The sequence below is a fragment of the Canis lupus genome, chromosome 10 (assembly GCF_003254725.2).
Source record: "Canis lupus dingo isolate Sandy chromosome 10, ASM325472v2, whole genome shotgun sequence".
NCBI classification, from domain to species: Eukaryota; Metazoa; Chordata; class Mammalia; order Carnivora; family Canidae; genus Canis; species Canis lupus.
In genome coordinates this window covers 63,219,589-63,290,453 of record NC_064252.1, presented here as the reverse complement: position 1 = coordinate 63,290,453, position 70,865 = coordinate 63,219,589, and the positions used below count along the sequence as shown (strand labels likewise).

The following is a 70,865-nucleotide window of genomic DNA, read 5'->3' as shown; positions in this document are numbered from 1 at the left end:
AAAATGATCATCTTGGTCACTTAACGGGGCACCGCAGTGCTGGAAAGAGGAAGTGACATAGCCAGGTCAAGTTTGGTGAGCACAAAATTTGAATCCAGGTCTGACTGCTGCTCCTACAAGGCCACACTTTCCCCCCACACTCCTTCTCTTTACTCTGTACTGTCATCTAGAGTGACAGCCTGCAAATGAACTGAATACCTGCATTTTATGTTCCATCCTGGGTTTCAAAGTAAACTCAAGGGTGAGATCTGTGCAAGTTTGGTTTCTTTACTTTGCTGTTTTGACTCTTCAGCTTCCTTACCCGTTAAAAGACAATTCCACCCACTCAACTATATTATAGGCATTTTCAGGGTCTAAGGAGATCTGTAAATGGCTTGGAGAAAGGTGAGGGCTTATTATTCAAGTGGGCCAAATGATAGTCCCCTAAAGATGTCCATGTCCTAATCCCTGGAACCTGTGAATAGGTTAGGTTCCAAGGCAAAGGGAATTCAGTTTGCAAATGGAATTAAGGCTGATTTTAAAAGAGAGAGATTATCCTGGATTATCCAGGTGGGTCCAAAGTAATTACAAAGATCTTAAATGTGGAAGAGGGGAGCAGAGGAGGTCAGAGGGGTCTCACGTGAGCAAGACTCAATTGGCCCCTGCTGGCTTTGAGGACGGAATGGGGTAGAAACCAAGGAATGTGGGCAGCCTCTAGACGATGCAAAAAGAAAATGAATTCTCTCCCAGAGCCTCCAGAAAGGAACACAACCCTGCTCGTATCTCGATCTCAGCCCAGCGAGAGATTTGTGTTAAGCCACTAAATTTGTGGTATTGTTATGTATCCATAGAAACTAATGCAGTTATCAAAATGAACTATTTTTTTTAAAGATTTTATTTATTTATTCATGAGAGACACACAGAGAGAAGCAGAGACACAGGCAGAGGGAGAAGCAGGCTCCATGCAGGGAGCCCGACGTGGGACTCGATCCCAGGACCCCAGGGGTCACGCCCTGAGCCAAAGGCAGACACCCAACCGCTGAGCCACCCAGGCGTCCCTTAATGACTGAACTTCTAAGGACCAAAACAAGTTCTAGATGGATTATGAGAGCTGAATGAAATACACTGAGTTGCTGGCACTGTGTCTGCCTTGTAGGTCACCGAAACAAATCCAATAAGAGAGACAGCAAGACAACAGGGCTCACAGGGGCACACAGCCAGCCAGGGAGGGGGCAAGGGCAGTCTGGAGCTGCCCCAGGATAGCCTGAGCGGAGACCCGTGCTAAAAATGACAAGAGGCTGCAAACCATCCCACCTGTTAGGTGAGACACCCTTGGTGTCACCCACGTAGACAGATGATTCTCCCCTCGTCCCCACCCCCCAACACCCCAGGCTGCACCCATTTTGTCTCTTTTGGTTCCCTGTTACCCTTCCAATTCCCCTTCCGGCCACTCTCAGCTCACATTCCCCCACCCCCACCCCACCCTCCGGAGGCTGGGTTTGGAGCTCTGTGATCTGCTCTGGAGCCAAATCCCCAGGAACACCTCTGGTGGTCAGTTTCCAGATTCAGGGACCAGGCAGGTCACCGAGCAACTTTATCCTTATTCTATTCTTGCTGGAAGATCATTCCTGCTTCACAGACATCTTATCAGAGGTCCTCCAGGGACAGAGGCAGAGCAAATGCCAGATTTTAAAATTATTTCCCTCCAGCTGTGCATTAATATTTTATTTCAATCTTGCCCCAAAGCCTGCTCAAGATGAAAAGCTTGAGGGGGTTCCAAAGGTGGATCAGAGCCAAACTGATTTTTGTCCATGTCTCCAGGCCCCAGCTCTCTCCCACCTACAGCAACCGGATCATTAAAATGAAAATCCTGCCCTGGAGAATCCTCTATTCCTGCAGATTTACATACACCTAGCACCCTGGCCAGGCCTCAGAAGCTCTTCCCCGGTCAATTCAGCTTCCACGTGAGCGTCCCCTCTGACCCACATTCCTGGGACAATTTCTTTTGCAAATCAGCAGGTCTTAAGCAAACAAGGGCATATTCAGGACACTGAACTACGCAATTAGCTGAGGGTAAATTTGGCAAGGCATCTGGTCTGTTCACCAAAATGGAAATACAAAAAAAAAAAAAAAAAAAATCCAGCTTTTAAAATTAAACATTAACTGTGTAAGGTTGATTCTGGGCAAGCCTGTGTGGGGTGGCACAGAGGAGCACTGGCTCTGGACGAGGGGTGGAGGGACTGGGATTCCTGGGGCCACTCGGGAGAATCATCATCTGATTGGGGCAGATGCTAAACGTGGAGACAAATATGATTGCGCAGTGCCAGAAAATGAGAGCAAATAGCCAGTCATCTTTTGTTGGCATCTCCTAAAGTCAGCTCTCAGCAGGGTTTAACATTTTACTAACTGTGGGCATTAGAATTGTTAAAAAGGATACCCTGGATTAATCAAATGAAAGATACACTCCCTGAGTCTCTGGGATGTTAGAACACACATCTTATGTAAAAGCCTGTGCCACTCTTACATAACGCAAGGTCAAAGGCACAGGTCAATGAAACAATAAGAGGGCCTCGAAGAGAGTAGAATGCGTGGTGGCAAACGTATTCACTGTTAGGCCCTTCCAGCCACTTCTGGTTCGGGAGCATTTGTGTTGAAGTTCTGTAATCACCCGCCTCTGAGAATCACAAAGGTCAGTGTGACAGGTTTCCAAACACTGGAGGAAAACAACACATATAAATATCAGAACGATCGGTCAAGCTGGTTTTCAGGAAAACCAGGAAGTCAAAATACTATCTTTTCCCAACTTTTGCAGCAATCCGCAGCCCCTGTAATAGAAATGATGAGTCAGTTAGGAAAGTCATGACTGCTTTTCTACTTCTTTCTGCTCATCTGAGGAATTCTTATGTAATTCTCCACCAGCTGACTTTGCAGTATGACCATCCTTTTTGGTCAAAGTCAGACTATTCTACACAATATGAGAAAAGGGGTAGAAAAAAAAAGAATTTCAATAGCGATAAATGCAGACCTGGACATATGAGAAAATATCAAAGCACTCAAAAAGAAGCTGAGCACTATACAGAGGTCACCCAGAGTAAAGTGTCTTAGTGGACCACATAATGAGCAAAAGTCAGCAGGTAGGTATTTAAAAGACAGGCTAATGCCTGGAAGGCCAGAAACAAGATCAGATCATGGATGTGCTCTATACAATTGGGGAAGTTAGCTACATGTGACTATTTAAATTTAAATTAATTAAACATAAAGGAAATGTAGAGTTCAGTTCCTGAGTCACACTAGCCACATTTCAAGCGCTCCATGGCTGCATGTGGCCAGTGTCTACTGGACCCGTCAGCACAGATAGAGCATATTTCCACCACTGCAGAAAGGTCTATCTGATGCTGCTACTCTAGAAAGAGAGGAGCCCTGGAAGTAACCTGGACAACTACCACCAAGGTCAACGGAACCTTTAAGAGAGTCAATAGAGACTAAGTTTTTTAAGCTTTGAAAGGAAAAAGGTAAAGAGTGTCTTTAGGCCTTAAAAGTATAACTGGTGAGTGAAGACCAGCTATTTTCCACTTGTTTGAAGAGCTAAAGCAGGAAGATTGTAAGTTGATCATAAAGAACCTCTAATTGTGAGGTGACTGCATGCTGGAAGAGAATAGCAAGGGACACTGTCAAATTTGTATCCTGGGAAAGATTTAAAAATAGGGTAGTGACCTGGCATCCCAGATTTGGTGTCAGGGGATTGACTAGAGTGAACTCTATCATCATCATCAATTTGCTTTGATCAGTTCGAGTCCAGCACATAATCAAATGACAGTCACAGAGAAGCACTGCTGCCTGAGTCCCCAGAGGATTTGGTTCACTGTCTCATGCCTATGGGGGCTGTCATCCCCAATCGCAGCCTGAGATCTTGACCTCAAAGTCTGGCTGCTTTTTCCTCCCCCTGTAGAAATTGTTTCCAATGGGAATTAGAAAAGTTCACGCCAGCCTTTCCTTTGAGCAGCCCACTCCACCTTTTTTGAGAAGCTACAGAGGCAGAGCCCACGGTGACCTCAGATGCACCGACTAAATTGGCATGACTATGATATGACCCAGCAGGTAAGAGCCTAAACTCTGGAACCTGACAGGCCCAGATTGGAGTTCCAACACTGCCTCTTACTGACTGGGCAACCTCGGGCCATTTATCCTTCATATGAGACATTCTCTCTTGGTTGCAGATAACATTTTCTTTTAAGAAATTGAAAACAGGGACACCTGGGTGGCTCAGCAGTTGAGCATCTGCCTTTGGCCCAGGGTGTGATTCTGGGGTCCTGGGATTGAGTCCCAAGTCAGGCTCCCTGCATGGAGCCTGCTTCTCCCTCTGCCTGTGTCTCTGCCTCTCTCTGTGTGTCTCTCATGAATAAATAAATACAATCTGTAAAAATAAATAAATAAAATAAAATAAAAATAAAAATTGAAAACGTATTGGGTTATGTACCCAAGAAACTCAAGGGTCTGCCCGCCGTTTCAGGATCTCTCACTCACCATACTCCTCTTTGTTACTGGTTTTGTTTATTAATCTCTTTTGGTGGCAACTGGCAAAACTCCAACCCAAACTAGGTAACATAAATAGGGAATTTATAGGTTCGTGTAACCTGGGTGATCGAGAGTACAGCAAACGTCAGACGTGATTGAATCTAGGGTTCCAAACGATATCTTTCCATCCTCAAATAAGCATGTTCTATACAGTAAGACGAATATCAGAAGCCAAGCCCTAGACTTAACCTGAAGTTTTTCTCAAGGGACAAAGATCGTATCTTTCCTGATAGAAAAGTCCCAGGACAGTTTCTGATTAGCCCACCCTGGGCCAATGCCCATTTATAGACTAGTCACTGGGACCAAAAGGATGGAATGCTCTGACTGGTCAGGTCACCTGGTCATTCCATGGCCTAAAAATAGACTAAGTAACCAGCACACAACTGCAAGCAACGCGTTCCTCACAGGAGAGAGGCAGCTTGAGGACCTTACGGTCCATAAGAACGTGCTCACTGCAACTCCTCAGTCTTAGTTTCCCCACCTGCAAAGGGGAATAAAATGCTTTTCTCATAGGACTGTTAAGAGATCAAATGAAGTACCTCCTGTAAAGCATCTGGGACATTGCTCAAAAGATGGCAGCTTATAGTTTTGCCAAACAACAATTTACTATTATTTTGTGTAGGACCCTGTAGCTTTGTAACCTGTCACCTTGGCTGGGCTGAATTCCTTTTCCTCTATGTTTCTGTTTAGTCGGGGAGAGAGGTTCTTTCATGAGATGGGGAGGGTGGAAGTGAAGCAACAGCCACTTTGCAGTTCACACATGCCGCAAATCCGCTAGATCACCTTGTGGGTGTGGGGTGGAGCCTAGCCTGGAGTAGTTCCACTTTCCCCTGGAAACACCTTCAGCCTCTCTGACTCCTGGACCAGGTGTGTGTACACTTCTGCAGTGCAGGTGCCATCTTCCCCTGTAGCACATCCATACACCAAAGGCAGCGAGAACTAGCTTGGGTTTCAGTCCTCCTTGGGTCCTTCCTCATGCTTGGGGGTTCCAGCTTGTGTTTGCTCTCTTCTACCTTATACCCACCTTCCCTTCCCACCTATCGTCTCTGGAGACTTCAAGCCTGAGCATTAGACACAAGGACAACAGCCTTACAGAGATTCCTTAACCAGCTCCCACAATTGCATAAGGTCCCATCCCTGACACATCCACTCCCCCCTCTAAGTGCTTCTGTCTCTTTCACTGGACCCTGACTGATGACACCAGAACTTCGTTTTTCTGAACAACCCCCCCCCCCCACTCATCTCCCTTTAGGGCTTAAAGGAAATAAGATTCTTTGGAAATGGTTTTTATGAGAAGCACAAATTATTACGAAACTAGAGCTGACAGTTAAACTTCAAAATAATAATTAAAAAAACAAAACAAAAAAACAAAGAAAGTTGGGGGTGGGGGAGACAACACCATAGGGCCAAACACATTCTAACTTCCACCCCAGAGGCACAGTAGATGAAATAAATGGGACCAGAAGCCTTTATTATTGATCCTGATTATTAGTTTGTACTTGCCCAAGATCAAGCGCAAAACCCATGCAAGAGACAATTAGACACTTGGGCCGAGGAGAGGAGTTCGGTCACTGAAATCAAGCAATAATCCTTTTCTGTCTACTTATATATAAGCTTAAGGCCAGTGAGCGAGGGTGTCCATCATACCAACATATATGCACCCCGAAAATTTCTTGCCATGTGCCTTCCTGCGTTTGGAGGCTTGGCTGGGTCCCCAGTGGCGGCTGCCCAGGACAGTGTTCTCTGGACTTCCTCACTCCCTCCCTTTCCACAGGAAACAACAAAGCAGTACATGCTGCTCCCTCCTGTGCTCTGGAGGAACTCATGACAGGCCATGCTGGCTAAGAAAGGAAGCATTCCCATCCCGTCACATGGACAGAGGGGACTTTAGGAAAAAGTGAGTTCGCTTTGGGACTACACCAAGGCACCTCTCAGCGTAGGGAAGCTCAGTGGCTTCTTGACCCTCTCTCCCAATGCTGTCCACAAAGCTCTCTTCCTTGGATGTCCCTACCTGACATTTACCACTAGAGTACTTTATTGTGGACTCAAGTCACAGTCACATAAGACACTTTGATCATCTTTGTGCCCTGGAACAGTAAGGAGAGACGCTCCCAGCCCCTGGTGAGGTTTTAGGGTGGAGGGGAGGGGTGGTAGATAATAGGACCCAGGTGGTAGAAAGGGGTGGTCTGAAGAGAGGGGACAATGAATGGTAGTTCTAGGAGCCACCATAGCGTGAGTGCCTTGGATTGCTCAGTGGTGTGCAGGGCTATAGGTCAGGGGGCCTCTCGGGTAGGAGAGGACACGTAAAGGAACGTAGAAAGGCCCTGAGCTTCCCTCTGCCACAGCTCGGCCTAGGCCTACATATCTTGCCTCCACATACCCTTTCCGTCTTCCTGTATCTCAGTCATTTCAAGGGTCACGTTGGGGGCCTATTCCATGCTCTCTGCGATAGGTCAGATGCCTCAGGCTTCTTGCCCCCCATCCTTGACCTCATCTCTGATTCTAACTGCAGAAATCAAGGAATGTGCCGGCCTCACCTTCATAGCCCCTTGTCTCAAGAGCTGCCCCATGTCCTTTGCTTTCTCTATTTGGGGATTTCTAGGGTGCTGCAGACACCAGTGGGAGCCCACTTATTTCTCCCACGTGCACAGGGGTGTGAATGCCTCCACTGGGACTTTCAAACAGTGGGTGAAGCCTCCTCTGGCTGACCGTCAGGTGGGCAATCCTGAGTGATTATGTTTACACGCTCCTCAGAACGTCCTGGGTGGGATTAAACTCCACTTGTAGAGTGATGACCTTCATAACACACCCACACCGGCTCCTCTTCCTTCCTTCCTTTTCCCCACTCCCTCACTTCTACCCCCTAGGGTCAGCTCCCGAATAAACTACCTGCACACAATCTCTTAATCTCTGGCTGGGCTTTCCAGAGGGGGTCCCAGGATAGCAAAAATAATTTTTCTGTGTAATCCCAGTAAATCCCGGGGCCCCACGAGGCTCAGTCTTGGCAGGATGTCCAACGCACAGTCCAGCAAACAATAACGGCATCATAAAAGGGAATTTCAATCTTTAGCATTTACAGAGATGCATCAAAGAGGACTTAACACTTCCTAAATTCTCCTTGTCTGGGCTCCAACCCATCTCAGAGCTGCTCCAGACCCCTCTACTTGCCATTATCACTCTTACTCTTTTCGATCTCTTCTATTACATGAAGGCCTTTAGCTTCCCTGGCACCACGCACAGACCCCGTCTCCACCTCTACAGAAGCTGCTGGGATTCGGCTTCCCAGGAGAGCAAGAAGTGATCTTCCTTGCTGGTGGTGGTAGAAAGAGAGTAGGAGTCCCGGCCCTCTCCGCCTTTGGTTCTGGGATAAAACCCGGCCTGCGAGCTCCAGGGCATGGACGTCCGTATGAACAGTGGCCTCCACGGGGCCCAGACGGGAGCCCACAGCAGCCCTGCGGGGAGAGCACCTTTTTCCTGTCATGACACACAGAAATGGGCATTTATACCATATCCTCAGGCAAATGGATAAAATTGCCCTCCCAAAGGACAGCAGGCGCCCCATCTTGCTTGGCACAGCGGTCACCCCGCCGAGCTGGGAGCGGGGCCTAGGGAGCCCCCAGGGCCTCTGCGCCGTGGCCGGTCCCGAGAACACGTGGGGAGCTGGCGCACGCGGCTCTGGCTCGCTCGCTCGCTCTCTCCCCCTTTTAGCTTCTAACGAACACGAGCACTTGCTTGACGTTTTCCTGTACGTTCTGACATTTTCCAGCCGCCTCCCTGCCCCCATCCGCACATTCCACAACACGCCAATTAGCTGTTCTCTGCTGTTCGGCCGCACTGGTGTGCCCAGTGGGCCTGCTTCGTTCCCAGTTCAGTCCCTGGCTGTCCCTGGCTGTCCCTGGCCGTCCCTGGCCGTCCCTGGCTGTCCCTGGCTGTCCCTGGCCGTCCCTGGCCGTCCCTGGCCATCCCTGGCCGTCCCTGGCCGTCCCTGGCCATCCCTGGCCGTCCCTGGCCGTCCCTGGCCGTCCCTGGCTGTCCCTGGCCGTCCCTGGCCATCCCTGGCCGTCCCTGGCTGTCCCTGGCTGTCCCTGGCCATCCCTGGCCGTCCCTGGCCATCCCTCAAAGACCAGACCAAACCAGCCAGCCGCCCAGCCAGCTGTCAGCGAGCCCGCTGCTCAGGGAGCCCACAGGGGGCTCATTCTTCTCCTTTCTCCTCCTCACAATCCACGGGCTCTGAGGAAGGAAACCCTGAGCTCTGGGCTTGGCAGCGGGGCAGGAGGCTCTTGTTAACAGCTTGCCTTCCTGTTTATATGGGGTCTGGCAAAACTGTTAATTTCTCTCACGGAGGTGACAAATGGGAAAACCAGAAACGCCAAGGAGTAGCAGCTTGGAAAGCTGCCTCAGAGGGACTTCTTGAAGCAAGACAGCGGCTGCGAGTGCTTGGGGGAAGGGGGGAGCATCTTGGGTTCCAGTCCCTGGAAGAAGAGGACATCCCTCCAAAGAGGTAGAGTGACCCCCACCCCCGTATGGGCCTGCCTCACCTGCTGCTCCGCTTCCCAACGGGTCCCTACAGAGTAAGCACCTGGACGAGGGCCTGCAGGGTCTCGTGCCCGTCGCTCACAGTCACGAGTGACTCTGAGCTGGCCCTGAAGTGCAAGCCACCCCAGGAAATACACCAGGATTCAACGGCCGCCTTCCTGCTGCCTCCCCTTGGCATGAACCTGGTGTTTCTCCACTGAAAACACTTGGGGGGAGAGTCTGATCTAACTGTTTTGGGGACGGACCTGGGCCCTGATCTGTTTTACAAGCTCCTCAGGTGATTCTAAATAAGCAAGCCAGGGCCGAGAATGTTGGGAAGGAAAAACTTTTCCCCTACCCTCTGAGGTTCAGTAACTGAGATACTGCAAAATTTTACTGCCAAAAAATTAACAGAAGAAAAGGAATACACGTTTATTCATATTTTACATGCCCGGTAACTCACATACAAGAAGTCAAACTCAAAAGAAGTGGTTAGACTCGGAGCTCATATGCCCTAGAGCTCATCTGCCCTTCTTAACAAAGGAAAGTGGGCTTGGGCTCCAAGGGACAATAGATGCTGGGGAAGCAACTAGGAAATATGTGGGAGAAAACTAATGGGAGACAAGGGCAATCTTAGTAAGGCTCGTTAATGCAGATGCATCTTGGCGCTGACTCCAGGGATGAGAGCCGTTTGTCCTGCCTGGTATGGGAGAGGAGGGTGTCCCCAAAAGGGAAATGTATGCCCCCACTTTTAGGTGGATAAGCAGAGGGCAGAGAATTCTTTCTGCATCTATTGCTTCTCAATTGCTTTTAGCTCAAAATAATCCTTACTCCAAAATGGCATATTTGGGGGGCGGAGGGGGTGCATATCCTCATCTCCTTCAATAACTACTGCAAAGGATAGATTATTGTTGTGTTATTATCGTAAATTAAATGCTAGCTCATTTCAGAAAGCTGTTTATAGGGGTGGGGTTGGAGGCAAGGAATGAGATGAGGAGCAAGCCATTCCAACAGGCACAGCCCTGTGCCAGGGTGACCAACCATCCTGACTTGACTGCGACTGAGGAGCACGGGTTTGAGGAAGTGTTCCCTGGATGTGGATCCTTGGGTGCTAACACTGGGAAGGTCAGTCACCCGACTGGACCCCAGGGCACCATGGACTGACTTTCATCATGGGTTCCCTGGGCCCCTGGCCTCTTGAAGGCAGGCCATGGAGTATTATTCCTGTTTATAGTCCCTAGGATCTGCCATACAGTAGGTGCTCATTGTCCAGTTCCTGAATTCGTTGCCTCCTGTTTAATACCACAAAGGTCCCCAGCTTTTACATGGGAACATTACCACCCTTTCATGGCCTGCAGAAAGACGTAGTGTTATTTGTTCTAGAGAGAGAAGCAGCTTCCGAGTGGGTGGGAGAGCAGGTTGTAGGCTGGCTTTGGGAGAGTATTTGCAAGCCCGTGGACACAGAATGCTGTGGCTGCAAACACTGCAGAGAGATGGAGCTATTCTCAGCATAGACATGGGACTCATTTTAATATCCCTGTGCACACAATTCCCATCAAAGGGGCTGGATTACAAAAATTAACTATTTTGGAGCTTTTTGTGCCTTATAGAAGGAACCCCAAGATATATTCACACACACACCCTTCAGTTTTACATGAAGAGGGTAAAACGAGGATTGGTAGCTTCGTGGAGAACGCTGCAGCTTTCTACTCAGGCGTTCTGAGGACTCTCAAAGCCTGACAGGCAGGCCTTCCAGAAGCTATAGAGAAGATCTCCCCCATCTCACCACACTGGCTCCCTCTAGTCCTTAAGCGTGGCCACTGGAGATCTGCCAGGGTCCTGTTCATCTCCTGTTCCGGAGCTCCTACCTAAGCCTCTCTTACTTCTACTCCTTCCGCAACGGTTGGCTCATGTCTAGGCAACTCTAAGAAATCCTATCTCCCACTCTCTCTTCTGGACATTTCTAAAGCAGGCAGAGTCCATATCACCCTGTCTAGCATCCCTGTGTTCCCTTCTGGAAGCAACCAGGTAATTCATTCTGCCAACATCTCCCTTGCTGATATATGCTCTCTAGTATACCCCAGTCTTGGTATTCCCGGTACTCTGTGAAAACCTGGATGGCTGTGGCCCGCCCACCTGCTCACCATGGTACATACTCAATAGGAAAGAAGTTGGGAATGTGGGGGGTGGGGGTGCGGGGCACATAACGTTGGCTCTGCTGTCATGAGGCCTTGGGTGTGAACTCTCTCACATGGTTGCCTTCCCTGATTCTGTGTTGTGGGCATCCCTCCAGAACTTCTAGGACTACAGGCCGTCTCCTATGCCTGCTGCAGTCTCCCCTAGGTCCTGGGTTCCTCAGTCCTGGCCAGATCCTCAACTCAGCCCCAGAGTCAGCAGCTGAGCACACAATCAGGAGCCTCACCCTGGAGTCGGTTACCCTGAGTTCGGGCTGTGTGGCCAGACCCTCCCAGTAACTTAGTTTTCTCATCCATAAAATGGGGATAACAATAGAGTGACTCACTTTTAGTAAAGCAATTAGAACAGTACTTGAGACATTCAAAATGCTGGCTATTGATTATTATTTTACTGGAAGGGAAAGAGGCCGCCTGATTAACCTGAGTCCTGTGCCCCAAAGTTTTTCCCATCTTTGGGTTGGTTCTTATTGTTAGAGGCAGTTCCAATCTCTCTAGAAACTTCTAGAGACACTCCTGGGGTTCTTTTGCGCTGTACTATGCCTCCCAAAGAGGCCAGCCGAGGCCACATTCTAAAAAGGTTTCCTTTAATTGCCACCCTGAGATAGTCTAATTTTATTGTATGTGTTCGTTTTGATCTCTCAAACCTCTGTGGGCTTGTTGAGGCAAAGCAATTCCTTCTGGTGCAATTCCTTTATCTCCCAACTAAGCCTAACATAGTTCTAGGCATGGGTTGAATGACGCCTTAGAATCTGGGAAAACCCAAAAGCAATTTTCTACCCGTGTTGCCTAATGTCCACGAGACCAGAAATAACACTAAAGGGAGTCCCCTACCCTGCCTTGTTTATCTTGGACATCTTCATCTGGAACAGGCGAGTTAACACCTGCCTTGGATGTTGGTAAATTGGAATTGTGGAGTGACAATTAGGAGAACTTCCAGGCCTCTCCTCTGTCTACTCCCCGAGGTTTAGAATCAGCCCAAATACCTTTACAGGGGAGATACCAGCCAAAAATCAATAAATAGACATCCTCTCTCCCTCAGTGTTATTTCCTCAGCAGCGCACCGTAATAATGCTGAGCTTAGAGTCTGCAGTAATAAAATAGACACGGGCCATGAAGGGGCTATAATTCTCGGCTGCGGGGAAAGCCCCAAGGCTCAGCTGTTGTCCTCCATGGTCACCCTTCTTTTACTGGAAAAGGAGTGGTTTGTGGCATCTCTCAGATCCCTCTGGCATTGCAGAGCTTTTGTTGGAAAATGCTTTTATATTAGCATTAAGTCTGTGTTACCCTTGAAAAGACTGCCTGAGTACTAATATGTGCCTGAGTAATATAAGTGAGCTAACCTATTTTCCAGAAAGAACTCTAAATCCCCCTGACACACACACACACACACACACACACACACACTTGTCTGAACAAAATATCTGTATTCCCACCCACACTCCCAGCTACCTACTGTGGAGGCGGAAACGCTGCCAAGTTTTGCTTTAGGGCTACGACTCCTGGGGCTGCGGGCTGGTCCCCCATTCCAGCCAGGGTCTTTCCTCCCTGCGTCTGAGTACTTGCTCTGCTCTGATATAGATAAAGGCATGTTAATGGGGCCCCGAGTCCTTCTGCCAGATGGGATGACACACTGTAGACTTACTGCGGTCAGCAACCCTTGGAGGAGAGTCCAGACATTAAGCGCTTTGCTGTGTGGAAACTCAGCAACAGCAAGCCAGACCAGCCCCGTCCACCGTGCACATCATATTCCTGCCTGGGCGTCCAGGTGCAGCCTGGCCCTTACCTGAAAGGCCTTCCCTTCTCCTAGTCATATGACAATCCTACTAGCTTTTGACCCTCAGCCCTAGCTCCTCCCTCTCCTCTGTGCACTCATTCAGGGTGCCCTCATGGAACACCTGTAGAACTCCAGGGAGTAGGTTAGGGATGGGGATACGAAGATGAAACTCATAGGACCTACCTGCAGGGAGCTCCCAATCTAAGAAGCCTTCTCTAAGGATGCCAGCCCACAAGAACCTGCCCTTTCTTGAACTCCTTCGATCATCATCTGGCCTAGCCTTGGCTTTCACTAATATTATCCCCAACTTACAGATGGATTAAATGAGTCCCTAAGAGCGTTGCCCAAGATCACGGACTCAGTTGGTAGTTCTCCAGTACTCTACCTTTCTCTGTGTTGGTCCTGTTTCCCCAGTTGGCCTCCAAGCTGCCAAGGAGATGGACAAGACACTTTAGCTTGTGACACCACAGCCTTTCAGTCAACTCCTTTGCACGCATTGGGAGCCCAATAAAGGCTGATGACTCAGTGAGTGCTCTGGGGCCAGCCCAAGGTCACCAGGCTGCTGTGCGTGAGACCCCTCAGCCCAGACTCTGCATCCTGAGAGGCTGAGTTTGTTCTCAACTGCTCTGGCCTCACACTCAAGTTCCCGTGGTGCAGTCTCCTTTTCAGCTTCCAGAAATGTACCTGCATCTTGCCATTTACAAACAGTTTTTGCATGCTCCAAAGGTCCTGTTCTCAAGACAGGCCAAGGTGAGAAGCTCTCAAGATGAGAGGTTTACATAAATAGGGATCTTGATTGCAATCTTCTTTGTCAGAGAAAATCACATTACCCTGGCCTCCCCAGCGCCCCCACTCTGCCATGAGCCATTTATGGGGAACAGGAGATAATCAAGAAAAGGGAATTTTCCTCCTGTGAAACTTCTGGGGCAGCTCCTTATGAGAGGCTATGGTCTTGGCAGAACACAATGTGAAGGAGAGATGAGTGGAACTACGGGAAGCTCAAGGGGACCCACCCCGCAACAGTGGGCCAGCCACATGAAGTCACCGAGGACCCTGTGGGCTAGGCCTCTGGCCAAAATGGGTAAGCCTGGTTGTCATCCAGCCAAAGGCTGCTGTGCCCATGAAAATGTTTCTCTACAGACACAGCCTCACTTGCGATCCACAGGCTGCAGGCTGAAGTCTGCCCACGGGTGTTTTTCCCTCTAAGGGCAGCCAGAGGCAGCTGGGGAGTTTAGGAAGCGGCCAGGAAGACTCTGCATGAGGACACTCAGGTTTCAGGATTCAGGTCAGAGCCTCATTGAAGATTTCTTTGTTGTCTTTGTAGAAATTTAAACGTCCATCTCTCCAGAGCCGCCTCTAGAATCTGGTGAGCTGGAGAGAGGTCTCAGGGCCTTGGAATTAAATCCCGGGGATAGGGGATCCCTGGGTGGCTCTGCAGTTTGGCGCCTCCCTTTGGGCCAGGGCATGATCCTGGAGTCCCAGGATCGAGTCCCACATCCAGATTTCTGCACGGAGCCTGCTTCTCCCTCTGCCTGTGTCTCTGCCTCTCTCTCTTTCTCTCTCTCTCTGTCTCTCATGAATAAATAAATAAAATCTTTTTTAAAGAATAAAATAAAATAAATAAATTCTGGGAGTAGAGGAACAGGGAGGGAGGATCTCAGAGCAGAGAGAAAAGGTGCCCCTCACCCAGAGGTGGTCGGTGCAGTAGGAGAATCTGACTAATAAGACCCAACTGGGCCAAAGGGAAACAAACCCACTCTAGGGGCATCTTCCTGGAGCTCAGGGACCAGGGAGAAATTGCCACCCGCAAGATGACCTTGCTTTAAGGACCAGGGAAATGAGAGGACACACTCTGAAAGAGTATATCCAAGGCACTGAGGACATTTGGATGCAAAGGTGAAGGTCCTAGAGCGGGGCTCCAGATGGGTTTTCTCAAGGCCAGGGGACGGGAAAGAGATAGGACACCGTGCGACAGACTTGCAGCCAGTCAGCAGGACCCAGGCTGGCTGGGTGGCTGATGGCCAGGAGACAGCCTGCTTCTAGGGCACCAGACACCACCTCTTCCCAGAGACCATGAAGTGTCAGCCAACAGAAAATCCACCTGGGCCTCCTCGTGCCTCGTCCTATTCTCAGGAGCCAGGAATGTGCCCCTTCCTTCTGTCTCCCTGACCTCAGCTACACTCAGCAGAACAGCTGGATATTCTCCAAAAGCAACTTGCCTCCCATCACCTGGCAACAGGCAGACTGAATAACCATCACCTTGAATTTTTGTTTTCTTGAAATAAAATTCCTAAGAAAGAGCTCTCAAAATGAGGAGAAATCCTAATTTGGCAACACCATGGACTGTTTCTGTATTTCAGAGCAGTTCAATCTCTGGATTTTTAGAGAAAGGAAGAAAGGCAAGGCAAGGAGGGAAGGAAGGAAGGTAGGTAGGACAGAGGGAGCAAGGAGGGTGGAAGGAATGAACCGAAAAGCACCTTAGTAGGCAGCTAAGGTAGCCTGTGCAGTGAGATGACGAAGGGAAAAGCCCTGGCAAAGCTCTTCCTTGCTTGGATCACACGTGCGATGGGGCCGGTGGCCTCCTGGCCTCGCTCACCACTTCACGACTCTGGGCCCATCTTGAGGGAAGAAGAGCTTAGCAGGTTCTACAAGCCCAACCCAGTCTACTGGGCGTAGCCTGAGGCCGGAAGAAGCCTCTAGCTAATTTAGAGACGTTCACTCCTGTGTACTAACAGTGGCCTGGGGCCGCCTGGGTGGCTCAGTGGGTTCAGGGGTTAAGCTTCTGCCTTTGGCTCAGGTCATGATCCTGGGGTGGGGGGTCCCTGCCTGGTGGGGAGACTGCTTCTCCCTCTGCTCCCCCCCCACCGTGCTAATAGATAAATAAAAGCTTTTTAAAAAATAAATATAGGGACGCCTGGGTGGCTCAGTGGTTGAGCATCCACCTTTGGCCCAGGGCGTGATCCTAGGATCCTGGGATAGAGTCCCATATTGGGCTCCCTGCAGGGAGCCTGCTTCTTCCTCTGCCTGTCTCTGCTTTTTCTCTCATGAATAAATAAACAAAACCTTAAAAAAAATAAATACATAGGGATCCCTGGGTGGCTCAGTGGTTCGGCGCCTGCCTTTGACCCAGGGCATGATCCTGGAGACCCAGGATCGAGTCCCACATCGGGCTCCCTGCACGAAGCCTGCTTCTCCCTCTGCCTGTGTCTCTGCCTCTCTCTCTCTGTGTGTCTCTCCTGAATAAATAAAATCTTTAAAAATAAATACATACATACATAAAAGTTGCCTGTGTTGCATATGCAAATTGGAAATTAGGTGCACCTGACATAAGAAGGAGCATTTGCACATTTTCTGGAACAACAGAGGTACTCCTTGGCTTGGCCCTGCAGGCTTCCTGCTGTGGCTGACCCCACGGCCAGGGATGGGCTGTGGGGCTCCTAGGCTGCCCCCGTCCCGCCCCAAGGATGACACCTGGCTCTGCGGGACCCCTGGCTCCCCCGCACCCCGCCTCCAGCAGCCCCACTCTGCGGCCCCGGGCCTCCACGCAGGTCGGCTGGCGCGGAACTCTGCACCCGGGAGCTCGCCCTGTGGACACCCGAAGGTTCTTGCGGGGGGTTTCACGCTCTAGGCCACCCGTGCTCATAGGCGTGTGTCCCCTCTGGTGACCAGCACCCCCTACAGCCGCGGCCCCCACACCCACAGCAGCTCTACCCCGCAATCTAGACGCGAACTGGGGCTGACCAACACGGGGGAGCCTATGTGAGGGCCCCGTGTGTCCTTCTACTGGAAGCCACTGGTTTTTTAAGGGGACGAATGACTGTCCTCTGGACTGTCAATCAAGTGTCAAAGGATTCTTTCATTGGAGTTGGGGGGGAGGTCTTTTGTCCCTCCCCGGGACCGTCCAGGGCAAGAGCCCGTGTGACAATGTGCTGGTGGCACAGCCGTCACCTCCACCCCACGCAGGCTCAGCCCAAGGGGCAGCCTCTAGCAGCAGGGAGGCAGGGGGCTGGCTGGCCTCACGGGGCAGGGCACCAGAACTGGGGTCTCCCCCGGCCAGGCACGGGGCGGAAAGGGACATCATAATGGCAGCAAGCACGACAGCCCACTCTGGCCCTTACACGCTGACCGAAGCCGCTTTAAGCCCAGGTCGCTAACCACGAGGGACCGCAGAGCTTCAGGGCCAGACCCAGGGGACCACCACGCGGAGGGGCCCCAGGTCCCAAGCCTCAGACACCCGTCTTCACAGTGAGCACCTGTTCTCCGGTTAGAAAAGACAACAGATGAGAGCCCAGCAGCAGGCAGACACCCCTGTCACTGCCACGGGCCCCTAGGACCATCCCTTGCTGCCAGAGGCCCTGCCACCTGGCCCTTGGGGGAGTGGGAGCCTCTGGGAACACGTGGCCTCTGTGCCTCTGGGGAGGGGGGGCAGTGGGCCAGGAACGGCCTCTTTCCCCAGCCCCGAGGCATCGCGGCCCCACCTGGCCCTGCAGAAAAGAGAACTTCAGCCCCAGGGACTGAGAGTTTGAGAGGCTCCAAGCGGGCCCTTAAGGAGCCTCTGTCTTGGGATGAGACTAAGCAGAGCAAAGTGAGACAGGACTGCCGGGAACTCTGATCTGCAGTTGGCCCCTGGGGCAGAGGCCTGTTCTGCCTTTGGGAGTCCTTGGCTTGGCACCAGGGTGAGGCTTCCCAGAAGTATTTTGACAAGAACACTCCAGAAGTCTCTATGGTGCTTCCAGGTTCATGTGTCTTTAGAATGTTAAAATAGGAAGAGACCTTTTGGGGGATTTTTGGAAGTCCCTTCTCCTCCGTGGGCCGGTTTGCTTATCTGTACCATGAAGGCCTTGGACTGGGCCCAGGGATCTCAACTCCGCGCATGGAACTCCCTGGGGAACGCCAGGATCATGAGCTTGTGCTTTCTGAGTGTGCTTCCAAGCAATCCAGGGCCAGGTGTCGGGGGAGTCGGTGGAGGGAGTGCTGTCCCCAAACTAGCAGAGACTTGTTTAAGTGGGATGAGGGGCAAATGGAAGAGCGGTATTATTCTGTTCACTCAACTGTTTTGTTGAATAAAAAGTAAAAAAAAAAAAAAAAAAAGAAAGAAAGAAAGAAAGAAAGAAAGAAAGAAAGAAAGAAAGAAAGAAAGAAAGAAAAAGAAACTACTGGTGCCCCAAAGCTACCTATTCCTGATTGTCACCTGGAATCCATTAAGTTGGAATGTCTAGAAGCTGAGGCCCCAGCATTGGCGTTTTAAAAACAAGCCCCCCGGACAGTCCAGTGTGTAGCCAGGATTGAGAGCACGAGCTGGACCCTCACTGTGGCTCCAATGCACAGCTGAGTCCCCGAGCCACCCACACCTTCAACCAGACACAGCAAGTCACATTCAGATCCCATCGGCTTTACCTGCTCCCTGCTGGAGCCCCGGCTCTCAGATGGGACAACATGGGAGGGCCTCAGACAAAGGTCCCCAATTGTACCCCAGGTCCATGCTGCCCTGAATGCTGAACCCTCAAACTGGCTGCTTCCTGAGGCCTCCAGGGCCACCTGTGCCAGCTCAGGGGGGATGGGGGGCTGCCCCTCCAGGTACATCAAGAAGTTCTGGACAGGACTGAGCCCTCTCACCGGCACAGTGAGCTGGAGCCGGAGCCCCATTTTCAGTCTGCTCCTGTGGCCAAGCAGCCAAGCCTCCCACCTCTCTGAACACAGCAAGTCGCATTCCTATTGCAGTTGGGTCGACTTCCCAGCAGACGCTGAATGTTCCTGGACCGCGTCCCAGCATCCTTTCTATCCCTGTTGCTTTTCAGCATCTGGGACCAAGCAGCAGCAAACAAGCTCGGTTTGGATTTCCCCTCAGGATGCCCGGCTTCCTGGGGCCCCTGAGCGGTTCCCCCTGCTTTCACTGCCCCCCTCACTCCAGAGCACCAGCTGGAGACCCCTGGGCCTCCCACCCTCTGCGATCAATCGGATCCTACAGGCTGGGTTTTCCCCTCCTCTCTGCCCTGGTACAGACCTTTACATGCCAAACTTAGCAAACTCCTCAGAAGGTTCCCCCGCTGCTGGGCCCTTTGTCCTTTGTTAATGACAGATCAGCTCTGCAAGGCAGCCGGGGGTTCCTTTCTAAAACACAGGAACTTCTTAGGTTATATTGCTACTTTTTACATAGGTACCTCTTCCTGTCTTTTCTGTAGCTGAGGTTGGTTCTCCAGTTTGGCATTTGAGGCCTTTCCTCTCTCATTTCCCACTACTTCTCTACTGGGGGAAAAAAAACTTTTTTTTAAGCCTTCTGCTTTTGTCTTTCTGGTCTGCTTCTGTCTCCCAAATGTTCCTTTACCTTTAGGTTTCTGCTCAGCCTAATCCTCCTGCTTTGCAAAGTGGACTGCCCTTCTCTCTACCTGCCATCCTTAGTATTTGTCAAACCAAATAACAACAGTAATAGAGGTTACAACTTCCTGAGCACTGTGCCAACAGTGCTAAGCACCATATATGCATCATCTCTTTTATTCCTCATAAGACCTCAGTCACTTCAACAACAACAACAAAAAGCAAACAAACTTTTGACTTACAGAAAAGCTGCCAAAAATAGTACCGAGAGCTCTGTGTACCTCTCACCTAGCTTGCCCTAATGTCAACACCTTATGCAACCATAGTGCAATTATATTTTTTCTCCCTAAAGCCCCTCTTTTGGTCAAGAATCTCACATTTAATGTAGTGGTTGTGTCTCCTGATTCGCCAATCTATAAACAGTTCCTTCATCTTTCATCGTCTTCTGTGACCTTGCCTTTTTGGATGGGTGCTGATTAGTTACTTTGGAGAAAGTCTCTCACTCGGAGTTGGTCTGATGTTCTTCTCACGCATTGCTGAGGTCACGTGTTTGTGGCAAGACTACCCCAGGAGCGATGTTGCGTCCTTCTAAGTGCACCATACCGGGGGGTTTACGATGTTGATTTATCTGCTTACAGGTCACATTAACCTTGAGCACTTGATGAAACTGCCAGGTTTCTCCACAGAAGGTTCCTCTTTCTCTCTTCCTGATTCCTAAGTACCTTGGGGGAGATACTTTGAGACCACGTGAATATCCGTTTTCTCCTCTGATTCCTGACCACTGAGTTTATACCCATCCATGGATCTTGCCTGCAGCAGTTATCACTGTGATGTGAGTCTAAAGAGGATTTTGTATTTCATGAGGATCCCTGTTTTACCCCCCTTCATAGAGGACAACACGGTGGCTCAGATCTACAAAGTAACTTGCTCAAAGTCCTAATGCTCCTTACCATAGGGTCAGACCTCGTGCCAAAGCTCCGCTCCTGATGCTAAGCTCTTTATTCTCCTCATTGAGGGGTGAGCCATGTGCCGTCCCGTGACGCCCCTTGAGGCCACTCGATCTTCCATGAGTGGGCTCCTCCCCTAGACACAACGTTAGTTTCTGGCAGGAACTGTGTCTCCCATCTGATTTCCCCAGGCTGCTTAGGGCAGGGTCTGGGGTCCAGCTAGTACTTGGGGACCAAGAGGTCCTGGAAGATTGACGAGGTCATGCGTATCAAGAGGAGGAGACAGAACCAAAAATGTCTGGCTTCTTTCCTTTTCCCCAGCCTGGAAGGTACTATGGCTGCACACATGCCCAGGTCTATGAACAAGGAGAGAAGGGTGGGCAGGGTCTCCTGGAGGGGCACGGGCAGAAGCCTGAGGCCAACTGGGAGGAGGGGGCGGGAGAAAGTTAGAGAGAAGGCAGAGAAAGGAGAAGGGCCCATCTTATCAGGTCCAAACAGCCAATTCCATGTTCTAGGGTTTCACTGGTTACAATCAGACCATCAAGGGCAAAACTACTCAGGAAGTTTACTGAACTCGCCGGTAGGAAGTGCAGCCTGGAAGTTCAAGTGTTTTCCGTAATTACTAGTGTCTCTGTGCCTCTGAGTTCACATGTGTCCACAAAGCAACAAATATTTACTGATCACCCTCTAGGGAGCATCACGGTGCTAGCTACTGGGAATACAATTGGGAGCAAAACCAGGGCAGTGGGAGCGGTGGGTTTTGTCTGACTGGTCTTTCCTGGGCTGTGGGTGGAGCAACCACGCTAGAAGAGGAAGACACAGGGACAAACACACTAAATGATGTCTTGAACAGGCCAGAGGTCAGGGGCTTGCCTACGTTCACGCAGAGCTAGAACTCGGGTCTTATGCCAGTTTCCGGGCTTTCCCTGTGCCAACATGAACCCCATTCATCTTTGTTCACTTCTTCAAAGGTTTTATTTTATTTATTTGAGGGGGAGGGGCTATGGGACTCCTTGCTGAGCACGCCGCTGACACAGGACTCGATCTCACCACCCCGGGATGGCGACCGGAGCCGGAATCGCGAGTCAGACACTTGACTGAGCAGGCCCGGCAGCCCCAGCTCCGCAGCACCTGAGGGCGTCTCGGGAGATGTGCGGGCGCACAGGGCCGGGGCAGGAGCGGGACACGTGGGGGGGGTGGTGAATGGCAGGGGGGCCTGTTCCTAAGGAAACCACAGGCTGGCAACGCTGAGAAACAGCCTTCGGGAGCCAGTTTCAGGCCTCGGCTTCCAGCTCTGCTCTTACAGCAACTGCCGGCCCCCGGGCCGAATGTCCTGGACCTGGGCTCCCGGTCTTCACAGTGAGAGGAAAGTGGAGGTGAAAACCAACGGTACTGCACGTGGTGACAAGGGCTGGACCAGGAGTGGTCCTGGGGGTCTCTTCCTAGCTCAGCCGGAGGGTCTGTCCCAATCCCTTCACCTGTCAGACGCCAGCCCACTCGCTGGATGCAAAAGGAGGGCGGGCACAGAGGTTTTCAGTCTGAATCACCGGGAAACTGAGACCCAGTAGATGGCAGGCCCATCCCACAGATGGGGCACAGGGGGCCGGGGACACACCTGTGCCAAGTACCTGCGAGGAGCTGGGCCATTCTCAGGCCTGGGCCACACTTCAACTAACAGTGCCCATGGTCACCTCCGGGTTCCCTCCCAGCATTTCCCGGAAAAAGCCAGGTTCCCTGGGCCAAGCAGGAAGGCGGCCACATTTTCCAGGTGCCCCCTACCTGTTACGTAGGGTAGGCCAGCAGAAGAGGCTGGGCTTCCGCCACTGACCAGGCAGGGGTGGCCGAGCTGGACACCTGCCTACAGGGAGCGGCACCAGCAGTCAGGATCGGGGAAGCTCCAGCGGCAGCACCTCCGGATGAGGACACACTCGACTGTCCATTCACATCAGAGGTCACACTCACCTCCATGTCCCCTTCCCTGGCCACTTTACATCCCAACCAGACCAAAGCTCATTTGAACTCATTTGAACATATTTGTATAACCAGGGAGCAGAGTTCAGGGCCTGAGTCCTGACCGTACTTGGTGTTTTGCCAAACTCCAGGAGATCAACAAGCTGAGGAGACCTACCAGGAGTCCGAGGGCCTCGCCAGAGACCCCAGGGCCCAGTTCCTTTGTGGGACATCACCTACTTACCAACTAATAGCTCTGAATCTCAGTCTGCCCTCAAAAGCTCCATCTTTCAAGGGTTTCTTCTCCTATAAAGCTGTCCCTACACCTCTGGCCATAATTACCTACTTTCTCTTCTACAACTTGGTCAGTCATTTCAGGACCCATCTCCAACACCAGCTGGACAGTCCCATTCCCCCCCTCCACCCCTCCCAGAGAGCCTTAGGAGGTGTTCAGCAAATCGACAATAGAATTGAATGAGGCAGGGGTTCCTGGGTGGCTCAGCCGGCTAAGCGTCTGACTCTTGGTTTCGGCTCAGGTCGTGATCTTATGGGTGGTGGGATCAGACCCCACACTCAGCAGGGAGAGTCTCGCCCTCTGCCCTTTCCCCCACTTGCTCAAGCTCTCTCACTCTAAAGTCAATACGTTAAATTAAAAAAAAAATTTTTTTTAAGCTGCACAAAGTCACACGATTGCACACACAGCTCATAATTATGTTGGAAGAATGACCCAAGAATAATGGAGTTCCCCTTGATTCCTAAGGACTCATTTCTCCCACAGAAGACAGACACCATTCAGAACCTCGACGTGACAGTGCTGGCGCAAGGCAAAACCTGTCCACATCTGGGTGTGAGGTGGCCCCTAGCAGCGAGCGAGGGTTTGAGACACAGAGTTCTGCAAGCTGATGGTAGTGCCTCGGGTCAGTGAGACCAGGCAGGGGCAGCTGCAGCCCACATGGAAAAGGCTTATCAAAAATAAATAAATGAAAAAAATCTAGTATCAAGAATGTTTATGGGAAGACAACATTTTAAAAATAATGTTACGGGGCGCCTGAGACGCTCAGCGGTTGAGCGTCCGCCTTGGGCTCAGGTCATGATCCCGGGGTCCTGGGATCGAGTCCCGCATCGGGTTCCCGCAGGGGGCCTGCCTCTCTCTGTGTGTCTCAGGAATAAATAAAAATCTTTTAAGAGTGTTACAATGACACTGGGACTGACTGTGAACATGTCTTTCCCCCTCTGCTCGAGAGTTTATGCAGACCACATGAAAATGCAATGAGGCAGTGCTGTCTGCCTTGTAAGTGTGTTAGTGTGTAAAATGGTTTTGGCATCGTTGGTGGAAACGAAGCGCTGGCCCTGGCTGGCCGCTTACAGAGGTCCCTCATTGTGACCGGCTGGAAAATGAACCAAATGAGAGCGTTTCTGTTCCCCAGGGTGACCTGGTCAAGAGAAGAGTCAGGAAGCAGAGCCACGGGCGTGGCTGAGCACCGCGTGTCTGCCCCAGGGGCAGTCTGCAGCAGAGGGCTCCCAGAGTCTGAGTCACTGAACCTTCCACCGTGCGGACAGTGAGGGGGTTCCAAGGCCCTGGAGCCCACACCGACAGAGGCTTCAGTGCTCCACACCCGGGCCCTGCCTCTCCACAGCTGCAGGCCTCCTGCAGAGCTGGGGCGCCCCCCATGCGCGATTATTCCCAGCACCCACCCCCACCCCCCACCCCGGGGCACTCTCCCTGCTGCCACAGCCCACTGAGAGCTCTCGGGACGCAAAGCTTCGACTAGCTTAGGATGTTCCGTCAGAAATCCTACAAGCGGGGAAACCACGTGGCCTCAGAGTTCCACCCCTACATGTGGATCTGAGAGAGGGCTACCAAGTTGTATGTGAACGTTTGTAGCAGCTTTAGTTCTTGCCGGGTTGTGCATTGTCTTTAAAAACTAAGGTTAAGGGATGCCTGGGGGGCTCAGCGGTTGGGCATCTGCCTTTGGCCCAGGGTATGATCCCAGAGACCCGGGATCGAGTCCCGCATTGGGCTCCCTGCATGGAGCCTGCTTCTCCCTCCGCCTGTGTCTCTCATGAATAAATAAATAAAAATCTTCAAAACAAAACAACAACAACAACAAAAAACTAAGGTTAAAAAACAAACAAAAACTAAAGTTAAGTTTACTTTAGAACCAGAATTTAGTTTCTCTTCAAACCAAACTCTGCGGGATTCCATGCTGGCAGTGTCTGAAGACGCAGACCTGGGCATGTTGACTTAGCAGTAGTAGTAGCAGAACCTTCTCCAAAAAGGCCCAACTTATCATGGATTTTCAACTCTAAACCTCCCCTGGCCCGAGCAGGGCAATCCGAGTGTTCATCCTCCGGATCATCAGCGCCAGGTTTCTGAGGGCGCGTGGCTGTCCCTGCAGCATCACACACTTTACCTCTGGATCTGTATGATGTGACCAGGGGGGCTATGGGAGACCCACCTGCAGATGAGGAAACCAGTCCCCGCAGAGCCCAAGCCACCGGCCCAAGGCTGCACAGCTGGGCCGTCCCGGGCGGGGCCTGAACCCAGGTGCTCCCGCCTGTTGCTGCGATAACCGATAACCGATAACCGAGGCTGCCCCCCATGGGCAGAAGGAGCCCCGGAGGTGGGTGCGGAAGGCAGGTCTTCCCCGCCAGGGCTGCCCGCTGCACCATCGCCCGCCAGCTCCGCTCCCAGCCCGGGGCGCCCGCCAGGCCCGCACACACCGACGGCGGACGCCCTCCGGCTCCACACCGAGACCGGGTTTGAGCCCGGAGTCCTGGCCTCGCACCTCACAGGCACCGAGGGCCCCTCCCGCAGGCCTGGGCGCAGGGGCGGGGGGGGGGCGCGCATCCCCGCTGAACTGCCCAGACGCCGAGGCCGTGGGCGGCGCCCCCACCTCCGCCCAGGAAGCGGCCAGGCCAGACCTGAGCCCGTTACGGAGTAAGCCCGGGGCGGGGGGTGGCGAAGGCCTTGGCTCTTGGCTCCTTCGCCTCGGCAGGCCCTTGGGGGAGGCCACAGCGACGTGGGGGGGAGGACGAGCCGGAGCAAGGGCGGCAGCAGCCCAGCCCGGCACCCGCCCCGCCCCGGAGGCCCCCAGGAGGCTGCACCGCGCCGGGCGGGCGGGCGGGGGGGGGGGGGGCTGCAGGGCCAAGCTGGCCGGACGTGCTCGGCGAGACCCCGAATCCTCCTGCCCGGCGCTGTCGGGCGACCCCCGGGCGCTGTCGGGGCACAAAGACGTGGGCGCCTCGGGCCCCTGCGCCCCTTTGCAGGCTGTGGTCCCTGCACACGGGCTGCTCGGCCTCCCTGCCTCCCCCCAGCTTCCCCCCCCGCCTCTCCCCCCCTCCCCCCCGCCTCCCTGCCTGCCCCCCCAGCCTCCCCACCCTCCCTGCCTCCTCTCTGCCTCCCAGCCTCCTCTCAGCCTCTCCCCTACCTCCTCCCGGCCTCCCAGCCTCCCCCGACCCCTCCCTGCCTCCCGGCCTCCTCTCAGCCTCTCCCCTACCTCTCCACCCCCCCCCCCCCCCCCGCCTCCCTGCCTCCCTCTGGCCTCCTCCCCAGCCTCCCCCTGCTTCCCCTGCACCTCCCAGCCTCCTCCCCACTTCCCCCTGCCTCCCCCCACCCCGCCTCCCTGCCTCCCCCCTCCCTCTCTGAACACCCCCCCCCCCCCCCCCCCCGCCTCCTCCTGCCCGTCGCAGTCGGGACGCCCTCCTGGGTGCTTTGGGAGCACAAAGACGCGGATGCCTCGGCCCCTGCGCCGCCTCTGTGGGCTGCGGCCCCTGCACAGCCTGGCGCTCGGCCTCCCTGCCTCCCCCGCCTCCCCCCTGCCTCCTCCCAGCCTCCCCCTACCTCCCCCAGGCCTCCCTGCCTCTCCCCGCCCTCCCCCTCACCCCCCGCCTCCCCCTCGCCCCCGGCCTCCCCCCCGCCCCCCGCCCCTCCCCGCCTCCCTCAGGCCCCCCCCCGCCCTCCCCCCTGCGTGCCCCCGGCCCGGCGGGGAGGACGGCCCTCCCCTCGCAGCCGCCCCGCGGGCCCCGCCCTGCTGCGCCTTCTCCAGGGCTCCCGCCGGGGCCCGCGACGCCGAGGGCCGGTGGCTCCGACCGTGACGCCGCGACGCGAGCGAAACCGGAGGCGCCGGGAAGCCGCGGCGGGACGAGCGTTAGCGCGGGGGATGGCGCCCCCTGCTGGCCGCACGCGGGGACGCAGCCGGCGGCCGCCCTGCCCGGACCGCGACCTGGAGGGCAGGTGCGGGGAGGCGGGGGCACCCGGGCACCCCTGGGCGTCACCAGCCCCGAGTTCTAATTCGTCCCGAGACCATCGGCTGCCTCAGCCCTTCCCGGCTCTAAAAACGCCGTCAACGCTTGCAAAGTTCCAGCAGGTGAGCAGGAGGAGGGAAGAGGGAGGAGGAAGGAGGGAGGAGGGGGAGGGGGGAGGAGGAGGCGGCGGCTGCCGGTACGCAGCGGCTCACCCCTCCCGGGCCTACCTGCGCTCCCAGGCGCCTGGGCAGGTCCTCTCCGAGCCGCCACCTCCAAGTCCTGCGCCCGGGAGGCGGCGGCCGCCACTCACTCCCCGCACGGCGGAGGCCTGGGCCCCGGCCAGCCCCTAATCCTTGGAACCTGTGAATGTTCCTTGAAATGGCAAAAGGGATTTTGCAAGTGTGATTAAATTAAGGGGCTTGAGATGGGGAGATAATCCTGGATTATTCAGGTGAGTCTTAAATGCAATCACAGGCATCCTTACAAGAGGGAGAGAGATTTTGCTGCAGAAGAGAAATAAAAGCGGAAAAAAAAGAAGAGAGAGAAAAACGTATTACAAAGGAACGGGGCGGGGAGGGATGTAAGAGGCTACTGCCTCCTTTAAGGATGGGTAAGGGGCCAGAGGCCAAAGAACACAGCTCTGAAAACTGGAAAGGCAAGGAAATGGATGCTTCCCTGGAGGCTCTGTTGATACCTTGATTTTGACCCAGTGAAATTGATTTCAGACTTCGGATTTCCAGAACTATGAGACAATAAACGTGTGTTGTTCTGAACCATCCGGTTTGTAATAAGCAGCCGTCAGAAACTGGTGCACGGCCTTCTACTCTCAACTCTTGTGCTGGGCAGTTGAGATTAGGCAGTTAAAAAAAACAGAGACCCCCCAGGGAGGTTTATAATCTCCTTCCCTTGGGAGTCTAAGAAGCAACAGCCAAAGAGATATTTCGCCACAGAAGATAAGTGAATGACTTATCCGCACATGAAAGATGTTCCATCAGTAGCATTAGGGAGGGCAGATCATGAAAACCACAATGAGATACCACACACCCAGGATGGCTATAATGGAAGTCACTAACAAGCTTCGGCAAGGATGGGGTGGGGGTCTGCGATCCTCAGACACCGCTGGTGGGTTGGTAAAATGGTGCGACCACTTTGGAAAATAATTTGGCAGTTTCTTTAAAAGTTAAGCAAAACTTACCATATGACCCAGCAATCTCACTCCCAGGAATCTATCCAAGACAAGTGAACATTTATGGGGTGCCTGGGTGGCTCAGTCTGTTCCACTCAGTGTCCAACTCTCGATTTCAGCTCAGGTCACATTCTCAGGGTTGTGAGATCGAGACCAGCATCAGGCTCTATTCTGGACACGGAGCCTGGCTAAGATTCTCTCTCTCCCACTCTCCCTCTGCACCCCCACCCTGCTCACACCCTGTGTGTGTCCTCCCTCTCTAACAAAAAACAAACAAAAAAGGTGAGTGAACATTTATGTCCAAAGACATGCATGCAAATGTTCACAGCTGCATTATTCATAAAAGCCAAAACCTGGAAATAACACGCACGTTCATCAACAGTGAATGAAAATGTGATGAATACAATGAAATATTATTCGGCAATAAAAAGGCAGATTACAGACACGCTACAATAGAGATGAACCTCCAAAACATTATACTAAGTGAAAGCAGATCCAAAAGACCACATATTCTGTGATTCCATTTATATGACATCTCAAGAGATAAACCCACAGAAATGGGAAGGCTGGTGGTTGCTGGGACTGAAGGTGGAAACAGAATGACTACAATATACGTAGAAGGGATCTTTTTGGGATGAGGACAGTGTTGTAAAACTGGATTGTGATGATGGTTGCACAGCTCACTTAAAATAGGTGAATTTTAGGGTATGTAAATTATACCTTAGTAAAATTTATTTAAAAAAGAAGGTGCAGCCCAAGTACATAGGTTGATGAAGGCTCAAATATCTTAGGAGTGTTTCCATTTTCTTTCTTTAAGAAAGACACAGAGAGACAGAGAGAGAGGCAGACACAGGCAGAGAGAGAAGTAGGCTCCCTGCAGGGAGCCTGATGTGGGACTGGATCCTGGGTCTCCAGGATCACACCCTGGGCCAAAGGTCGCGCTAAACCACTGCGCCACCCAGGCTGCCCAGGAGTGTTTCCATTTTAAAAGAGGCTCATAGGGCACCTGGGTGGCTCAGTGGTTGAGCGTCTGCCTTTGGCTCAGGTCATGATCCCAGGGTCCTGGGATCAAGTCCCTCATCGGACTCCCTGCAGGGAGCCTGCTTCTCCCTCTGCCTGTGTCTCTGCCTCTGTGTGTCTCTCAAGAATAAAAATAAATAAATAAACACATAAATACATAAATAAATAAATAAATAAAGCAAGCAAGCTCATTAAAAGATTTCAAAACCTAGAGTATGGTGGCAGGCCAAGTGACAACTGGCCAGCACTTGTTCAGGTCATCCTGGTAGGCGGCATCCTGCCACACCAGCAGGTGATCCAGCACTACTGGTGGCCTCCTTTATATTCTGGGGCACAATGAGAACAAAGCTGCACACTTTCCTCTCCCCACCCCTTGGCTAGGGCCCCAGGCAGAAGCTGGTACCTGCCTTACGGAGCCACATTCATGCCACGGTACTCCAGCCCTCATGCCTCCACTTTCTAGAAGGCAGGCATAAAAGCTGCTCCATCCCACCCCCACAGCCAGTTAAGTCCAGCTGCAGCACTTAGAGCTTCCCACTCTGGGAAGGGCTCCGTACTTCATCCCACCCAGCACTTCTCATGCTCCATACAGCTGACAAGCAAAAGGGAGCATGGTGAGGGCAGGAACCATATTTAAGACTTCTGGCATCCTCTCCAGTGTCTCCTCCACAAAATGCCAAGTGTGGACAAAGAGCTGAGCAATATACAATACAATGACTTATAAGTAACATATATTTGGTCATTCAGATGACCAAAATACATCTCTCAGGTGTATTTGGTCTTCATCAGTAGTTCCTGAAAATGCTTCAGGAATGTGAAGGTAAAAGGGGTGTCTTGTTATTAATAAGGTAACTTTCAGACCCCACCCAAGGGCAGGGGTTGGTTATCAGGAGGACCAACCATGTGATTAGGGAGTTTGAATTATCCCACCTCCCAATGCCCCCCTGCCATCGCCCCCTTCTCGAGAGGGAAAAGGGGCTAGAGGTTGAATCAGCCAAATCCCAATGAGTTAGTCAATCATGACTGTGTAATGAAGCCTCTATAAAAACCCACGGGGACACCTTTCGGTCTTTCTTAGAGAGCTTCCACACTTGGGAAACTGGAATGCTCCCATGTGCCACCAAGCCAGGCCCCAAGCTCCATGAGGAGAAAAAGTCCTTTGTTCAAGGCCTGGCCCTATGTAACTCTTCATCTGGCTGTTGTTGATTTGTATTCATCACATGCTTTAATAAACTGCCAAATGTAAATAAGACATTTCCTGAGCTCTGTGAGCAGCTCTAGCAAACTAATCAAACCTAAGAAGGAGGTCACTGGAGCCTCCAATCTGTAGCCAGTTGGTCAGAAGCACAGGTCACAACCTGGGGCTTTCGACTCGTGTATGAAGTAGGGGGTGGGGGGCAGTCTGTAGGACTGAACCTTTAACCTGGGGAGTCAGATGGCATCTCCAGGTAGGTAGTATCAGAATTCACTGGATTCTCAGATACACTTGGGTGCCTGAGAATTGCTTCCTGTTGTGTATGGGGGAACTCCGGCTTTGGAATTAGGCCTGAGAACCTTTAAAACAAATGGTAACCACCTCGTTTTTGAAAGATAAAGAGCCAAACATTAGTGGTAGATTTAAAAAAGATGATCCAGAGAGCTGTATTTCTTTTAATATACAAAAGGGTTTCTTTTTTATTTAGGGTTAAGCTCTAAGGCTGTAGTAAAACCTGGCACATGTGGTGATGCAAACGGAATAAGAACAGAAGACTCTCTCCATAAAAAAAATTCATAATCGAATAAAAAAACAACCAAGTATGAAGGAAAAAGAATCAAGAGTTCTCACCCTCTTCTTTTAGGGGAGTTTAACAGTTCCCTAGCCTGTCCATTGATAAACTCATTCAACTTCGTAAGTTGGTACCATGTGCATACTGCTCCTGTGGACACCTCCTGTGGACCACACTCATCACCTCAAGTGTCTGGGTCACCAGAAGTCTACCTCGGCCCTTTGCTGGGATTATAAACTGAGTCTTGATGCAAACCTCCTCTCCCCCCGCCCCCCAAAAGCACACAGACCTCCTCCCCAGGGAGAGTCGGGAACCACAACACAGTTGGAATCATAAAGAAGTGACAGGCAAGATCAGAATCAAGGTAGTTCTTCCTAAATTCATGAGTGTGTCACCTGACAGTGAGGTTTTTACCTCCAAAGGATAACTCCACTCCTGCCCTCCTTTCTAGAGGCAGTAGCTATGCCCAAAGCCTCTCTGATTGCTCTACCCACACCTGCAGTCCCCTGTTTTGAGAAACATTCTTGCCTTGAGCACCATCTGGAACCTTTGCATGGGGCTTAGGCTGGTAGAAGTTGAAGGGAAGGTGTCTGCAGAGGTCCATCAGGTCAAAAGCAGGTGCTATAGGCCGGCGCTCCTGCGGTGCCACATTCTGACCCACAGAATTTTCCTTCTTAATGTAGGTTCTAGTCAAGAGCCACATTGAGGTCAATAGCCAACATGAGCAAGGCTTCAGTGAACACAACAACTCCAACCAGCAAGTCCAGGTAATTAAAGGATAACTCAACTCCTGAAATACAAAGAAACATTAAAAAAAAAAAAAAAAAAAAAAGATAACCAAATGACAGTCCATTATCTAACAGACTCTCAAAAGCACCTTCAGAGATTTATACTCTTATCCCCTGTCCCTAGCATATTGCCTGGCACGTTAGTAGGTACTTATTTTTTGAGAGAATAAACAAAGGAACTGACTGCTAATGTTTTAGCAAAGCCAAAGCCAGACTTGGAACAAAATGAATCTGGTAATGACTTGTCACCAACTTTTGCTATATACCTCCCTCAAGAATCCTACTCATGTACACAAAGTTAGCTTTGAAAAATGTCCCACATCCTTTTGCAATGTGGATTCTAGATTTCCTATGAGCTAATAACTAAAGGTCTTCCATCTTAGGCATATCAGAAATTAATTTTATCTATTTTTTAAAAGACAGAAACTGTTAAAGTTGAGACCGTTCACCAAGAGAAGCACAAGGGCCAGTTGTACTCCAAAATGTATCCCATCATCATGTAACTTACTATAGATCCAAAGAACTATAACTAGTTTGCATACCATCTAGAAACTATCTTTAGGGCAAAATCCACAGATGCCAGATTTCTGAAACTTCAAGGAGGCTGCCTCACAGAACTTATTTCACCTCGACTCTTGTCACTGCAGGCAATGGACTGAATGTTTATGTCCTCTCCAAATCTGTAGGTTGAAATCATACCCCCAAGGTGATGGAATTAGGAGGTAAAAACTTTGGGAGGAGGGGATTAGGTGAAGAGGGTTGAGCCCTCAGTGGATAGGATTAGTATCCTTTTGAAAGAGGCCCAAGAGATAGCCTTGCCCCCTTCCACCAAGTGAAGACACAGCAAGAAGACGGCTGGCTAAGAACTAGGAAGCGGGTTCTCACCAGACACTGAAGGTGCTGGAGGCTTCATCTTGGACTTTCCAGCCTCCAGAACAATTTCTGTTGTTTATCAGCACCCAGTCTATGGTATTCTGTAACAGCGGACCAAATGGACTGAGACATTGCCTTATCTAGTCACTTGGAGGGCACAGGAAGAGAAAAAACATGGAAAAATTTCAAATTGTTGGTCACAAGTAGATTCCAAGCCATAAGATATTCAGTTAATACATACTAAGCCCGTATTTTGTGCCAAACTGAATCTCCCTTTGAGACAAAAACTAAGAAACACACACACACACACACACACACACACACACACACACAAACCTAAAGAACTATGCAAACAGCATTGCAAGATCACCCACCTGCCCTTAGAGCCCAATAGCATCTTTGCTGGAGTTTCAACATCTAGCATGCAAAGAGCCAGACAAAACCTTTGATGTCTGGTTGAAGCTTTTGTTCAAGACCCGAGGACCAAGGTCACACAGCAAGTTGGCAAGAGGAGAAAGAGAAATCCTGTCCATTGATCTGCCCGTGATGGCACCAGACAGTTTATATTATTTCAGAGGTGACTGTACCAAATGGATTACCATCACCAGCAATAGCTCCTTTAAAAAGCTAAGGGCATCAGCTAGTTCATTACCAACTGCTCTGCCAAACCGGCTCAGAAGAAGCTCACTTAATCCCGTGCAAGTCCCCGGCCAATTTTATCTTTGGTAAGAAAACGTCTAAAAGCAAGGGCATGACAGACAGAGCCTTGGGGGAGACAATGAGATGTTCAAGTTCAATGCTACATACACCCACTTCTGATCAGGGTCAGGAGTGGCATCCTTAGGGAAGTGCTTCAACACCAAAGTTTGCACAGGAGAAGTCAGCACAGCGAAGATTCTTATAGTAAATGGTTTTATGCCGTGTTCCAAGTTCTAGAACTGATTCTGTACTTTGTATCCTCCCGAGAATGTTTGCTTTTTGGTGTTTTGTGGCCAGAGGCATCAGAATGAGAGCTCAACCCTGATCTGAGGATGGTATAGATCTCACAGGAGATCCCAGCAGCTCGTAAGCGTACAAACGAGAGGGCATCTGGGCAACCAGTGCCTTTGTGAGGAGTGTGCACACGCAGCGTGCCAGGCTGCGTGGGGTATGGTCTTCATACTCCTTTTGGCAGCGACATTAGTAAGAGCCAAATCTGTTCACACATTCTGCTCCATTATCACAGAACTCCAGGCCAATTTCACACTCGTTCGCATCTAAAAATAGAAGAATAGACTACTCTGGTTAGTCTCACTCTCTGGTCCCTTCTGCTGTACTATCCTCCAGACTATTCCAAAGACTGATCATCTGCCTTTTCCTACTCTTGCTGGTCTCGTGCTGTTCCTTGAACACATCAGGCCCAACCCTGCCTCATGGCCTCAACACCATCTGGAGGCCGGCCTCCTCCCCCGGCTGGCTAGCTGCATGGCCCTCTCGCAGGGGTCTTCCCAACAAGCCTTTCCCTTCCAGCCTTTAAACTGCCACGATGACCACATTTCTCAGTAGAACCCATCAACTTATCAACTAATGTACTCTAGTCGTCTTGCTTGTCTCTTGGCTAGACCGTAAAGTCCATAGGGAAGGAATTAGTCTTTTAGGTCCACTATTGAACCGTGAGTACCCGGGACAATGCCGATGCATAGTGGGAGTGTAATAAAATATGACATAAATAGATGAACTACTAGCCAACCCTCCCGTGGACTGGGAGGCAAGCATAACTTTTCCATGATGAAGACTAAGAAGGGGCCTGCTCTCCACAGGAAAGGACATGGCCTAGCACCAGGGGACTTCTCCTATTGACTCAGCCCTGTCTGAATCATGCTGTAATCTTCCAAGCATAGTAAATACCGACTACCACCAGCTGCCAAGAAACCCCTCCATCCCCTCAAGAAAAAGGACCTCTTTTCTCCATCTCATGGGTTCCTAGAGCATCCTTGATGAGGGTCCTTAGCTGGTAAGATAGAGAAGCAGGCACACTCGTCGCTTGAGATCTTAAGTGTAACCAGAAAATGTGTGTGATGTCCACAGCATCTTTCCTGAGAATGTTTTGGGAGAGAAGAAAACACAATCCAGATACCCTTGGTAGAGGAATATTCCTTTCTGAAGAACGTTCAGTTTAGACAATATAGACATAAAACTGTATCGTAGATGGTTGAATTCATCAATTTAGTTCCTTATCCAAATTCTGGTCTTTTCCATGAAGTCACAAGCCTTAGTTCTTGTCTGTAGAAGAGTTTCTCTCTCTCAAGAAAATTTAGCCTGAGGAAGTGGTTTTTTAAATCACGCTCTCCCTAGGATGTTAGCTGCTCCAGTTTATTTTATTTTTTTTTTCATTTGTTTTTATTTAAGTTCGATTTCGCTCGTTGTATTTTACCAAATTGTTCTCCCATTTACAACAAGGCAAGGGAAAGTCGTGTCAAAATCTTGTCTAACGCTCTAGTTGTTTTGTTTTTTTTTAGAATTTTATTTTTAAGTAATCTCTACACCCAGCCAGGTGCCCCCTGACACTCTAGTTTTAACACTTGATAGGATTTCCCCTTTTTATTTCAGGTACTTGGACTATATATAAATGATTTAGGCTTTCCCCCGCCCCCTGAAATGGAATAACCGCATATTAACACATCTTGAATAAACAGCTAAACCTCTAGCACATGTGCTTTTCCATTCTAGAGCCAGCCTGCTCTCAGCATTTTGGGATGAACAGTAGTCCTTTTGTCCTAAGCTCGGTAAGCAAAAGCAGAGATCGTATGAGACCACCCTTGCTCTTTATGACAGCTGGTCAGCACTCAACACATCCCTACCAACTGATTATGGAGGCTGCCTTCAGCCCCCACACGCAAGGGAGTATTGCCCCCACCCCCACCCCCGCCACCAAAAAGGTCTGGTGCACCGCAGCCCTAGGTAGATAGCCGTTGCTTATCTCTAACAGAGTCTTTTTCTGAATACATTTTAAGAACAGAAGCTAAAGGCAACGTAATTCTAGAAAAGAACCGCTAAGTGACAATCCTCATTAAAGTCAAGTCTTCCTGAGAAAAGGAAAGAAACTTATTATGTTCTCATGAGTGGCACCTGCTACAGATCTCTTCCCTTTCGAAAGACAAACGAAAACCCACAATGCTACATGGCCCACACACATCAGTGTGTGCACTCCCATTCATGCTGTAGGCACACAGGCTTGTGTATTTTCAGAAATTTGTATTGCTATAGTCTTTGAGTGGCTAGAAAGGAGCCAAGTGGAGGTTACTGGAATTTATTTGATCTTCTTCAACCCTCGTATTTCTGACTTTTATCATAATAATCCCGTGATAGACAGTGCTGTATGAGTTGTCCAAGTTCTATCTTTCCGGGATTTCTAGAAGGGGAATATGTGAGCCTGAGAACCATTTGTTTCAAGTTCTTGATATATGTGTTAACCTGTTTTCCAGAAGGTGCAAGATTATCTATAGCCCTGTAAGCAATGTCTCCTAACCACTCACACTTGCTAGACTATATTACATGCCATCCACTGTTCTAAGCTCTTTGCATGAACTCATTTAATCTTCAGAACAATCTTAGGAAGTAAGTACTATTATTCCCATTTTCTAGAAGAGGAAACTGAGGCACAGAAACTATCCCTGATCTTTTTTTACAGGAAGAAAGCTAGTTTGAGGAATAATCATATTGTCAACCTAGGGTGAACACTGAGGGGAAGCAGAGTTAGGACACTTAGCGATGCTTCCTAACAGCCTAAGATTGTATCCATCTGAACTCTGAGGACATAGGGGTGAGGGATGGGTGCTCCTCTGTACCATTTAAGTAGCTATGGTCCTTCCCCTGAACAGCTCAGCAGCCAATTCAGAGATCCAGCAATCATGCAACTGGTAGTAGTATCCCCGCCAATTAGGTCTTAGTAAGTTAGAAACTTCTAGAACTAGAACCTTCATTAAACTCACGTGTGGACTTCATAAAGCTAAGATAAGAAAACAGATTTGGAATGGGGACTTTCCAAAACTCTATGAGGGACTCAGCAGGGACTAGAGCCTAACCACCTAAACCCCAGTCTGTCTGACATCCCTTGCTCATGCCCATTGCCCCTCACTTGTGTTCCCTGATTGCAGCCAGAAGGCAGACCAGCAAGTCCGGGGGAAGGAGGACAGTTTCCCACCTGGCTGAGGGCCAATAGCCAGAAGAGGGAGGAGAAGGAGAAGGGAGAGGGAGGGTGGTGGAGAGAAAGAGAAAATGTGGGTGTGCAGTGGTAGGGATCCCCAGCAAGGACTGCTGACCTCATCACTAGAACAGGAAGGGTCTGTGGGCACACGGGTACGTAGCCCAATCCTCAGCTTCCCACCTGCTTAGCTTCTCTCACCACAGATGTGAACCCTGTGAGAGAGCCCCCCACTCAAAGACTCTTTGAGGTGGTCTGACTCAACCATCACTGAACTAAGACACCTGCCGGAGACGGGCGAGAAGAGACCCCTGTCAACGAAGCACACCAACAAGGCTTTCGTCTCACATGCCTCTTTGGGCTTTTACCCCACCCCCACCCCACCCCTGCCACCAACCCCCTCCGACCTGAAGCATGCTCTTGTGGCTTGCACGTACGTCTGTGTTTACATCAGACTTGGGAATAGTTTCTCGGACAAGGGCCCCAGGGCCATACTGCTCTTCAGGTCAGGCCTAGGAAATATAAAACCATAGACACCATACTCTAAAAAGGTACTGAGTTTGAGTACTTGTAAGGTTGGGGAGGCACATAGCTTGAAATTCTGGATCAGAAAGGCTAATTTATGGTCCGTTTCCTGACGTGCCCGGTGCAAACCATACATTGTGAATATGCCCAACTACACAGCCCCCCTTCTGCTATTGGCTTATACGACGGCTGTAGAGGATTCGGGTCTGTAACCGTGATTAGTGGGTTTAGAATACATCTAGCACTCTCCAATTATGAAATCTCACCTCTCGGGTTATGCTGAAATGCTAAAAAAGAGCCATTTCCAGAGAGTAAGTAAGGTATTATTATATCTTCACGAGTCACAGGAGAAAGTGAAAGAGAAATTCAGTTTTGCTCTCCTGTTTATAGGAGTCAAATTCCTATAGTGTTTCGCACTTAATGCAGACCTTGATAGTGGTTTAAGTAGTAGATGAAACCTATTCAGCTCACATTCGGTGCCAGGGTGCTGATGTTCAATACGTTCTGTATAATTCAACCACTTGATCCTCAGGATCCCTGGGCGGCTCAGTTGGTTGAGCGTCGAACTCTTGGTTTCAACTCAGGTCGTGATCTCAGGGTCATGAGATCAGCAGCACGTCGGGCTCCGTGCCCAGTGGGGAAACTGCTTCCTCCTTCTCCCTTTCCCTCTGCCCTTCTCCTCTGCTTGTGCACATATATTCTCTCTCTCTCAAATAAATAAGCAAAATCTTTTTTAAAATGTCAGTTAATCCTCACAACCCTGAGGTACTATCATTTCCATTTTACAGAGTATGAAACAGAGGTTGAGTGACTTACCCCAGGTCACATGGCTAGAAGGCCGCAGAGTCAGAATTTAGAACTAAGCTCTCTGGCTCCAGACTCTGCACGTAGAGCAAAACCCCTTGTGAGACTGTATGTGGGTTTGACTTCCTTCTCCTATCACCGGTGTCGAGGTGCTTGGGGTACCAGCCGCAGAGGATTAGGGACAGCAGCATTTTATGTAGTGGAGTCTCAACCGGCCTTCACTCTTCCATGACCAAAGACTTATTTTTTATTTCTGAGAAGAAAAAAAAAAAAAACGGAGTCAGAAATAATCATGACAGAGTTGGAGGGACCCGAGAACCTGCCTACTTCCATGACCCTTCCTCCCTCGTTTGGAGAGTCAAACTCCGTTCTCTGTGTCTTTGGGCGCTTAGAGCAGTGAGCATCTGCTCATGATGCAGTCTAATCCATCTCAGAATAAGGAGGTAGCTTTCTCAATAGTAAAAAGGAAAACTTCTGACAGCATTTCAAATCCAGCAGCTGCCAAGTTATCCTTTTCAATAATCTTCAAGACTCCCCTCTCTCCTGATAACTCTGCCTGGGTTCCAGCTTGACAAAGCTTGTCAAAGTCGCCTTCAAAGTATGTTTTTCAGAACACAGCTGTTAAAAAAAAAAAAAAAAGAATAGAGCTGTGTCAGCCAGGGTAGAAGTACAGCAAATAAAGGAGGATTATCACCTCCCTTGATCTACATCATCTACTTCTATTAATATGGCCCAAGTGTCTGTTCTCCAAACAGTTCTGAAATAGCCCTGCCTGTGATACCCCATCTCAACTCCTAATCCCAATTACCCTCCAACTTCTAAAGTTGCCTCTTGATGCTAACTGACCAAAAAGAGGCTTTTGAGGAAGGAAACACAGTGATAACCCTCTAGGCCAGAGCAGAACATGATCTTGAAACCACGGTTTTGTGGCCTTCAAACCCAATAAGTGATTAAAATAATCACAAGTCAAAGTCTCAAAGCTTCAAGGTTTGAACTGTTTTCAGTTCAAACTAAAGGTCTAACTCCAGCAACTCCTGTTGCCAACCCCGAGGCTGCTCTGTGTTTCCGGCTCTTCCCACCTTCAGACTCTACAGGATCCTTCTTCCCAACCCTCCTGCGTTTGGGCATGCTTGAGCGTCACTCCTGGACCACAGCATTTAACTGCTATGCAAACACAGACCCTCCAGAACTCTTCCTCTCTGGAGGCACACAGGAGCTTTGGGCTGGCTCCCTGGGGCCTGTGGCGAGCAGAGCCCGCCTGCTCCATGTGACGCCCGATAGCCTGAGTGAGAAAAACATCTTCCTTTACTTCCAAGCCACTGAGATGAGATGTTGGGGGTATTTGTTACCACGGTATACCTAATGTGTTCCGACTCCATTATTAAATTCCTGAAAGGAAAACAAAAAAACAAACAAAAAAAGAAAAAAGAAATTCCTGAAAGGAACGGAGTTTCCCCCCAACATTTCCTAGATCCTTCTTTTTTCTTTTTTAATTTTATTTATTTATTCATGAGGGACACAGAGAGGCAGAGACACAGGCAGAAGGAGAAGCAGGCTCCCTGCGGGGAAGCAGGACTCGATCCCAGGACCCCGGGATCACGCCCTGAGCTGAAGGTGCCCCCGCCAGGTGCCCTCCCCAGATCCTTCTTACACCACCTAGTATCTCCTGAGAGCTGACCCTCCCCCGATACTTTTCCTTCTTTTTCCCAATTGGGCTTAAAAACTCTCTTTGCAGTGAAAATGCTTAGGATCATAGAAGCCCACCTGCTACTGACAAACCAGAAAGACCATCTCATCCTAAAGTCTGACACAACAGCTCCTTCTAGAATCTGTAGCATCAACAGAGGCCCTTACCACCCTCAGGGCGGCCCTGCCCTCCAGCTGCTGATGATGAAGAAAGGGAGGGCGAGGCCGTCAGGACAGACTGAGGTTCTGTGCCGCCTGACCTTGGAGTCAAGCTCCCCCTAGGAACAGCTCTCTGCGGGGGGCAGCGGCTTCACTGCAGGGGGAGTCAACCCAGAAAATGAGAAATTTTGTAAACGGCCTCCGGGCAGAAGCCCTTCCAGCCACGGATGTGACGTGGGCCGTGACGGAAACGAGGAGGGCCTACTCCCCTAAAGAGGTACCAAGTTGCTGCAATTTTGTTTTCTGCTCGGCAGGGTCCCCAGATACCCAAGTGCCAGGCCTTGGAGGGGGGCTTGCCTGCCTTCTGGTCCATTAGGTACCTCATGGCACTTAGGGGGCGCCCAGGGTATGCAGCGCCTACTCACCTAGAGTAGGATCAGCTTCCTGGGCTCCCCCTCACCCCCCAACTCCCCAACTCCAAACCATGGGATCTGAGGAAGACAAGTCTAAGTTCAGCCTGATAGGATTCTAAAACCTAATATTTTGTTGGCAGAGTAGGGTGGGGGGTAGTGGAAAGATATGGGGGGCGGTGGAGAGAAGTACATATTTTCCTGTGAGGACTTGGGAGGGAATACCTGGCACTCATGAACTCGCTGGATCTCCCTTGATGGAAATAAGGAAAGCATCCAGAACGGAGAACATGACTTCAGAGCATTTTTTAAAGCCACTTCCCCTCACTCTAAGCCCTTCCTCACCAGGATTCCATAAAGCCTCGTCATAAGCTCTTCTTCTGTTGGATTTATCATTGGATTTCCTGAAGTCCCTAAAAAGATACTCCGAGGAGAGGTGACATTCATCTGACATTCATCAGCTGTGTGCCAAGAACTTTCTGGGCCCCACAGTAGATACCAGCGAACACATCAGGTGACCTGTCCTCGCGCCACTCACATTCCAGTGAGACGTGCCGTAAACAAGAAAACTGCTGATGGCGATGAGTGCCCTGTAAACTAAACAGGGTGATGTGACATCGACTGCTGGTGGCATCGGAGCTGAGACCTAGAGGGACGAAAAGGAGTCGGGCAGGTCAAGGGCTACCGCTGCTCTGGAAGTCAGGAAGTCAGGCTCAGTGAGGGACACAGCCCAGGTGAGTTTCCAGGAAGGGAAGGGAAGGGGGGGAGAGGGAGAGGGAGGGGGGAGGGAGGGGTGGGGAAGGCAAACCTCAGACCTAGTCCTCTTAGGCCTGCCCCACTGCAAAGCAGCACTTAAAACAACCCAACTTGAGGTTTCAACGCTTGAGGAGCCCCTCCACCATCCACCACAACAAGATGGCAGCCCCTCGTTGCCTGTCCTTCCCACTTGCTGCTGTCCGTAACCAAGGTTGCGATGGCCAGGCCATCAGTGGTAGAAGTCTTCACCACTCAGCAGGGGAAGGAAGCACTGGGGGCTTGGGGCCTTGTGTCCTGGCCTCGTTGGGGACGAGGGTGCAGTCCCCCACAGGACGGCTGAGGGGTCACCTGTGGCCCCACAGAGCAGGCCATGGGGCTGGGTGACAACCTGGTATTTCTCACCCCTCCACCCTGAAGGTGCAGCCTGGCTGTGGCCAGTGGGTGGAAGGTCCTGGACCGTCTGGTGCTCAATCCTGGCTTCCGCAGCACTTCCCCAAACCGGGGGCCCCTCTGGGAGGGATCTGCTCTGCCAGTGGTCAGGCGAGGAGTCTAGGCTCTCTGCCCTGGTCACCCTGTACAACATCTGAGCCATTTCTCTAGATTTCTCTTTTCAGGGGCAGTTGCAGACCCCGACGCTGTCTTCTCCTTGCCTGGAAAGAACCATGAGGACTTGGAGGGCCATTCTGAGGGGGCTGGCAGTGGACAGTCCACCAAACCATCCAATACAGGTTTACCCTGCAACTTGGGCTTTCAGAAACCAGTAGTGAGTGAGTAGGGCTTTTGTTAGACCCCTTCCTCCATGCCATGCCTCGCTTAGCTGTAGCCCTTGGGCTATGAAGATTTCACCTCTGAAGAAAGGATCTTCTTCCCACCAGGTATAAGGGTAAGGGAGTACAGATGCCCTCTAGCCCCTGTGGCTTCCTCAACCTCTGCCCTTCTGCATCCCAGACCCACGTGGGTGACACTCAGGTCTGAGATGGTTTCTAGCTGCCACTTTGGGGCCAGGCCAATGAGGCTGCTCACTACCAGGGGATTCTCTGCTCACAGGGGACTCTCTCTGGGGCTTGGCAAAGACATAGTACTGGCCTCGGAATACACTTCTGGGGGGTCGGGAGGTCAGTCTCACGGAAAGTAGCATCACGTGGGCAGCCAGTGCCCGTGTGCCAAACATCAGACTCCCAAAGTGTCTGCACACACGACAGGCCTTCATTTCCACCGTGGAGGAGGCTCCCCAGACGGTGACCTCATCCTGGCTCTCGGGAGTCCTTATGGCCACAACCCATGGATACAAATGACAACATACCTGTCAGGCTTGGGCCAGATGGTCCAGCTGCACCAGATGTTTAGTGGCTGGCTGGACAGATTCTGTGACAATGAAAACCCCCCAAATGGGTCCCTCAAAACCACATGGCACCTTTGGATTGAAACATATACTACCCTGATGCTTTGCCTTACCTCTGTGGAAAAAGGAATGAGGGGATAGGGAGTAGGAAGGATGAAGAAGGAAACAGGTTGTGGAAGACCCAGCTAATAAATCAGAAGAACACTATAGATACAACCCTACTCCTCCCCAACTAAGACAGAAGGCTCACCTTGGGCTGTGCTTAAGGGACAAAGCTACTGACTTCTCAGAAAGCACTCAGCTCATGGGTCACCACCTCCAGAAACTTCCCGCCTACTTCCCCAGAACTCCTCCTTGGGAGGAGTTGGCCACAGTGCCCTGAGAGTCCTTGCACCCTGACAGTAGTCACACAGAGCATTTGTCACGGGGCATCTGGCCAGCAGCAGTTTGTCCCTAACCACTGTGAGCCACCAATCCTAGAAGCTGGCCGCCTCCCAGTGGCTACTGCCCAACAGCACACTCAAGTGCCTGCTGGATGCAGTGTGGCGTTGCCGTGTCCACAGCCTCGGCTCCTGAACAGAGAGACAGACATCACAGGGGCTGAGGGTACACTTGTTTCCCACCCTGACCCAGACCTGGGAAAGCGATGAGGGAAGCAAACTGTCCAATCCGCAGTTTATCAGCAAGTAAGGCAATGGTGACACTTGGAATATCCCCCTGCGAGGTCTCTTAAGAGGGCCTTCGTGGGCCTTCTACCACCCGCGGCAGGTGCTCACAGCTGGGTTGCATGTGAGTCACCTACCATTTGCCTCTTCCTTCCGGCTGCCCTGAAGTCTCTCGCCATGGCCTCGGTTCTCAGAAGCCATGGCTACTAACTTGGGCAGCGAGCAGCTTTGAGAGAATAGGCAAAGCCCAACATCTAGGCCCTGTGAGAGCCCCTCTCTGCCCTGCAGTGAACCAGGTCTAAGTGCTCCAGGAAGGGATTCCCAGGCAGCCAGGTAGCACTGATGTGGAACACCCTGAAGAAAGCTGCCTACAGCCTTAGCTCCCTAAAGAGACTGGGAGTTTTATCCAATTCTGCAAAGTTAGAACTGCCACGTTTAAGCAGACATGGCAAGAAAATACCATGACAAAATACCTGCGTCTGGCACTCCAGGTGACCGGGAGCTCTCCAGGACGCTCCCCTTACACAATCATATCATGAATTTCGTGCATACACACAATTTTTCATTTGCAAGGAGGAGGGCTCTATGTACTCCTTCCCTGCCTTACTCTCCAGAGAAAACCAGGAGGGAGTTAGAACAGCGAGAACTTGCTAGAGACATGTTGACCTGAGGGTGGTTAGGGACACTAAGGCCCAGGGCTGGCAGCATGATGAGGTCAGGAGTCTGGGACTGGTGCCCTGAGGAGAGTCCTGGAGGAGCTGGTATGCTTCCAGATTGCTGCATGTCAGCCTACAAACAAAAGCGCATCCTCTTTGAAAGTAAGCATTCCAGTTTAGGCCTCGAGCAGGGGTCCATAAACTATAGCCCACAGGACAAGTCCGGCAGCTGCCTGCTTTTGTAAATAAAGTTCTACTTGACAACAGCCAGGTCCATTCATTTATATGAATGTTGGAAGTATTCTATAACCTGTCCCGCCCTGGGAATAACTCAGAAGCAAAAGCAGTAGCTACTCGATACATGTGGCCACTGTGAACATGAAATGTGGCTTATGTGACCAAAGAACTGAACTTTCAACTTTAAGTTTAATTAATTTTAATATAAATAGCCACATGTGGCTATTAGCTATCATTAGTGCAGCATAGATTAAGATCAAGCCCTTTTAGCAAGATGACAAGAACCAATTCACACTCGAAGATTTCTTGGAATTATCAGATAAAGATAATTATATGAAACAATGTTTAAAGAAATAAAGGACATAATCATGGGGCGCCTGAGTGGCTCAGTAGGTTAAGCATCTGACTCTTGATTACACTTGGGTCATGATCTCAGGGTTGTGAGGTCAAGCTCTGCTTCGGGCTCTGTGCTGGGCATGGAGCCTGCTCAAGATTCTCTCTCTCCCTCTTCCTCTGCCCCTCACTCTGCCAAAAAAAGAAAGAGAAAGAAGGAGAGAATCAAAGCAAAACGATATGTTGGGAGGGGCCCCTGGGTGGCTCAGTTGGTTAAGCGGCCGACTCTTGATTTGGGCTCAGGTCATGATCTCGGGATCATGAGATGGAGCCCCGAGTCAGGCTCTGTATTCGGCGGGGAGTCTGCTTGAGGTTCTCTTCCTCTGCCCCTCCCCCTACTCTCTCTCTTTATCTCTTTAAAGTAAAAAACTAAGTCTTAAAAAAAAAGACATATTGGGAATAAATGGACAGATTGAAAAATAAGTGAGTTTATAGAAATGAATAACTGAACTAAAATTTCATGACTACCGATGTCTACAATATACTTGAAATTCATCCAAACAATAAGATGAATAGATGGGTGGATTGACAGTTGAATGGATAGACAGATATGATAAAGTATGATAAAATGTAAATAGCAGAAGGCAGGTAGTGGGTATATGGCTATTTGTTGCAAAGGTCTTTTAATTTGGTCATGTTTAAAAAATAATAAAATGTCAGAAAAAAAAATAGTCATGAATCAAATAAAGCACCCAAATGCAGCACAGAGAGATATGTATATGAAAATATGAGAGAAGTTAAGAGAGTCTTAGATATTTAGGGGTACCTGGCTGGCTCAGAAGAGCATGCAACTCTTGCTCTTGGGGTCATAAGTTCAAGCCTACGTAGGGTATAGAGATTAGTTTTTAAAAGGAAGAGAGAGACTTAGATATCTAATTGGAGCTCCAGAAGAAACAGAGAATAGAGGAAAAAAATATCTGAGGAAATGGTTGCAAGTTTCTTTGAGCAGATGAAAAACATGCACCCACAAATCCAGGATGCATAGTGTAGCAACTCAAGATGGCAGTAAAAATCTTGCCTCTCCACTCATTGAAAGGTGGAGTCTAACCCTTCTCCCCCTTGAACCTGGGTTGGCTGGGGTGACTTGCTTACGTAATAGGCCACAAAGTCAAGCTGTATGATCCCCAGGCTAGTCAGAAGCAGCTTTTCAGCTCCCACCTTGGTCTCTTGGAAACCTCAGGAAAGCCAGCTACCTTACAAAAAAAATCTGACTAGAGAGGTCTCAAAACTACATGGAGAAAGCGGGACATATCTGCACCCAGCCTCCCAGATATCCCCACCAACATTCATGTTATAAATGCACATGGAAGTCATTCTGGACCCCGCAGACCAGTGCAGTTATCAGCTACATATCACTAAGGGACTTCAGTCCATCCCATGTGGAGTGGGAGGACGGCTCTGCTGCGATCTGCCTAAATTTCTGACCCACAAAAGTAAGAGATTGAAAAAACATTGCTTCTTTAAGCGATTAAGTTTTGGGGCAGTCTGTTACACAACTAGCTAGAAGACAGCATTCCCAAGCAAAATTTAAGATAACAAAGGAATACAGACAGACATAATAAAATAGGAAAGCATTAAAGACAAAGAGAAGATCTTAAAATAAGTCAGAAAAACAGGATTGATCACCTTCAAGAAATGTCACTGAGCAGGCTTTTCTGTGGAAGCAATGGAAACCAGGAGACCCGGGAGTCATTTCTTAAAGATTCTCTTGAAAAAAGTAACTGTCAACTTAGAGTCATGTACCCAGCACAACTATGATGAAAGAACTTGGAAGACGTTAGATAAATAAGAATTTATCTCCAATGCCTCGCAAGAAACTTCTTAAGTTCATCTAGAGAAAGATGGTTTGAAATACTGAGAAGGATGTGAATAAAATGCTAAGTACTTACTAAAGTTGTTCTGGAGTAGCTCAGGCTCCAGAGAGAGTACACCCTCTTCCTTGGGAGACAGAGGGGACATAACAGTAGGTGTCCTTACTGCTTAGGCTCATTTCCCAGAAGGGGAGCCTGGAAAGCTAGGGACAGACACTGGCATGTCCCAGGCGAAGTCTCTCCACACCTGCCCCGGGAGATGGGTAGACTGCCAGGGCTTAGCTTCCTATAAAGTGAGCCCCTTGGAGGGCTGGGAGGCCATTTCAGCATGTTCCTCAAGGGTCTCCCCAGAGGAGGCCACTGCCCAGCTGGTTTGCTGCTCTGAGGCTAACTAAGCAATTATAGAAGGCTTTGGCCCTGAGGGAGCTTCATTTCCAGGGGAAGGACCAGAGAATGTGAAAGCCAGAACCTGGGAATAACTCAGAAGCAAAAGGATACCGGTCTTCTTCCGTCCAGTCTTCTTCCCTCAAGCAGGTTTGTTATTCTGTGCTCTCTCTGCCACAGGAGAAGATGGGAAATAAGTTCCCACTTCACCTTACGTAGTGAAGACCAGGCACTGAAACACTGGAAACTCTGTCCTCGGGCTCAGGTCAGGAAGTACTCACTAAACTTTTAGAAGCTAGCTCTGCTCCAGTCAGATTTGGAAAGAGAGGGCAGCCCGGGTGGCTCAGTGGTTTAGCGCTGCCTTCAGCTCAGGGTGTGATCCTGGAGACCTGGGATGGAGTCCCGCGTCGGGCTCCCTGCATGGAGCCTGCTTCTCCCTCTGCGCCTCTCTCTCTCTCTCTCTCTCTCTCTCTCTGTGTCATGAATAAATAAAATTGTTAAAAAAAAGAAAAAGATTTGGAAAGAGAGCCAGACCAGCCAGCAAGCTCTGCAGAAAGTTTGGATTGCAGGTCTGAGGAGTTCAGCAGAGAGGCCAGCACCCACTCTGCTCTTTCCATGACTGGATAAACCCTGGGAAACGGCTGGACTTGGGGGGCCAGGGGAAGGGCCCACCTCCTAACTCATCTCCCTGCTTCTACTCTATGGAATGGTCCATTCTGCAGAGCAATTTCTGTTCAGACATACCACACCATTTATATCTCAAAACTCCAGAAGCCTGCCCTCATTCAGGCTTCAGTCCCCAGGGGACGCAGCAATGAACAAAATCAGAGTCTGTTCTTCTATGCAGCTTATGTCCTAGTGGGTGTGATGATCCCTTCATTAAGATCTAAGTTCTAGGAAGAAAAACCTAAGAAAGTGGTGGGAGGGGACTATTTTTGACTGTGATTAGAGATGATTTTGCTGCATCCCTGGAGCTTAGAATAAAGCAGTGCCCAGCAAATGGTAGCTGGTCACTGAATGCAGGCTGACGATGTGACTAAGGGTCTGTCAATGATCTGATGCTGTGTCACTTGGCCGGGACATAAAGACAGTAATCATAAGACCAGCGGAGGGGGATCCCTGGGTGGCGCAGCGATTTGGCACCTGCCTTTGGCCCAGGGCGCGATCCTGGAGACCCGGGATCGAATCCCACGTCGGGCTCCCAGTGCATGGAGCCTGCTTCTCCCTCTGCCTGTGTCTCTGCCTCATTCTCTCTCTCTCTCTCTCTCTGTGTGACTATCATAAAGAAAAAAAAAAAAAAAAAAGACCAGCGGAGAGACCTACAGGGAGAGGTTACAACGTAGGTTACACAAACCTCAGACCACACAGCTCCTCTGTCTCTGTGGGTAATAACCAGAGTCCACTGCGCAGACACGGATGCGGAGTAGGACAGTGGCCTTCAAACTCAAGTGAGCATCAGAACCACCACGTGGCGGGCTTGTCAGAGATTCCTGGGCCGTGTCTCCAAGCTTTGATTTAGTAGGTCTGGGCTGGGGCCTGAGTGTTAGCACGTCTGATAAGTTTCCAGGTGATCATGATTCTGGTCTGGGTACCTCACTTTGAGAACCATCAATGTAGGTCAAACTACATAATCCCCTTGGTTCATCTCTGCCCCGGAGGAGAAGAAAGCCAGCATGCCGGCAGTTCCTTACACCACATGGGTGGTGATAGCTGGTCTTTGCTCATCATGTGCCATCCCTCCTCTCCATGTCTTTGCTACCCTTCATGGAAGGGCCCCCTTCACCTCCTAGCTAAACGCTGCCAAACTCAAGTCTCACCTCTGTGGAGCTCCCCGTGGCTACACTGACTCATAATACCCTCCCCTCTCCTCCCACCTGTGCAACTGCTCTTGGGGTTTAGCCACTAGATCATCTTTCTAATCACTAACTTTCCTAAGTACTACGCGCTTGCCTCCCGTCATCTCAGACCAGGAGCAGAAGGGCAAGCCCAGGCTGCAAATGTTCCCTAAGTTGGCTCAGAACCATGGCTGGCACGAGATTCCACAGAGCCCGCTGCTGTGTTGCTCCCACTATCTGGAGATGACGCCCAGCCCGAGGAACTCGCAGCTCTCTAAGTAGCCCCCAGGGGTATCTTAGGGAATCCCAGGACAGGACTTCATTCTGGGTCAGCTGGAGACAGAAGAAGGAAATGACAGTGGAAAGTTCACTCTTTCCCTCCAAAGCTTCTAAATCTAGGCTTGTCAAATATACACAAGCAGCCTTCTCTTTAGACCCTTCTCCTAAAGCCAACACAACAGACGTCAAAGGCAGAATGTGTTCCAGAAGACATGCTGTTGAGGGTCAGCCCCCCACGGCGTCACCAGGTGGCCTAGCAGGTGTTCCTGCGGTGGTTCTCAGCACCGGCTGCAACTTAGAATCTCCCGGGAAGCGTGTAACATCCAAATGCCCAGGCCCCCAACTAAGTCAGGGTCTCTGGGCCTGGGATCCAGGCCTTGGTATTTTTAAAACTCCCCAGGTAATTCTCATGTTTAGCCAAACTTGAGAAAAGCTTCTGCATTCTCTCCTAACTTCGGGCCCTTAGAAATGTCAGTGTAGAGAGTTCTCCATCTTACCTGGATCGTTCATTTGGATGATGGTCCTAGTGCCTGACTATCCCGGGTTGCTCCTCTCTGAGACACAACCCCACACAGGGATGGGAACACTTAAAGAAAGATCAACTACCAGGCCAATGGGCTTCCCCCGAGGACCCAACCTTAAGATTTTATCTCTGCATTGAATAGTGTGGTCAGGTTTGAGTTTCTAAGAAGGCCAAGAACCTGCCCCCAGGCCTGGTTCCTGTGCCCGAGTTTGGTTGGAGAACGAGGTGCAGAAGCTGGTGGAAGCTCCTCTGGGGACAGAACAAGCTTAGTAGGGCTCTCATTTTAGTTCCTCATGATTTCCTGAAGTTTGGGAGTAAAGATAGAAGCAGAAGACACCAGAATCAAAGACTTAATCCTGGTCTTAGAAGCATCATGATTGGATGACCACCTCCTTGCTCATTTCCTCAAGGGCCAAGGTCCCAAACTGTTGATGACAACATAGACTTTATCCCCATTCTGCGAACACACCCGACCTGTTTGTGTGCCTACAGCGTCATCCACCTGTTAAGAGCTCTTCTGCCTGACGTGGTGGCCTAGCCTGTCCCACAGACGACAGGCGTCCTGGGGTCAGCGACTGAGCCTTACCAGGCCCTAAGCCAGCCTCCTGCAGCCAGAACCCTGCAGGGTCTCCAGGAACACTGATGAGTTGGTAAAAAAAAAAAAAATACAGGCAGCAATGTTTGGAGAAGAGGAAGGCTGTCGTTCCCCCTCTAGGGGCTTTTCTGAGAAGTAAACTTGATTAAGGGCACAGTGGGTGACGTGCAGCAAGGACGTCGCGTGGGGTAGACGTTACGAGGGTCACTCACCACTGTCCAGGTGCCCGAAGTCTGCGGGAGACATGCCTCCTGGTGGGAACGGGAAGCGCTCGTTCTCCACAGAGGCCTGCCCTCGGGCCCCACTGCCTCGGGGCTCTGCTCCCCACCTGGCGAACAGCCCCAGGTACCCAGCCCTCTGCTTCACCCCCTCATGGGGGGGTGGCAAGGGGCTCTGAACAGCTGTTGATCTGCCCTTTGGGGGTCTGAGGCCAGCCCCAGCCCACACGGGCACAGCTGTGCCAGCCACTCTGGGATGGCCCCTTCAACCAGGCTCCCTAAGAGGTGGCAGGTGGCAGGTGGGCCCTCCCCCCGCCAGGGACCGGCTGGTCCCCGCATATGCACCACCTTCTCCTAGGGCCCAAGAGCCAGGCCAGGTGTGGGGCTGGACCCGAACCCCGACTGCAGATGTGGGCCTAATGAGGCTCCCATTCCGCAGTGGGCCGCCAAGGGCAGGCCGTCCTCCACAGGGGCCGCAGTCGGGACGGGGGACAGGTTTGTCAAGACCCGCTGCGGACGGTGCCAGGGCCACGGGGGGAGTCACTTCACCCCCGCCCACCCTGCCAGCCTCCCCAGAGGCTGAAAGCGGAGGAAACAAGCCCACAGACTCCTCCTCACTGACTTCTCAGCAGTCCCCACACCCAGACTGGGCAGGGCCAAGGCTGGGGATTCCTCTGGAGCGAAAGCAAGATGGATCTGCAATTTTTTTAAAATAAATCTGGATTTGTTGATTGATTATTGATTTATTCATGAGACACAGAGAGAGGCAGAGACATAAGCAGAGGGAGAAGCAGGCTCCCCATGGAGAGTCTGAGGCAGGGACTTGATCCCAGGACCCCTGGATCACGACCTGACCAAGCCACCCAGGTGCCAGATGGATCCGCAAAGTGACCAGAGAGTCCCCTGTGCCCCTTCCTCCCTGTCCAGGGCCCCCTCATCCATGAGCTCTCCTCTGAGACATCTGTATGCTCTCCTCGCCCACAGGCACCTGCTGGCAGGAAACCAGGGCATCGGTGGTTGGCACCTTTGTGTCATTTCAGTCGGGCCTCTGGTTGGCACGGCAAAGCCTCAGGGCCACACTTTTCCTGAGTTGAAGAACTCCAGGCATGGCGAGACTCTGCAGGAGAGATGGGACGGGAACGGGATGGGGGCTGCAAAGGCATCCTAGGGCCCTGAAACTGCATTATCTATGTGGGTCTGGCCAGCTCAGGCTCTGCCCCCCTGAAAGCGTTGGCACCCCTCAGAGTTATGTCCTTGGTCAAGGTTGCGCCTCCCTCCATGCTCCTCTCAGGGTCATCTCTACAGCATCTAGCACTTCCACTGCCATCCAGACCCCATATTCTCAAATCCTTACCTCCACCCTGAGGTCCCTGAATACCATGCCTGAGTATCATCAGGCTGGTTTCCACCTGACATGTAGATCTCCTTCCCCACACCTCTGCTCTTTCCCCCAGAGCTCCATCAATAGTACCCCCATCCACCCTGGTCTCACCAGGCCCAACGTCATGAGCCATCCTGGCCTCCTGGGACTCTCTCCCTTGCTTTCCACAGCTGCTCTATCTGCATGACCCCTGCTGCGTACACCCCCATCCTCTCCATCCATTCTGTCATTGCCTTAGTTGGAGCCCTGGAACCCTCACTTGCCTATTGGGGCATATTATATCGGGCATATTATATGTTCGACGTGGCTTTGGGGAACTGGTGTGCATGGCTTTTCTGCTTAGAAAGGTTAAAAAAATAACTTTGGTTTTAGAAATCAATATAACTTTTATCATTATCAAAAACTTTTAGCCTTTTTTAAATGAAGAATATAAACAATCAGTAACTATTGTTGACTATCACCAAGAATTCTCATTCTGAGAGACTCTATTGGGCAACATTTACAGCAAGGAGAGCTTTTAAAGTCCAAGGGCCTGGCACTCTCAAGCACCATTTGATACGTATATATTCTATCTTAAGTGTCACGTTGTTCATTCAGGGGCATTAAGTACATTCACCTTGTTGTGCAACCACCAGCACACCCATCCACAGAATTCTTTTCATCTTGCAAAGCTGAAACTCTGTACCCCTGAAACACTAATTTCCTCCTCGTCTCTGCCCCCGGCACCCTCCCTCTACTTGTTGTCTCTAGGAGTTTGACTGCCTTAGGTACTTTCCATGTGGACTCGCCTGAAGCCTGCTTGAACATCTCGAGCCTTTGCCCTTGAGCTCTCCTTTGCCTGCAATGCCCTCTCCTGACTTTCAGACTCCCACCCACCCTTTAAGACCCATGTGTCTCCTTCCTCTGAAGCATTCCTTGCCTATTAAAGTCAAGTTCATAACCTCCCTCCCACCCCATGGCATTCCCCCACTGACCCAGCAAATACTTCAGTTTGCACATATCTGCAATGATTTACCTACACAGACAGCTCCCTGAGGCCAAGGACCCTGCGCCTTTTGTTCATCACCAAGGCCTCAACACCCTGCAGAGCCAGACTCATTAGCTGAAAGATGTCCCGTCTCTCCCTCAGCTCCATCCATCAAAGACCAACAGATGTCCTGGGATCCCCCTGTTCCACCAAGGACCTCTCTACTTCCCTGGGCTCCAAACCTTTGTTTTTCATTTCATTAGGTTGGGAAAGAACAGTTCAGCTTTTTCCCAGGAATCCCAGCAATGTGCCCTAGTGGCCTAGGCAGCCCCTTCCCCAACAAGTGTGACTGGTGACCTCTGTGTGGCCACCGGCCAAGATCTTTGTTCTACAGGGGAAGTGCAGACAGGGTGCCCACGAGCAACAGGTCCCACCAAAGATGTGCAGCGCTGATTGCCTCTCCCCAGCCCGGCCAAGACGGAGGGAGGGCAAAAGGCCTGAGTGAGGCCTAGAGCGGCTCTGGTGCCCGCACCTGCTGGCTCCGGGCAGCCTGTAGGCCGCTGCTGCTCTCCGGGTCGTGACCCCGCCCTGTGGTCTGCTGGTGTCAGGCGGGTGGCTGAGCCATCTCCCGTGTCGGCAGCAGGCCTCCACCCCGTCTTCACAGAAACGCAGCAGTGGCCACTAAACTAAACATTGGACAGAGGCAAGTTTCAGACGGTTCTGGAGGCCGAGCTTTCTCTCTGAGGAACGGTCCTTGCCAGAACTTTAGGCCCCAGTGAAGATTTCTGCTCAGGCGCAGGGGACAGGCCTCCACTGACCGTCTGGCTAAGAGAAACGCTTGGAGGTTGATGGCATTTCAGGTCAAGCGCCTCCCCGTGCTGGCTGGGGCAGAGGCTGATCTTGGCTACAAGAGTAGCCAGAGATAGTCCGCATCACACTTGCTGGGCGGAGAGGAGATTCCTGGGTCCTACCCGGATAATCCGATTAGCTGGTTCTGAACCTCTGGGAGGGGTGGGGGTGGGGGTCCATAAATCGCCCTAATTAATAAGCCCCCACCCTGCCCCCAGGGAATTCTTGTGCTCACTAAATCTTGCAAAGCTTTTCCTGACGGGTCCAATAGCAACAAATCCAACAGGAAGAGAAAACTCACTTCCGTCCCAGGGTCCAGATATGAGCAAAGCAAAAGAGTCACAATCATTAAGCCACCACCACCCGAGGGCAATGGTCGTGTATTTGTCTCCAGAAACCCAGTGCCTGGGCAGAGGGTGGTCTTGGCCCTTGGAGGAGGTTATAGAGGAAGGAGATGAGAAAAGAAGGGGGTCTCCGGTGGGACTATCGTACAAAGACATCAGCCTGTGGGGTCACAGCAAAGATGAAGATGGATGAGGGGCCCCACAGCAACATAAAATCACATGCCAGGGATGGATCTCAAAAATGTGACAGTGAAAGAAAGCATCACAGGAGGATAATACAGTAAGTTCCATTTATATGAATTTTTAAAAACCGATGGATGCAAAGAGCATATTGCACAGGAACGCAGACGTAAGCCCTAAGTCTGTAAAAAGCAGTGAAGGAATGATGGCTCTGGAATCCAGATGGGTCCCTTGCACTATCCCAGTGGGAGAGGGGACCACAGGGGACTTCAAAGGTACCTATTCAAAAAAAGAAAAAAAAAAAGGTACCGATTCATTTCTAGTTCTTGAACGGGGGGGGTGGGCGGACACTCAGATGTGGGTGCGTGTACCATCCTGCATAGATGATGTATGAAGGCTTTTAAACCTACAGATGAAACAACGAGCAGCATAAGTGTGACCATGGCTTGTTCATCAAATTCTGAAATACTGGAAAAGGCAGGCCCTTCTAGAATTTGTGGCAGGTATGGCTTGAGTGAATAAGAGGAAGTCCCATGGACCACGGGGACTGGGGATGTTTGGCACTTGTTACTACTTGAGCTCACCTCGGGGACAGGGAGGGGCAGGTGAGTGAGGTGCTGGGGAGCTGACTGGGAGAGAAGTTACAGCGTCCAGGCCACAGGCCTTGGGCTGACAGCCATGTCGCAGAGCCGGGTCCTGGAGAGAAGGGGGACATGCCAGGGTCAGCAAATCCAAAAGGGCCATGATGGGAAGGAGGAATTCAGACTGGAAGTCAAGCAAGTGGGACAAGAGGAGGGTACATGAGATGGGGCGTGATCTGAAGGAGCCAGCCTATAGGAATTCTCTGAGCTGGATTCGGGCCCCATCTGGTCTGTGGCAAACTTCTGGAAGTAGACCTGACGTGAAGGAGAATGTCAGCCCCAGAGGGGATGCCAGTGTACAGAGCCACAGGTGGCCAAGAGCAGCCCCCCTGAGGCAGAACCCAAGGTGGCCCCATGAACCATGACCCCTCACCCCCCCCCCCCCAGGGACATAAGCAGCCTTAGAAGAAAACTGTCCACTTTCTGGCTCAATGTAGAAATCCCTTCTCCATCCTGTCACAAATTCCCAAGCTCGGACCATTCTAGAGGCACAGGACCTCTGGAGGGTTCTGCCCCATTGTAAATAGTCACGCCTTCTTATGGAATCTTTTGTTCTGAGCTGCATTTCAGCCTCCTTGGCATCTTCCCCCCATCGTGTCCCCTGTGCTTTCAGGAGCTATGCAAAATTAGCCAAGTCCCTCTTGCACCCACTGGGTTAGCAGGACTGTGGGTCCTGGCCAGCAAGCAGAATGAGGTCCCACTAGGGGAATGGTGCAGTTGACGCAAGGATGTGCCAACCTGACTGCCTCTCAGAGCAGGACTTGCTGTGGTCAGCACACAGCCTCCAGCTCTCTGGGGTTGGCTGAGAGCTGCCTTACACCAAAACGACTGATCAGGGGCAGGTGTCTAAACGCTGGCCACTGCGTCCCCCACCGGCCACTTCAATGGGCCACATATGCCCGTGGGCTCGGCTTTGTGGGGCCTGCATCCCAGCATCAGCACCCTCCGTGTGCAACCCTGCTTCCGCTCCCTGACCTTCTGCTCCCTGACCTGCTTGCCAAACTCCAGCTCAGCACCTGCTTCCAGAAAGCCCTATCTGCCACAGAAAGGGAGTCTTTACAACAGATGGAACCAAAGAGGAGGTGGTGTTGGATGCTCAAGCAAAGAAAAAAAAGATGGTCTTTCCATTTTCAGATACCTGATTCTCTGCAGCCTTTGCTAAGAGTCTGGGGGTTCCCTAAGAGCTCCTTCAAAGGACACAGGAAAGGATTTTCTTCAGGAGAGAATCCTCTGCACCTCTCCAACCTAAGCGGCCTCCAGCGGATAGTTCAGAATGGGCCAGACTGCAAACATCTCAGCTCCCTGCCCCTGGGCAGGACTGGAAGAGCCATCACCCTCTATTTGTTGACGCCAGGACGGGATTTGCTAGCCCAAACCAGCAGAACCACCTGGCAGTTTCCACTCACTTGGAGAGGGTTTCCTTTCAAGTTCAGTTCCTTTCCCAGCCCTGGAATTCCCAAAAGCAGCAGCTTCCTGGTTCTCCCTCCTCTGGACCCATAGTACTGAGTGTTCTTGCCCCATTATATGCAATTAATTAGGCACCGCTGTAGGACAATTCCCAGGCTCCCGGCTGCTCAGCTCATTGACTTACCCTCTGAATTAGTATTTCCTACTGAAAAATAGCAACCAGCTAGGAGCTCCTTATCCAGGTTTGGGGTTTTTTTTGTTTGTTTTTTGTTTTTTGTTTTGTAGAAAGACGACTATGCCAGACTTCCTCCTAGCATGGCTATTGGGTTAAATTACAGGGCATGATTTCCAATCTTTTCTTTTTAAGTGACTTTTGCTATCATCGTCACTTGTTTTTATTATTAAAACAAGAGAAAGTCATTGTATTGGTTTCCTATTGCTGCTGAAACCAATTACTACAACCTCAGCAGCTTAAAACAATCCAAATTCATCATCTTATAGTTCGAAGGTCAGAAGTCCAAAGTGGCTCTCACAGGGCTAAAATCAAGGTGTCAGGAAGGCTCCCTTTCCTTTTTTTGGAGGCCCTAGAACAGAACCCCATTCTTACCCCTTCCAGCACTTCTGGGGGCCTGGCCCCCTGCCATCGACACTGGCAGGTGGAGTCTCTCCGGGCACCATTCTTCTGTGCCTGCTCCCCCTCCCCCATGTAAAGACGCCTGTGATTACACCGCGTCCCCTGGATTATCTAGGATAATCTCCCTTTCAGCTGATTAGCAACATCAACCTCACCTTAATTCCCTTTTGTCGTGTAATCTTACATACAGGCTCTGAGGATTAGGACGGGGACATCTTTGGAAGGTCATTATTCTGCCTACAACATACATGCTCATAGAAAATTGAGAAATACAAAGTATAAAGGAGAATATATAAATCACTTGCCATCCCGCTGCCCAGAGATAACCAACAGGTACAGGTCAGTGGATCTCCATCCAGTCCTCTGTTCAGAGCATGGCTTTTTGCTTAGCAAACTAGATTTAGGTAATACTATAGGGTCTAGTAACTTTCCTTAATGGTACGCATGTATTCCCATGCTATTTAGTATTTTGCTACATCTCATCTTTTAATGGCTTTCTAGGATTCTACTATGTAGATGTACTACAATTTATTTAACTTAGTTAATCCTCTGTTGTAAGGCACATACCTTATCTCTAAGTTTTCTTTATGCCTAGGAGCCCGGTGGTAAACATCCCTAAAGCTACATCTTTATATACGTTCTTAGGCTACATATCCTAAAGGTACCCCAGAGACTGGGTACCAGCCATAATATTTGTCCTGTAAAGTGGGATGTTTTTGAGACTGAAAAGGGGTAATCTTAAAAGTTAACAGTAACTAATAACTAAGAATAAGCCAGGACTGATGTGGGCGTGATCCCTTTGCCCACCTGGCCTCCCGAAACGTGGCAATGATTCACATTCCCAGCAGCAGCACCCAAGTATCCTAGCTGTAAGCCTTTGCCGAAATTGCCAGCCCCCCTTCCTGCCCCCAGTCGCGTCTTCCTAAAACTGAAACCACACAGAGGCAAATGCCATTCTAACTCTCAGGGGACAGGTGGCAGTGGAGGCCCGTTTCTGGAGGCAGGGAAAGGACGGCTAAGCCATGGCTGGCCCTCGTTGCCAATGATTTTACTTTAGGTGAGTCTATCGTGGCTTCTGATCCAGGTACAGGCTGGATTAGCTTCAAGGCAGTGGTGACCGGCCCCCCCTCCCTACACAAGGATGCAGGGACAGGTTCCCTGGATCCTGGAAGAGGCACCTTCCCACAGAGCCTTCCCCAGGCCCAGGCAGCTGTCCTCAGGGAGTCCGACAGCAAGACAGTATTACCTGAGCAAATTCACCTGACAAACTTGGCTGAGCAGGAGGCACTGACCCTGCAGAGCCAAGGATGAGAGCTTGAAGCTGCAGCCAATTCCCCACACAATGTTTCGGGGACCAAGTTACACTTTCTCATCAGAGAACCTCCTTTTGGATAGAACCCTCTGAAACCATCAACTGTCAAGAACACACTCAAATAGGGGCGCCTGGGTGGCTCAGGTCATGATCCCAGGGCCTTGGGATGGAGCCCCGCATTGGGCTCCTTGCTCAGTGGGAAGCTGCTCCCCCTGCTGTGCTCTCCTCTGTCTGACAAATAAATAGGATCTAAAAAAAAAAAAAAAAAAAAAAAGAACACACCCAAGTAAGGCAGCTGAAACCAGTAACCCAGAGGCCACTCAGCAGACGTTTGACTCATTCTTGTTGACTCATGTGCTGGAAAAGCAAACCCAAATGCGCCCCGATAGCAATCTAGTTTGGGAGCAGTTTCACTTGTTAGCAACTGGCTATCGGCCTATAGAGAATGTAAGCCTTCAGATATCGGCCCCAGACCCCTAGGTTACCCTGCCGTGAAGACCCACACGGCCGGCTTCAGGCCTTTGCATCTGCAACTCCTTGCCTCCCTTGGATACCCACTGGCTCACTCCCACTCAGAGCTCTGCACAAATGTCACCTGCCCATAGAAGTTTTACCTGATGGATGATCCTATCAGAAATAGCCCCCCCAACCCCCCTGCCTGGTTTCCCTTCATCACACTTACCACTACTCTCCATTGTAGGGTACACTTAAGGGCCTCATTACCTGTCTCCCCGCGTTAAAATGCCAGGTGCCGGGGGATCCCTGGGTGGCTCAGCAATTTAGAGCCTGCCTTCAGCCCAGGGTGTGATCCTGGGGTCCCGGGATCGAGTCCCACGTCGGGCTCCCTGCCTGGAGCCTGCTTCTCCCTCTGCCTGTGTCTCTGCCTCTCTCTCTCTGCGTGTGTCTCTTGTGAATAAATAAATAAAATCTTTTAAAAAAAATAATGCCAGGTGCAGGATGGTGACATTTGCATTTACAGCCCAGGCCCCAAGTCTTAGGCCAGCGCCTGGCACATCGTAAGAACGCAATAAATACTTGTTGAAGGAGTGAATGAATCCTAAAGTTAGTGTTGAGGCAAACACAGAACAGCCGGCCTTTCACCGGGCAGATGGGGACTCACCTGAGTGGTATGTGGGAGCCAGGCGACGTCTCGAGGGGCTCTGGGGATAAGCTGGGGTGGAGAGAGAGCCAGGGTGTGTGGCTTGCGGCCCTGTGGTTGCAGACACCATAGGGGGAGGGGGGTCACGGCCAGGGGCTCCCTCCTGGTTTGACAGCCGCTCTCCTCAAGCGCTGACCTGGTAAAACTGGAAAAGTCTAGAAGCATCATTTGACTGATGGGAAACTGAGGTCCAGAGAGACTTAAGTGGCAGAGCTGGGGTTCACACTCAGGTCTATCTGACACCCCGTCGGCTCTTCTTTCTAAAATGCACCACCACCCCCCGGCAGTGGGAGGAGGGAGTCTCTGGGCAAAACTGCTCTGGAAAACCTTGACCAGCAGCTCCTCTGATGGTAGCAGAACAGACTCCAAACAATATTTCCTCTGAATTTTTACAATTCTCTATCAAATGACAACGCTGGACTTTGTATAACGGCGTTGTTCTGCAGAACTTTCTACAATAATGGAAATATTTCTATTTCTGCGCCGTCCCATATGGTAACCCCGCGTCACACGGGGCTGGTGGGCCTCTGTGGCTAGTGGGGCTGAGGAAGTGACTCCTAAGTTTTAAATGTGATGTCACTCAATCAACTTACATTTAAGTATGAATGGCCGTCTGTGGCTAGCGGCTACCGCTCCTGGACAGCACCATTCTAGAAACTTGTATAGAGAGGCCTTACTCTGGAATAGGAAGAGGAGGGGCAGGTGGGAGGGAGAGATGGGCGGAGGAGAGAGCTGGGGGGGGCGGGGAAAGAGACGCAGAGAGACACGCAGAGGGGGAGAGGGAAAGAAGGGGAGAGGGGGGAGAGGGGTGAGGGGGCGAGGGAATAAGGGGGAGAGGGGGCGAGGGAGAGAGGGAGTAAGGGGGAGAGGGAGAGAGGGGGTGAGAGGTAAGAGGGAAAGGGAGTGAGGGGGCGGGGGGAAGGGGGAGGGGAGAGGGGTGAGGGGGCAAGGGAGAGAGGGAGAAAGGGGGTGAGGGGGAGAGGGGGTGAGGAGAGGGGGGTAAGGGGGAGAGGGAGAGAAGGGGAGGAGAGAGAGGGGTGAGGAGGTGAGGGAATGAGGGGGAGAGGGAAAGAGGGGGCAAGGGAGATAGGGAGAGAGGGGGTGAGGAGGAGAGGGGTAAGGGAATGAGGGGGAGAGGGGTGAAGCAATGAGAGGGAGAGGGTGACAGGGAGAGAGAGGGGGAGAGGGAGAGGGGGACAGGGGGAGAGAGGGGGAGAGGGAGAGGGGGACAGGGGGAGGGGGTAGAGAGGGAGAGGGGGAGGGGGGAAGAGGAGGAGGGGAGAGGGGGGCGAGGGGGAGAGGGAGAGAAGGGGAGAGGGAGAGAGAGGGGTGAGGAGGGGAGGGAATGAGGGGGAGACGCGAGCGCGCGGCCTGGCCGTAGTTCCCCGCCGCGGCCACGAGATGGCGCCCCTGCTCGCAGGCCGGGGGTGGGGGAGCGCGGCCGGCGCCCCGTGGCCCCCGCGGCGCCCCCTGCACCTTCGCGGCTCGCTCTCCCCACCTGCCCCCCCGCGCCCCGCCCCCGACTCCGCCCGCCTGGAGCCGGAGGCCCGCGGAGGACGTCGTGTGAGGCGGCCGCGGGGTCCGGGGCCGAGGGCTCTGAGCCCGCCGAGCTCGTCGCGCCCGAGGCCGGGGCGGGGGATGCACCCGGGGCCGCTCCGCAAGCCCCCGCGGGGGCGCTCCCAGCTCCGGGCCGGCCGAGCCGCCAGGGGGAGGGCAGCGTCGCGGGGCGCCCTCGTGCGGCGGCGGCCGCTCCTGCCCTGCGCCCTCCCGAGCAGCTCGGTGGGGGCGGGGGGGGGACCCCAGGGGCCCCGAGTGGGGTCCGGGCCACCTGTGCTCGCACGAGAGCCGAGCCTGGACGCAGGAAGGCGCCCACAGCAGCCCTGGCCCCCGAACCCGGTCCCTTCGGACCCAGCCCCTTGGCAGCCGTGACGCGAATCGCTACGGCCCCGAGGTCATCCGAGGTCAACCGAGGCAATAACCAGGAGCATCATTAATTCCTGAGGCCTCAGTGGCTCATTTATCTCTGATATGCACGGGCATCAAAGGAGGGTATTTATAGCTTGGAAACAAGCCTCCCATTCTTCCCCTGCTGTGATAAATAATAAAAAGCGCCCGGGCTCCTTCCTGGGCCATCTCTTTCCTGCTGGTCCCAACTGTCCCCGGACAAAAGCCAGCCCAGCGCTCCCCCCTCTCTCTACTCCTGCTCTTCCCTCTTGAAGGACCGGGCCACAAACCCGGCCCTGCCACTTACTAGCTGTGTGACTAGGGCAAGTGACTTAACCTTAACCTAGGCCTCAGTTTCCCGGTCTGTGAAATAGGGCTGATAAGAGCATGTAAGGCTGGCCTGTGAGAACTACACGACCCAAAATGCTCAGCACAGAGCCTGGTACAAAATAATGCCAGCGGCCTTCGTCAGTACCTCAAAATCCTTATTTTATCCTACCAGGACTTGTAGCTGGTGTGCACCCTGTATCTTTCACGTTCCACGGTGGCCTGTAAGAGATGAGTGAGGACGCATGGAGCCCCCACTGGAACCCGGGACTGCCCAGCTGTACCAGGAATCGGATCATTGTAGGTCTGTATGCAGGGGAGGCGGCCGGGGGCAGGGGGGATCTTCAGCCTTAAGGAGGCTGTGAGCTGGGCCCAGGTCAGTTTCTCAACCTCTGCACTCTTGACGTTTTGGTCCAGGTGACGCTTTGTCGGGAGGTGTCATCCTGTGCGTTTCAGAATGTTTAGCAGCATCTCAGGCCCCCACTCACTAGGTGCCAGTAGCAGCCTGCTAGTCGTGACAGTCAAAACTGTCTCTGGACATCCCCGCATGTCCCCTGGGAGGCAAAACTGCCCTGGGTCGAGAACATTTGGTCTCAGCAGATGGGGGGAGTGTGGAGACCTCCCCGCAGGTACCTGGTAGAGCTAAGGTGACGAGGCAGGAACGAACGGAGAAGAGACTCTCCTGCCAGACCCTCAGGGTTGAGCACAGAGGTGAGCCCTCCGAGAGGAACACCCGCCACGGCCTTCCCCAGGAAGAGTGTGCCCTGCTTGGATGTGCACCTCCGGGTGGCCCCCGGCCACAGGTCAAACACATAACCCTGCCCGGCCCAGTGCCCTGGCCGAGGAACAGTGCCCCAGAGCCCCCACGGGGCAGACCTCGGGTCAACACTCATCTTCGGGCCAAGGACCCCCCGAGTGCGGATCCCTGCGCTGCTCCTCACTCACCGGGCGACCTCTCTGGGCCTTAGGATCCGCATCTGTTAAATGAAGGCATTAAGAGCATTTACCTCTTAGGGTCATTATGAGGATTCAGTGACTTAACATATGTAAAGTGCTTAGCACAGAGTCTGGCACATGGCAAGTAGGAAGTAAGTATTCGTTAAATAAGTCAAAACCCAAAAGGCAGAGGCCACAGACCAGGGGACTCAGGCTTCTTTAAGTCAGAAGTTGCCCCTGCTGTGACCTCGGCCCGGAAGGTGTGTTTCCACGGGCCCCTGGGCATCTGCGCCAAGGGTTAGGGGCTGCGTGCATGCGGATCTCCGGGGATCCCCCCTACAGAGCTCGTTGCTCTTAAAGTCAACCTCCTTCGCCCAGACAGAAAATTCAGCGCAGGGGGCTTCGGAACTTCCCATTCGACAGCCCCTGGGGACTTCTTTGATTTCCATGTGTTGGGAGGAAAGCCTTTCCCTCTACCAACTTAGGTCTGAGGGGTGGGAGTAGAGACCAGATTAATAGGACAAAAGGCCAAGTGCGTCACACACTAGTGCGGGAGCACCGAGTAATGGGTAACTCACTGGAAAACCAGAGGTAGAGGTGTATATACCAGTTTAACCAAAGGAGGGGCGGTGGTTAGGGCTTCAAGGGATGGAAGGTTCGATGAGGAATGTATACACAGTTTCTCCAGGAATGTCCCTGTGCCCCATATCCCTGCCTCCCTGACGGAGGCTTCCCTGGAGGGCTGGGGTAGGGTGGGCAGCTGGTCTCCTAAAGCTCTATGCTAAGGGGAGTCCAGACGAGGCTTCTATGCATCTGCTGTTGGGTTGTGGGTCCCTTCCTGGGAAGTACCTGTGGAGGGAGAAGGCGTGAGGGAAGGAATCGGGGTGAGTGGATGTGGCCTTTTGGGAGCCCTAACACTTCTGCTTAGCAGGGGAGGCAAAACCCAAGTCAGGAGGCCTCCCCGACACAAGCTGGACAAGCCCCCCAGCGTTGCCAACTGCGGTGTGCTAGTGACCCATGGCTGTGTAACAAACTACCCTAAAACATCTATCTCGGCTTAAACAATAAACATTTATCATCTCTAACAGTATCTAAGAGTCAGGAACTTGGAAGCAGCTAAGCTGGGTGGTTCCGGCTCAAGGCCTCTCACGAGGTCGCGATCCATGTGTTGAATGGGGTTGTCGTCAGCCCAAGGCTTGGCTGGGGCTGTAGGGTCCGCATCTGAGAGGCCTCCTCTCACAGCTGTTGGCGGGGAACCTCAGTCGCCACGGCACGGACTGTGATAGGGCTGCTTGTGTGACTGTATGAGGTGGCACTAGCTTCCCTCTGAGTGAGCAGCCCAAGACAGAAGCTAATGCAGAAGTCATAATGTCTTTACTGGGCGAGGCTTAAAGGCGTGTTCGGTCACTGCCATTGTCTTGATGCCCATACAGGTCAGCCCTGATATAATGTGGGACACTACACGAGGCCAGGAAAACCAGGAGGTGGGGGGCATTGGGCACCATCTTGGAGGCTCTCTGAAACACTGTCCCAGAAGAATGTTCACCTGGGCGCTGGCCCAGGTGTCAGCCCAGCTCAGGTACACCCTTGTAGAAGACTCTCAGACAAAAATCCATCCCTCTGGAGTGGGATTTGGGGCTCCTACCCACTGCCCCAAGCATACCCACTCAGAATTGGGTCATGAGTCGTCCCCATGAGTCATCCCCATGGCAAAGGCTACAGGCAAGACACCAGGTGGGAGAAGCACAGGGTTCATGGGCCCTTCTCTCAGTCAAGACCAAGAAATAAAACCTTCATACAAAAATAATAATTAAAAAAACAATAACAACAGCAGCAACAGTAATAGGGAAACATGCAATTTTTTAACTATAAGATATTGGCCCAAGATTATAGAGGAACAGACATAATGGGGCTGAGGCAGTTCTGCAGGCTTCAGGGACATGAGTTAAGTCCTATCACCCAAGACCCTTCCTGAGTTCCAAGTCCAGATATGGGAAACTACTGTTAGCTTCGCGCCGTTTCCTGCTATCTCGTGCCTCCCAGCCATTGCATATGCTCTTCCCTCCGGCAGGAATACCTTTCCCTCAATCTTCCTCTTCTTGGTCACTGTTTATCCTTTCAGACTCGGCTCAAGGAGCACTGCCTCCAATAAGCCATTCCCAATCCCTCATCTGATGAAGCTGTCCTCTTCTGTGGTCTCAAAGCATCCTCACCTCCCACAGATCTCTACCGTGTTTGACCCCACTCACCGCTTGCTCCCCCACTAGACTTGAATCTTCTTGAGGGCAAGGCAACAGTGTCAGATTCATATTGTATGGTGCCCAGCCCAGTGCCTGGTGCATACTCCCACTAAATATATGTTTGTAAAAGGAAAGGAGGGTGGGCAAGAGGGAGAGAGAGGAGGAGGATAGGCTCAGGAGACAGCAGTAATGCATCACCTTTCTTTCTCCCCTTCATTCCCAAGAGTGGGGCTTCAAGCAAAACAAACCACTGTCCTCTGCCCCTCCACAGCCCAACCACAGTACACTGGAGAGTTCTAGTCTCTATCATACAACACACTGTTTGAGAAATAGCTTTCAGTATTAAAGGTGCTCAAAAAAAGGGGGTGGGGGAGGAGCTGCAGGAGTATTTGTCCTCAGGATATCTTGACTTTACTAGAGGAGTGTGGGGCTATCCACAGGTTGAAACCACTCCATGGTGACAATCTCTGTGACCCAGCGGGTTCCCTGAGAGCAGCCAACAGTGCTGACCGGAGGTGAATGTCTGTGATTAAGTGACTCAAGGCCATAACAGGGTGACTCTAGAATGAGATCAACTGTTGGAGAGAATTACAGGGGACTGAAGGTTTGGGGACACGTGACGTCCCTTGGAGTAGCCCAAGGCCACTGTCTGGGCCCATTCTGCCTAGATCCCTAAGTGAGAGCTCTCCCTGCCACCTCTGGGCATGCGTTAGCCTTCTGGTTATTCATAGCTACTCACTCACATGCTGTTTCCACATGCATCAAGTTAATATTTTAAATATTAACTGTTTTGTTTTGGTTTTCTGTTTTCTGAAAACTCATGTACTGAGAATGAATTAGTCATACTTCTTGGTTCAAGGCACATCAACTTTATTAGCATATGCAGGTCTCACTTTTATTTTACTTTTTCCCCCTTCCCCTCTGTCCCACCCCCAGCCTCATTTTCTTCCTCTTAACCATTGCTAAGATCCTGTGTGTCCTGCTAATCCGTATTCCTATTTGCATCCAGATCCAGTATTGGTATTATTTTGTACATATTTTTAAAAAATAAGCTGAAGTGGTCAGCATGTATGATATATATATATATATCATTCTCTTCTAACTCTTGTCCGGTCAAGATGATGAGATTTTGAGATGGCTCCAAGTTGATATGAGTCAAGATGGACCAGAGCATTTCTTTCATCTGCTGAATAGTACTCATCATTTCATATAACATTTTATTTATCTGCTTTCCTATTAATGAACTTCTAGGTGTTTCCAAATCCTATTACATATTCACATGTGTCTCTTTGGGGGCTTGGACAAGAGTTTCTTTAGGCTCAGCATCCAGGAGAGCTGGGTTGTAGGACCTACCTGTAGTGTTTCACTTAACGCTTCCAAACTGTTTCCCAGAAAGTCACAGCAGTTAACATTCCCATGAGACTTTGTTGTCCTCCATCTTTGGCAGCACTTGATATTATCCAACTTTTTAAAATTTGACAATCTGATGTGTATAAGGCCTATATCTACATCTTAACCAAATTTTCCCTTTCCATCCCCATCTGTTGTGTCCACCATTCAGTGTCAGGCTGTTCTGTTCTCACTTCCTCAGAAAGGGATGTAATGGCCAAAAGCAGAAGATGAGGAGGAGGCACAAGTGTTTGCTTCTGGCTTTTGAGTTTCAAAATCCTAGACTCTTGGAGGGCCAGAAAGGATTCACAGCACAGAAAAGTGATTTCAGGGAAAAACATCACAAAAGGGAGAGGAAAAGAAGGTACCCCCTTGAACAGCCCCACTTGAAAAACAGGGGGTGAGCTGGGTGAGGAGTGTTGAAAGGCAAGTTCCTACCACTTGCAGACCAGAACACTGATAGCTGAGACAGGTACCCTAAACACAGGAAGTGAGCCAGGTTTCAGGACAGCAGCGCGTGGCAGGGACGGTTTCCCTGGATGCCACCTTCTCCCAACACTTCTCAACTCTGGCTGCAATATGGAGGTCTATCCTCATGTTGCCGGGTCTTTCCATTTTTTCAAGAGAATCTAAAATCAAATTTTTTGTGTGGAAGCTCCCCTTTAAAAAAAATGTTACTATAGAAAACTTCAAACATATTTAAAAATAAACAAAATAGTTTAATGAACTTCCTTGTACTCACCACTGAGTTTCCCTAATTATGGACTCACGGACAATTTTGTTTCATCTATAACCCCACCCACTTCCCCCTATCTTCAATTATTTTGAAGTAAGTCCCAGACACACCATTTTCCTTGTAAAGATAAGGACTCATTTCTAAATATAACACAGTATCATAACTAAACAAACCCCGATAATTTCAGATCAAGTAGCCTGTCAGTGTTAAATTTTACTTTTCTCGTGAGCGTCATGTTTATTTTATATTACTTTATTTTCTACAGTTTGTTAGAAACAGGATCCAAAGTACATGCATTGCAAGCAATTGGTGCTTTTAAGTTTCTTTTAATCTACAGGTTGATCCCCATCTTTTTGTCCCTTGCAACGCATTTGTTAAAGCCAGATCTTTTGTCACATGATTTCCTACAGTCTGGATTTTCCTGGTGTCATTTAACATGCTTCTCTGTTTTCTGCATTTGCTGGTAACTGGTAGTTGGATCTAAAAGCTAAAGCTCTACTTCAAAAAAAAAAAAAAAATGTTCACAATCTTTTCAAAAGAATCTTTAAATACCCTCTGAGCCAGACAAAATACCTGCTGGACTGGATTTGACCTGCATGCTACTAATTTGCTTCCTCTGGCTTAGATGTTAATGATCATGAACAAAAGGATTCAGGGACCTCTATCCTGAGCTGAGCCCCAAGGAAAGAGCAAAATCTCAAATTAATGTGTAGGATCTGAGAGCAGGAGGCCATGTGCCTCACTTTCCAGAGAGAATCCAAGTCAAGGAGGTAGTAAAACTCAGGAGAAGGGAGGAGCGCGTACAGCTTGTTGAGGCCTGGCAGAGGGATTTTGCAGGCACTCAAGAGCAGCCCAGAGGTAGAGAGATGCCCAGTCCTGAGGGACCCTGCATCTCCATAGCAACCAAGGAGCATCTGCCCTGCTCCACCCCCATGCCACGGGAAGTCCTCCAGAACCACACAACCCAAAGGGGGTGGGGGGCAGATTCCAAATAGCTAGGCTGAAGATCAGGACTCCTTGATTGGAATGGGAGCCTGTATTAGACGTCCAGTTGTATTAAGGAAAACAGAAGTTTAGGTCTCTTCATCACTTGCGTTTACCGACTGAGATTTGTACCCACTACACATGGGAGTCTCTGGGGACTCATTAAAAACCCCCTTGCAAAAAAAAAAAAAAAAAATCCCCTTGCAGCACACCACAGAGCCGTGCATTTGGGGGTGGGTGGGCTCTTTCCTGAGAATTGGACAGAGAAGAAGAACCCTCAGAGGGCATTATTGATTCTGGAAATCTTCTTTTCCTTCTGTTGGATTTTGATGGAAATATTCATCTAACTTTCTGGATTTTGTCTTTTTTTTAAAAAACATTTGAGCGCACTTCATAATTAATTTACTAATGGATTGTATTTTTCAGTCTGAACTGAGGTTCTTGTTTTTAGTAGAAGAATTATGACTCCATTCACTTACCATTATGTTTAGTCATTTCCTGGGTTCATATTTTGTTTCAATTTTTATATTTCCTTGCCTCTTTTCCATTATGTCCTTTGTTTATTTGTACCTTGCAAGTAAGTATGTATGCTAAGTCATATTTTTTTTCAGCAGTAATGGGCAATTAACTTAATAAAAAAAAAATCAAACTTGAGATCAGATTCGCAGTTACCAGAGGTTGGGGTGCAGGGGTGGGGGATTTGGAGGAAGGTGGTCAAAAGGTACAAACTTCCAGTCATAAGAGAAATAAGTACTAGGGATGTAATGTACAACATGATGACAAGAGCTAACAATGCCGTAAGGTATACAAGAAAGTTGTTAAGAGGGTAAATCCCAAGAGTTCTCATTGCCAGGAGAAAATGGTTTTCCTTTTTTTCTTCTTTTCTTTTTATTGTATTTCTATGAGGATGGATGTTAGCTGAACCTATTGTGGCAATCATTTGGCAATATGCCCATCAAACCATCATGCTACATACCTTAAGTTTATAGTGATGTATGTCAATTATTTCTCAATAAAACTGGGGGGAAAAAGACACGAGAAAGATTTCCATTCCTTTATGGCTACTTTTTAAAAAATTTTTTTAAAAATTTAAAAAAGATTTTATTTATTCATGAGAAACAGAGAGAGAGAGGCAGAGACAGAGGGAGAAGCAGGATTCATGTAGGGAGCCTGATGTGGGACTTGATCCAGGGACTGCGGGATCATGCCCTGAGCCAAAGGCAGACACCCAACCGCTGAGCCACGCAGGCATCCCATGACTACTTTTTTTAAAAAACAGATTTTATTTGAGAGAGAGCAGGAGGGAGACGGTGAGGGAGAGAATCTGAAGCAGACTCCATGCTGAGCATAGAGCCCTATGTGGGGCTCAATCCCACAATTGTGAGATCATGACCTAAGCTGAAACCAAGAGTCAGATGCTTATCCCACTGAGCCACCCAGGCGCTCCCTTAAGTTAGTTGACTGATGTGTGTTTTGACCATTACTTAGAGTGCTTTATCATGCACTTTCCCAGTGTATGTATATCTTTTCCTCATAGTAACTAATCTCTCTCAAGGCCAGTTAATTAAATGTCGTAAGATTTGTGGCAGCTTAAGTTTGGATCCAGGATCATAGGAAGTTTGTACATCACAGGTAGATAAAGACGTGAAGTTAAAAGTTTTGTTTCCCAGAAATCTATATTCTCCAGATCTATCTAGGAAATCAGATGAATATGCATTAAACTACATGATCATATGGTTTACATTCTTCCATCTGGTCCAAAGAATGGTGTCTGTCCAATCTCTTGCTAAAACATGATACATCGTATTATGCTATTCTCTAGATCTACTAATTTAGTAATTCCGTTAAAATGAAAAATTTGGCTAGTTGGGTATCCATTCATTTATTTCTTCATCCAATTATAATTTCTAAAGATAACCAATAAGAAAAACAAAAACCACTTTTCCATATTTAGTACTAGCAACACTCAGAATTTTTAACTCTCTTCTGTGACGGTTTTTGTTTTTTGTTGTTGTTGGTTTTGTCTTGGTTTTGGTTTTCTGCTTTTCACCACCTACCAAATAAAAGCAAAAAATACTCAAAAGAATGAGAAAGATCATCAGAAAGACCATCATATAATGGAAAGGATATGCTTAATAGTAAAGTGCTAGGGACAGTGAGCATATATGACCTCAATGTATAGTTACAAAATAAGCAAAAATGGGCATAAAAACAAGGAAATTTCATTCCAGAAAACACCATTGTCCTAAGAGATTTTGCTGTCCTATCCTCAGTTAGGCTTGAATTCAATTGCACAATAATAGAAATGTAAACATGGCAGCTGAAGACAATGGAATATTTCCCCCAAGTAACAAGATGTCTGGCACAAAACCTCCAGGGCCAATGCAAAGCCTGTGGAAGTTACCAAGTATCCAGGCTCCTCCTAACTTCATGCTTTGCTGCAGTGTGCTGTTCTTGACCTTGAAGTGTAGAGAAAGATTATTTTCAGCTAAAGGCAATTAAGAAGTAAATACAAGAAACGTCCTCTGCACCACTCTACTTAAAATGAATCCAGACTTAACTTTCTAAACCACCCAGTCTAAGTCAATAGCCATTTACAAAAGGCCCACAGTGTGCCTGGAATTGGGAAAGTCCGGGTAGACCAGGCATGGTTTCCACTTTGGGGAATGTGGCAGAGACTGCTAGCTGCCCACCCACTATCTAGTCTCCCCTAGTCTCCCCTAGTAAACAGATGGTTTTGATTTCGTTCGGGGTAGTAATGCACTCAGCTAAAGGATGGCATTTCCCAGCTTTCCTTGTAGTTAGGACTGGTCATATGACCTCTGGCCAAAAAAAAATGGAAATGGAAATGCAGAGCTTCCAGGAAGATTTTTTTTCCAGGAAGATTTCCAGAGTGTTGCTTCAGCTGGAGGTGAGGTTTCATCCTTTTCCCTTTTTAATTCCTGTTCCAGGAATACAGATATGGTAGCTGAGCTCCAGCAGTCAATTCTGAGACTGGCAGAGAAGAAAGAGTGAAGAAATGGGAGTGCCTGATGACTCTGTGAAGCCACGATTCCAGCCCTGGACTGCCAGATGTCTTAGAATCCTTAGCTATTTAAATTACTGTTATTAGAATTTTGTGCTGTGGGCAACCAACCCAAATCCTACATAGTATAAAGATGTTCAATGAGATCCATCTGCCTTTCTTTCTACTCCCTCTTTGACTTCTCTGCTTGCTTACAGTTGGACCTCTACCTCGTTGTGTAGGTGACATACCATTTCTCCATATCTCTGGCCTGTCATACCAGCTATTATCTTACCTATTTCAGTAACTTGTAAGTTGTTTGAGTGGTACCCTGCTAAGCTCTGCCTGGAACCCTAGTAACTATATCCATGGATGTTCCTCAGCCCTTAGTTTGGACCTCAAGGCTATCCCAACTGAGAAAAAGTATCTTGAGACAGAATCAACGGACAACTTGTACTATGTCGGATTTCCAACTGTCCACATCAGTTGCCCATATGGTCTCATATATCAATCAGGCCACAAACATCCTCCCAACTAGTTCAAAAAGATCAGAAATGTACATGCTAAGTTCTCTGGCTACAATAAAATGAAATATAAAGCGACTACCAAAACAAATAAAAAATAAACCAACTACTTGGAAATTTAAAAATTCATACTAAATCAATAATTGAATTGGAAAGGAGCTCAAGAACACAAAAGGAGTTTATTCAGAAAACGATAATGATTGAAATAGGCCACAGTAATCTCTGTGGAGTGTGTCCAACAGCAGTACTTTCAGGAAATTTTATGATTTAAAGTGTTCTCTGTTTTGGTGGTTGATAAAAAGAGAACATTTTATA

At 50.4% G+C, this 70,865-nt stretch overlaps 3 long non-coding RNA genes across 6 annotated transcripts; 2 read left to right on the top strand and 1 right to left on the bottom strand.

The window, feature by feature from the left end:
• The first annotated feature begins 26,400 nt into the window (after positions 1 to 26,400).
• On the top strand, positions 26,401 to 47,170 carry LOC112673353 (uncharacterized). Of its 2 annotated transcripts, XR_007413641.1 has the most exons (4): positions 26,401 to 26,620; positions 39,379 to 39,765; positions 40,247 to 40,632; positions 41,255 to 47,170. It is a non-coding gene; the product is annotated as an uncharacterized LOC112673353 (long non-coding RNA). The 2 variants fall into 2 exon arrangements; XR_003144744.3 differs by lacking the exon at positions 39,379 to 39,765 and having other exon boundaries at positions 26,414 to 26,620; positions 41,255 to 43,946.
• Positions 30,349 to 59,197, bottom strand: LOC112673366 (uncharacterized). Of its 3 annotated transcripts, none has more exons than XR_004819217.2 (7): positions 59,060 to 59,197; positions 58,428 to 58,611; positions 40,244 to 40,544; positions 37,656 to 37,896; positions 36,722 to 36,826; positions 32,144 to 32,278; positions 30,349 to 31,260 (listed from the first exon to the last, which is right to left on the bottom strand). It is a non-coding gene; the product is annotated as an uncharacterized LOC112673366 (long non-coding RNA). The 3 variants fall into 3 exon arrangements; XR_004819218.2 differs by having other exon boundaries at positions 40,437 to 40,544; XR_003144759.2 differs by lacking the exon at positions 36,722 to 36,826.
• A 1,061-nt stretch (positions 59,198 to 60,258) lies between these two features.
• On the top strand, positions 60,259 to 70,193 carry LOC112673247 (uncharacterized). Its single transcript, XR_003144713.3, has 3 exons — positions 60,259 to 60,515; positions 60,913 to 61,041; positions 69,974 to 70,193. It is a non-coding gene; the product is annotated as an uncharacterized LOC112673247 (long non-coding RNA).
• The last annotated feature ends 672 nt before the right edge of the window (positions 70,194 to 70,865 follow it).